This window comes from Rhinoderma darwinii, chromosome 4, assembly GCF_050947455.1.
Source record: "Rhinoderma darwinii isolate aRhiDar2 chromosome 4, aRhiDar2.hap1, whole genome shotgun sequence".
Lineage (NCBI taxonomy): Eukaryota > Metazoa > Chordata > Amphibia > Anura > Rhinodermatidae > Rhinoderma > Rhinoderma darwinii.
Genome location: NC_134690.1, coordinates 33,857,269 through 33,929,357, shown reverse-complemented (window position 1 = coordinate 33,929,357; position 72,089 = coordinate 33,857,269). Strand labels below are relative to the sequence as shown.

At 43.3% G+C, this 72,089-nt stretch overlaps 1 protein-coding gene across 6 annotated transcripts; it reads left to right on the top strand.

Annotated features, from left to right (window-relative positions):
- Nucleotides 1–27,462: 27,462 nt before the first annotated feature.
- LOC142759121 (embryonic protein UVS.2-like) lies at nt 27,463–52,805 on the top strand. Of its 6 annotated transcripts, XR_012883066.1 has the most exons (16): nt 27,463–27,570; nt 27,701–27,722; nt 28,479–28,544; nt 28,686–28,787; nt 28,926–29,043; nt 30,098–30,126; nt 30,252–30,333; nt 34,702–34,823; nt 41,627–41,736; nt 41,843–42,068; nt 43,887–44,005; nt 44,828–45,050; nt 51,563–51,607; nt 52,143–52,193; nt 52,299–52,352; nt 52,494–52,528. XR_012883066.1 is itself a non-coding variant. In XM_075860999.1 (15 exons), exons 1-15 carry the CDS (start codon nt 27,505–27,507, stop codon nt 52,568–52,570), a joined length of 1,461 nt encoding a protein of 486 aa, XP_075717114.1. In that variant the 5' UTR covers nt 27,463–27,504; the 3' UTR covers nt 52,571–52,805. The 6 variants fall into 6 exon arrangements, 2 of the variants coding, with proteins under 2 accessions (XP_075717114.1, XP_075717116.1); XR_012883068.1 differs by lacking the exons at nt 52,143–52,193; nt 52,494–52,528 and adding an exon at nt 46,881–46,937 and having other exon boundaries at nt 52,299–52,317; XR_012883067.1 differs by lacking the exons at nt 52,299–52,352; nt 52,494–52,528 and adding an exon at nt 46,881–46,937 and having other exon boundaries at nt 52,143–52,187.
- Nucleotides 52,806–72,089: the final 19,284 nt, after the last annotated feature.

The following is a 72,089-nucleotide window of genomic DNA, read 5'->3' as shown; positions in this document are numbered from 1 at the left end:
ATAGGAATGCCAAATTCTCAACAACGTACTCAACATGTGGCAACAAACTGGGGACCCAGCCGGGCCTACGCACAAGAAATTGTCTAGGTAATGGATGGCGCTACCAAAACCGGAAGACCACCCACTCCACAAAACTACTAAAGTCCTCAAAATATGAACAGGACAGGGAAAGACGCATGGGTAAACAAATGTGCCCAAAATACCCACCATCGAAAAAGAAGCCAAGAAAGTGATGACTGTCTGGGTGAATAGGAAGTAACCTGAACGCCGACTCGACATCCACTTTTGCCAATAGGGCAGCCCGGACCCGATTCCCGTACCAAATCCACTGCCCTATCAAATGAAGCATGCGACACAGAGCAAAGGTCCCTATCTATGCTGACATTAACAGATGAGCTTTTCGGAAAGGAAAGATGATATATCATCCTAAACTTTCCTGTCTCCTTTTTCGGAACTACTCCCAACGGAGAAACAGACGTTTTTAAATTTACTGGAACCCCGGAACCAATCCCACCTCCAGAGCCCGGAATGCGAAACCCAACCGAAAAAGCGTCCCTCAACAAAATTGCATGTGCCCTATTGCCATACCGCTTGACCCATTGTAGCATCGCGCCTAGTTCACTTGATTCCTCCCCTTTCCCAGAGTCGTCCCCAGGGCGCTTAACGGTTTGCTTAAAACAACAAGAGTAGGGGTGGAGACCAGCACATGCTGAGCACTCATGCCTAAATTTGCATGACAGCCCCATTGAAGGGCCAAAACACACTCCCTGTTTGTTAAGGGGCGGTTGGGCAGAACCTTGCCCCCCCCCATAAAAGGGGGCACGGCGCTGGGACATTATGAGCTGCATCCATAATGGCAGGTCCAACTGATCCCAATGCATAGAGGGGCATGCCGCCAAGCGTTGACGAAATTGTTAGTCGTATCTCCACCAAGCCAAACCCCCATAAGTCTTGCATGCAACCCAAATGCCGGCCACGTAACAAAAAATCGACTCGCATTTTTCCAGAACCTTCACCCCCCAGATGTTCGCATAAATGCAAAAGGCACGCAGCCAATTGCCAAAAGTCTTAGAAATCTTTCTGCACCTACGTTTGCGCACTTCCTCCTCACATTTCTTCTGTTTTTCACCGATGTCCACCTCCTTCGTCTCTGGAAAGTTATCCAACGGCAAAAGGGAAAATAACTCCACAAACTCCTGTTTTTCGATCCCCAGAGGACCCAAGAGGACCTGAAAAGACCAGATAAGATTCCCTATATGCCATATTTGACACCGGACCCACACCAGCCTGAGTTGAATCCCCTTCGCCAACCTGTGAACCCTCTAACACCGTACTTGATCCTTCATCCGGCCCCAACACACTCCCCGGAGGGGAAGACAAAACCGTACCCTGAACCTGTTTCCAAGCCCTCTCTATCCCGAAATCAATCGCCAAAGTCTGAGGTCCCCCTTTCGCAGCTAACAAAACCTGCCGGTCCACTGCTCTCTGGAAAAACCGGCCGACCAACGCTTGTTGGTCCAACGGTGCCCCTGCATAATAACGAGACATCAGTCGACCCCTCCATCCACGATCAATGTACGGCCCTCCCGACAGGTGATAACGCCTCCGGATTCCTCATGGATGGTGCCCTCCAGTCATCAGAACGACCACGCGATCCATCCTGATCGTAGTGGTGACCTGAGCTGCAATTCTCCCCCGGCCTGGACACTTGTCTTTCAATGAGCCATGCACCCGGTCCCAACTCACAGTCCTTGTCCTGAACCTCCTGAATTTGCCACCAGCCGGTAATCGACGCGACGACACCCTCTATCATGGGATCCTGCGTGAAGACAACACCACATCAGCCAGACATCCTTATTCAGAACCAGGTAACCTCACAATACGTTCCTCTACCACTAGCCCCACACTGGGGGCCCCAGCTTAGCTTCAGGTGGCCCAAAAATTCTCTTACAATGCACCTCTCCGACCGTGATCCAAAGGCACAGCGCCAACCGGGAGACTGCACTTCCCCTCCATCTCCCCTATCAGCCTGCGTTCCTCCCAAAAATCTGCAGGAGGCAGTGTGCCCGCCCCGGCGTAATCCCCACCAACTTGCCTGTTGCGGATCTCCGGAGACAGACCAGAGGGGTACAGGTACCGGATTCCTTCCCCCACATTGGCACCTCGTGTCACCATAATGACAGGGGATTGCAGATCCCATGCTGTAGGCCTAAATTGCTCGTGCCTTCACCTATACCTGGAAGACGGAGTAGATTCTGAGCCACGGTCTTCAACTTCCCTGCCTGCCTGTTAGTATTGCCACATGCCAGTGTCCCTGCGCTTATCTACAAAGAAGTATGTTGTCTGAAGTTAGACGTTTTTCGAAGATTGTTTTGGACTGTTAACTATATCAAGTGTGTGGAGTTAGGAGCAGACATTAGAAGAAGCAGAGTGACAGAAGTCAGTATTGGACTAGCACCAGAACTTTGAACAACTCATATCTGTCACCTGTGGCTGTTCGGTTGCGTCTTAGGCGTGCTGCGTAGCTTGGCCACCGACTGAGGGCGGGAGAGGGTTGCCATGAAAGGTAGTGGATAGCTCCACAAGTACCCGTGGCGGTGCCTGAAGGCCGGACGATCTATTGACCCCCACGACGCAACCCATGGCCGAGTGGATAGTGGATAGCTCCCACCTGTCATAGGCATGCAGATACCAAAGCTTGGTAACGTGGGGGTTAGGCACGACCTCTCTCAGGGGGACTCCAGCGGGCTTGACATCCCCAACCTCAGTGTTACTGTCTGTACCTACCAGAAGGAAAAGGTCCTGTTCAATTGATTGCAGTAAACGGTTAAACCAGAAGCTGTGTTGTATTTATTGTTCCATATCGAGAGTCAACCTGCTTACACAATTTGGCGTAGTCGGCAGGATCAACATCCGGATTAGAGGAGGATGGAACCATCAAGCAGCGGTGGCAGAGCCGCGCCTGCCGCGGGCGTGATACCGATGGAAGCCACGCTGATGGCCATCCCTAAATTCAATGGACAGAGTGCACCTATTACAGATTGGGCCGAGAGGGTACACGCGGCTGTCCGGTTGTTCCTGGTAGCGTTGGCACACCAAGCTGATTTAGCGCTTAATTCCCTAGAGGGGTATGCAAGGAGAGCTGAACTGGTCTTAGCAGCCGACCAGCGTGACATGCTAGAGACTATCATTAATAGGCTAGACTCATTGTTTGGGGACGTCACTTCACCCGCCGACTTGCAAAAGTAATTCTACACGCGGGTGCAAAAGAATGGGGAGTCCCTCAAACAATTTGCAGTGGGACTTCAAGGCATGTGGAGCAGGTTGGTGAAGAAAGACCCAGCGGGATGTGCGGCACTACCCGAGCCTGACCAGATTGTGAGGAACCAGTTCATCTCCGGTCTGGAGAGTCGCAACTTGAGGAGGACACTGAGAGGTTTCGTCAGAGCCACGGTGACCATGGGCGAAGTCCTAAGAGAAGAAGCCGGGGAAGCAAATGTGGAATGACAGTGTACAGGCCCTACCGAAGCGACGCCAGGCGGAGGGGAACAACCGGGAGTGGGTTCCAGGATTTCGCCTGGGACGTCCGTGAAGCAATCCGGGAGTTGAAAACGGAGGTTGTGCAGTTGAGAGTTATGGCCGATAGACGAACGCCGCCGCCTCGACTGTCCTGAGCCCCGTCAGGAGGTCCTCGTCGCTGTTGGCGCTGTGATCAACCAGGACACTTTGCCCGAGACTGCAGAACGGAGCAGTTCCCCAGACAAGAACAGCCGCCGTTAAACTAGAAGCTCCCGCCGCTGAGGCCCAAGCCGCGGACAATTCACTGTTAGGTCCACGAGGGAACGTGGAAATTTTGACGGGACGATGTCCAGTTGTGACGGCCATCATTGGGGGACTGGAGGGGTCTGATTGATACGGGATCCGAAGTTACGACCATGACGTACCAGTTATTCCACGACAAGTTCCAGAACCAAGAGAGGTTAGAGGCACCCATGATAGAACTACACCGCGTTCCAAATTATTATGCAAATGTTATTTTTCGCTGATTTTCCTAAATAGTCGATGCAAATGACAGTCAGTATAATCTTCAAGCCATCAACCTTTGGAGTATAATGCGAATTTTGTTGAACAAATCTCCTAATGATAACAGATTTTTTTTTAGAAGTAAAAAACTCAAAATGCACTGTTTCAAATTATTATGCACAACAGAGATCAAAACATTTTAAAGGTTGTAAAGAGAACTAAAATGGTAATTTGTTGAATTTGCAGCATCAGGAGGTCATATTTACAGAAATCAAAAGCTCTTTCAATAAAAAAAAAAATTAACAGGCCAAGTTACATGTTAACATAGGACCCCTTCTTTGATATCAACTTCACAATTCTTGCATCCATTGAATTTGTGAGTGTTTGGACAGTTTCTGCTTAAATATCTTTGCAGGATGTCAGAATAGCCTCCCAGAGCTTCTGTTTTGATGTGAACTGCCTGCCACCCTCATAGATATTTTGCTTGAGGATGCTCCAAAGGTTCTCAATTGGGTCCGCATCCTCCTGTGGACTAATCTACAAGACACGTAAATATAATACAGTATTAACTTTTAATTGCTGTTTTTGACTTTTAAATGTTGTATTTTACTCTGTCTTTCTCTTTCCATGTTTTCTATGGCTCATCCGCTCATAACGCCATATTATGTACCCCTGCTATTGTAGTGTCCATTTTGCTCATCTTGCATGTATTGGCAGAATAATGCATTGGTAAGGCTATGTGCACACGAGGGCCTTACGTCCGTAAATTGACGGACGTATTTCGGCCGCAAGTACCGGACCGAACACAGTGCAGGGAGCCGGGCTCCTAGCATCATACTTATGTACGACGCTAGGAGTCTCTGCCTCTCTGTGGAACTACTGTCCCGTACTGAAAACATGATTACAGTACGGGACAGTTGTCCTGCAGCGAGGCAGAGACTCCTAGCGTCGTACATAAGTATGATGCTAGGAGCCCGGCTCCCTGCACTGTGTTCGGTCCGGTACTTGCGGCCGAAATACGTCCGTCAATTACGGACGTAATGACCTCGTGTGTACATACCCTAAAGCATTACTAATCAGTTGGTATGTTTATTTTTGGTTTATTCACATACTTTGTATTAACATCTGTTTACTTGATGATGTCACTGACAGCTGCTCTTTCTATGAGCTCTGTTTTCGTGTTTTTTTTGGGGCTGTTCTTGATTTGTGTAACCTTGTTTGGATTTGTATATAAGATGTAATTTTTTACTGTTTGTTCTTCCTTGGCCTAACAAAGACACATGTCCTGTGTCGATACACGTTGCCTTATTGCCTTGTAATAAATAATTCAAGGAATTTACCATTGCTAATTAATTCTTACCAGCAGCGCTTTCCTGTATATCCATACATTTACTTCCTTTATATTTATTGCTATTCCTTTGATGGTCGGGACACACCACCAGCTAAAAGGCGCCCTCGTCATGGTGGAAACAGTATCCACTATAGATAATCCGGACGAGTGGGTGATAGGACGGACGTTGTGTCGAATTGCAAGGGGCATGGTCACGGTCCGTTTGATTAATCCAACACAGAACGCCATTGTCAGATCAGCCGACACGCTACTGGCGGGCATCGAGTTAGTCCGGACGGAGGACGTGACCATTCCAACCACTACCGAACTCACCGAGGGAAGGTCAAGACAAGAGGATCGGGCTCCTACTCTCGAACAAGGTTCAAGTTATCGGCTGTGGCAACAGTTGAGGCTGGATGGAGTGGCCCCGACGACAGAGGCCAAGGAGCAGTTGAAGCTTTTGGTGTAGCAGTTTGACTGGGTATTTGCACAACACGAGGAAGACTATGGGTGCAACACCACCATAGAGCACAAAATCCATACCGGAATCAACCCACCTATCAGGGAACGATATCGCAATATCCCACTGGCTTTACATCGAGAGGTAAAAGACCTATTGCACAAGATGTTGGAATGTCAAGTAATCTGGGAGAGGCAAAATCTGTGGGCGGCTCCAATTGTTCTGGTACGCAAGAAGGTTGGCTCCCTTAGATTTTGCATGGGTTAACGAAATCTAAACGCATGTACAAATATAGATGCTCATCCATTACCCGGGTGGAGGAGTCGTTAACTGCCATACAAAAAGCACAATATTATACGACTCTGGACCTAGCCAGTGGGTACTGGCAGGTACCCATGAAGGAAGTGGACAAGGAGAAAACTGCATTTATTATCCCCACCGGACTGTTTGAATTTAACCGAATGCCGTTTGGGCTCACCAACGCTCCGAGTACATTCCAGCGGTTAATGGAGCATTGCTTAGGAGACTTGGGCAAATATGGTCTCAAACTGAAACCTAGTAAGTGTAAATTGGCCCGTCAGCAGATCAAGTACCTCGGTCATCTCGTGGATGCAAATGGAATCGCCCCAGACTCTGCCAAGGTGAAGGCGGTGCAAGAGTGGCCCGTACTGGAAAACACGATGGAAGTAAGGGCCAATCTGGAATTAGTCGGATACTATCGCATATATATTCAAGACTTTGCCAAGGTCGCGGGCCCTTTGAATCAGCTCCTTTTCGGACAACCCACGCATAAAAAAGGAAGTCACAGTCGGACTGTCGCTAAACAGTGGCAGAAACATCAACAACTGGCGTTCGAGGAGTTAAAGCCCAAGCTAGTGACAGCCCCTATCCTAGCTTTTGCTGACTTCAATTGAACATTTAGGTTATATACCGATGGTAGCTTAAAAGGGCTGGGAACAGTACTTGCACAACAGCAAGGAGAAGTAGAACGGGTCATCGCGCATGGCAGCCGCAGCCTATGGCCCACGGAGCGTAACCCCACAAACTACAGCTGGACATCTACCCTGATAATCCCCTGACCTACCTCAATACCGCAAAGTTGGGAGCAATGGAACAGAGGTGGGTAGCCCGGTTGACTCGGTTCGACTACGTTATCCACTACAAACCTGGCAAGGATCACACAAATGTGGATGCTCTATCCCATCAACCATGTGAAATCCCTAGTGGAGAGGTGGATGAAGAACAGGATGAAATTGAGATTCCTCCACTGCGGGTGGCCCCTGTAGAGTCAAAGGCCAAGAGGGTCACTAGAGTGGCTAAAGCAACTACCACGATGGCTGAAATTTATGACTAAACTGAATGGGCGACACGCCAACAACTAGAAGAAGACATCAAGGTACTTAGAGGAAAAAGACCAACACCGGTCGAGAGGAGCCGACTGACATCGCGAGCACGAATCCTGGGCCGCCAATTAGAGCGGTTGGAGCTGCAAAATAGAGTCTTGTACCGCAGAGTGTGGGTTCCGCGAGAGTATCATGAACTATGGCAGCTGGTGTTGCCAAAGACAGATGTGAAGTCGGTATGCAGATGGATGCATGACAAGGGAGGCCACTTTGCAGCGGACAAAACGGTCCAATTGATCCATAATCACTTCTTTTCCCCAGGATTAGGGGAAGTAACCAGACACATATGCGAAGAATGAGCGAACTGTGTTGTGCACAAAGCTACAGAACAGTGCGAAGAACCGATGGTCATCAAGACGGGAGAACCTTTGGAACTGCTGTCAGTCGACTTCCTGACCATACAGGAAGTCACGTCGGATCACAAATATGCCTTAGTGTGTGTCGACCACTTCTCCAAATTTGCTGTAGTAATTCCCACCCAGGATCAGACGGCATCAACAACAGCCACTGCATTATGGAAACACGTCCTCCGCCCTTATGGGTGTCCAAGACGATTGTTATCCGACCAAGGGCCAAATTTCTAATCCAAACTCATCTGGGAGCTATGTATTCTACATATCAAGAAACCGAGGACGACGCCTTACCACCCACAAGGTAACGGGGCCTGTGAGGGATTTAACCGCACGTTACTTGGTCTGCTGAGAACTCTTGGGGAGGAGAAACACGAACGATGACCAAAGTACGTAGACGACCTGGTGTGGGCTTACAATCACACAGTACACCGCACGACATGATACGCCCCATATCAGCTGATGTTCGGCCGTCCTAGTCGGTTACTACTAGCGCTCCTGTGGGAGACCCCAGAATATCACATGGATAGGTCCCCCGCTGAGTGGTGTACAAGACCACCAGAGGCGTTTGAACATCGCAAAAGTCAGGGTGGAGAGAGTTGGATTAGGAGAGAAGTCTCCGAACCGAGCTAGACAACACGCAATCTTTCATCCGGGAGATCGAGTACTGGTCTCCGGAACCACCAAGCGACACGTGGGGGTAAGCTGGAACCCCCGATGGAAAAGGAAACCATATGTGGTGATAAAATGCATCGATCCTGAACTCCCGGTGTATGAGGTACAACTAGAAGGAGATCGGGGTCAGAATAGAACCCTACACCGGAACCTGTTGCGACCCTGCACCTTTCCAATGTCAGACGTGATCTCATCGCCAGTACCAGAAGATCAGAGGGACTCATTACGGACTAATGCAGAGGGGAACTGGTGTCTGGTGATCACCTCAAACAACCCCAATTCATCTTGGGAACCGCTGCCAACAGAAGCATTGGAGTTGACCGGGTCCTTGGAGTCATCAACACCCAAAGAGAACTGCGGATTACGTTTTCCTCAGGGATGTAGCCGCAACAGACAACAAGCTTATTTGCAGGACTATGAGGTTTAAGTGCAGAGGGCTGCACTTCAGAACGAAGGGGGAAGTGTAAGGCTGGGTTCACACGAGCACATTAACGTCCGTAATGGACGGACATATTTCGGCCGGAAGTCCCGGACCGAACTCAGTGCAGGGAGCCGGGCTCCTAGCATCATAGTTATGTACGATGCTAGGAGTCCCTGCCTCTCTGCAGGACAACTGTCCCGTACTGTAATCATGTTTTCAGTACGGGACAGTAGTTCCACGGAGAGGCAGGGACTCCTAGCGTCGTACATAACTACGATGCTAGGAGCCCGGCTCCCTGCACTGAGTTCGGTCCGGGACTTCCGGCCGAAATACGTCCGTCCATTACGGACGTTAATGTGCTCGTGTGAACCCAGCCTAAGGGTGGTGAAGGGAGAAGCGAGTGGCTGTGGTGGAGATGGTTGAGAGAGAGGAAGCGAGGTCGGACAGTTGGCGGCAGAGTGGTGGGGACCAGCGAGATACAAGTGTGGAGAGACCAGAGGCAGCAACCAGCCACATATTGGAGCAGCGCCATACTCAGCAAGCTGGACCAGATGAGGAGACAGACCAGAGGGGTACAGGTACTGGATTCCTTCCCCCCCATTGGCACCTCCTGTCACCATAAGGACAGGGGATTGCAGATACCATGCTGTAGGCCTAAATTGCCCGTGCCTTCACCTATACACAGAAGACGGAGTAGATTCTGAGCTACGGTCTCCAACTTTCCAGCCTGCCCGTTAGTATTGCACATGCCAGTGTCCCTGCGCTTATCTATGAGGAAGTATGTTGTCTGAAGTTAGAAGTTTTCCAAAGATTGTTTTGGACTGTTAACTATATCAAGTGTATGGAGTTTGGAGCAGACAGTAAATAAGCAGAGTGACATAAGTCAGTATCGGACTAGCACCAGGACTTTGAACAACTCATATCTGTCACCTGTGGCTGTTCGGTTGTGTCCTAGGCGTGCTGCTTAGCTTGGCCGCCGACTGAGGGCGGAAGAGGGTTGCCATGAAAGGTTGCGGATAGCTCCGCAAGGACCCGTGACAGTGCCCGAAGGCCGGTCGAGCTACTGACCCCCACGATGCAACCCATGGCCGAGAGTGTAACTCTTACCTGAGGGTATGCTGACAATAGTCGATAGCTCCCAACGTGACTGTCAGAGGCATGCAGAAACCAAAGCTTGGTAATGTGGGGGTTAGGCGCGACATCTCTCAGGGGGATTCCAGCGGGCTCGACGTCCCCCAACCTTGGTGGTACTGTCTGCGCCGACCAGAATGAAAAGGACCTGTTCAATTGATTGCAGTAAATGGTTAAACCAGAAGCTGTGTCGTATCTGTTGTTCCACACCGAGAGTTAAGCCACCTACACACAATCTACAGGGGTTTGTGTGTGGCACAATCTACAGGGGTCTGTGTGGCACTATATACAAGGGAGGGGGGCTGTTAGGCACTATATACAAGGGAGGGTTCTATGTGGCACTATATACTAGGGAGGGGGGCTGTGTGGCACTATATACAAGGGAGGGGGGCTGTGTGACACTATATACAGGGGGAGCTGTATGGCGCTCTCTACAGGGGGGCTGTATGGCACTATTTACAAGGGGGAGGTTGGAGGCGCTATCTACAAGTGGGGTGTGACATTGTCTACAGAGGGGCCATATAGTACTGTCTACAGGGGGGCTGTATGGCACAATCTACAGGGGGGCTGTATGGCACAATCTACAGGGGGGCTGTATAGCACTGTCTACATGGGGCACTATGTATAAGGGGGCTGCCTATAAGGGGGGCTGTGACACCTAGGGGAGGGGGAGCCCTGTCAAAAGTTTGCTATGGGGCCCAGTCTTTCCTAGTTACGTCCCTGACACAAAGTTTTTGGGTCCGTTTTTTGAGCCAAAGCAAGAAGTGGATCCAAAAGGAAGGAAATGTGTAAAGAAAAGTCTGATGCATCTCCTTTCTTTTGTGTCCACTTCCGTGTTCGGTTCAAAACTCTGAGTCAAAAACTGCCACAAAACCTGCATCAAAACTGTGTATGACCCTGGCCTGATACGTGGTAAAACACACACGGTTTTACCTGGTGGCTTTTATTTGTGCGGCACACTACTGATGAAAGTCAACACATTAGAATACACCTTAAATGTTGCACTCGCTTCCGGAGTAAATTGAGAAATATTTTTGGCATGGACTTCAACCACTGGTGAGGTCCAGGCATCATCATGTTCTGGCTAGTGAGGACCTAGAAGAAAAAAGTTGAGAAGCCCTGCCCTAGAACTTATACAAACTGGGATTTCTAGAAGGTTATACCACCCTACGTGTCCAATACATAAATGCAAAAAAGCATTTACAAACCCCTTTAATCCCCATACAAACCCCTTTAATCTGGCCAGAGGCGTAGCTAGGGGTTTAGCACGGGGGTGGGGGGGCAAAACAGATCTGAGTGCGCCCCCCCAATGCATGTAACACGCAGGATCGAGCTGTTACCATCACTTCTAAGGCTTCGTTCACATCTGCGTCGGGGTTCCGATCATGGGTTCCATCAGACATTTCCATCAGGGGTACCCATGAACGGAAACTGAACGGAAGCGAGATGGTAGCCACAGCTTTCCGTTTTCATTACCATTGATTTCAATGGTAACTCTTCAGTTGCTAATGGTTTCCGTTTGTCTCCTACGGAAGCGTTACCATTGAAATCAATAGTAATGGAAACGGAAAGCTATGGTTTCGTTCAGCGTCTGTGTGTGTGTGTGTGTGTGTGTGTGTGTGTGTGTGTGTGTGTGTGTGTGTGTGTGTGTGTATCAGTGTGTTTGGTGCAAATTTCTAATTCGATTTTGCTAAAAATTATTTTTACTTTTGTAAAAAAATAAATAGTGTACATAGACTTCAATCCTTTCTCTGACATCTGACAGCGGAGTTTGAATTATAAAGAGTTGCAGACCTCTCTGTATATACCAACCATCATCCCTGTTACTGTATATACCAGCCATTATCCCTGTATATAACCACCATCATCCCTGTATATGCCCCTATCATCCCTATATATACCAACCATTATCCCTGTATATACCAACCATCATCCCTGTTAATGTATATACCAGCCATCATCCCTGTATATAACCCCTCCATCATCCCTATATACAGGGATGATGGTTGGTATATACAGGGATGATGGAGATTATATATAGGGATAATGGAGGTTATATACAGGGATGATCGCTGGTATACACAGGGATGGTGGAGGTTATATACAGGGATGATGGTTGGTATATACAGGGATGATTAATGGAGGTTATATACAGGGATGATGGCTGGTATATACAGGAATGATGGGGGTTATACACAGGGATGATGGAGGTTATATACAGGGATGATGGGGGTTATATACAGGAATAATGGCTGGTATATACAGGGATGATGGGGTTATATACGGGGATGATGCCTGGTCCAGCCATCATCACTATATAACTCCCATCATCCTTGTATATAACCCCAATCATCCCTGTATATAACCCCCATCATCTCTGTATATACCAGCCTGGCTGGTATATACAGTGATGATGGGGGTTATATACAGGAATGATAGTTGTTATACACAGGGATGATAGGGGTAATATACAGGGATGATGGGTAGTCCCATGATCGCTATATATACCACCTATTATCCCTGTGTAACCCTAACTAAATAACTGTATCGATCAGGGAGGGGTGCTTACTCACCCTCTCCTCACGCAGGCTTCTTCTGCTCCTAACGGGCAGAGTCAGACGTGTGCCCTAGCAGACGTGCCTAGCATGCGACACGTCTGCTAATACTGTAGCGTGAAGAGAGAGAGAGAGCAAAAAACACACGGCGCCACCTTGTGCAGGTCAATATGTTAGGTGGGTGAAGCAAGGGGGCAATTACCATGCTCACCTAGGTAGGATGTTTAAAGCGTAAGGGTAGATCCACATATGCTGCTGCCAGATCCGGATCGGTTCCCAGAAGGGACCGCTTGATTAACGGAGAAAGGAGGAGAAAAAAATGGATCGTCTGGAGGCGCTGCTGCGTGGCGAAATTTGTAGAAATGACGGTAAAGTCCAGATATAATAAAATAGTTTATTTCAATATGTGGCTACGCGTTTCAACGCTGAACGAGCGTCTTCCTCAGGCCTTGTACACATTGTGCTTCTGACACTTTATATAACATAGTGAGTTCAAATTAAAAGGAGTGAAAAACCGCCAAATCTGCCGAGGTCAGAGTGTGACCGTGACGTCACACCCGTTTTTTTCAACAAAAGGGCAGTTAAAACAGAAATGAACCATTATAAAAATAAATACTTTCTTTTGTTTACAAAACATAGACACTTGATGATAGGGATACAGTGGGATAGTGCCTGAATTGTATAAATTACAGAAATAACCTAAAAGTAGTGGTCTTTAAAAGCCGGGAGTGTGTTCTCATCTGCAATGCATTAAAACAGGTGTATTAAAACCAGTAAAACAAGCTCTGAATTGACAATTTTATATTTTTATATAAAAGATTAGTTAAACTCTCAATATTGTTGATAAGTTTAGCGTGAAGTAACTTTGTAATGAAAGTAGTTGTGTTGCTAGGTTACACTGAGAACGCTGAGACGCGTCTCCGTGGCCGGGACAACCAAGGAAAGTCAAGACATAATTTAATTTGGACAAAAAGTTTGAGTCAGAGACCGTCTCAATGTGATGCTTGGTTGAGCCGGTATCACATCCTTCAGATAGGGGTCATTTATTGTAATATGTTTGTGCAGGATGACCCTGACTGCTTTGTTCCCTTGATTGAAAGTAGTGATAAAATTCGTATTGTATTTATTGGATTCTAATTTTTTATGTGTTGGATTTATACAGAAGTTTTGGGACAACTCTGAGGCTTTACGACGTGCACTTTTGATGAGGTTCAAAGGGAAATTCTTCTCCTTGAACCTTTAAGAATTTAAGAATTTCCCTTTGAACCTCATCAAAGGTGCACGTCGTAAAGCCTCAGAAACCGAAAATGCCGCAAACAAACTTTTTGGTGTCTATGTTGTAACAGCATCACTCACAAGAAATATACATACACATCCACCGTCACAAAATAATTATTTACTATTAAGTCATTCCTCAATTGCAGTAGTTCCTACGTAATTTACCTAATGGAATGTACCTGCCATTTACAATATATAGGGAGAACCACACAATGTCTGCCATCCAGATTGAACAAACATCGATTTAATGTGAACACGGGCTTTCTAAAACACAGCGCGTCCCGTCATTTCTCTCAGGTACACAATTGCCAGTTCAACCAAATCAACATTACACCAATTGAGGACATCCATCTAGATGTCCCCAATAGGTTCAACAAACTCAAACAGAGGGAAAATTATTGGATATTCAGACTACAAACACTACACCCAGGGGGTCTTAATGACATCTCTGAGTCCACATTAGATTAATATATCTTAATTTCAGGCAACGTGATCAACAAAAGCCATTGCTAACATGTTCATAACAGTGAAATTAAAATAAAACGAAAATAAGAATATAATTATCCCTAATGGGTACTCCTTCTGGCATACCTACTATCTTATATCAATATCGATGTAAACCATTTGATGTGATAACTAAAAAGTTTGTCACTATGCCATTACCATTCATTATCTTATATATGCCAAATAAATACACATAGAAGTATTCTTACTTCTTCATCAACTTACCTATGTTCCGTTTGGCCCATCATGTCTTGTTCCCCCTGATGTCTTGACTTTCCTTGGTTGTCCCGGCCACGGAGACGCGTCTCAGCGTTCTCAGTGTAACCTAGCAACACAACTACTTTCATTACAAAGTTACTTCACGCTAAACTTATCAACAATATTGAAAGTTTCACTAATCATTTATATAAAAATATAAAATTGTCAATTCAGAGCTTGTTTTACTGGTTTTAATACACCTGCTTTAATGCATTGCAGATGAGAACACACTCCCGGCTTTTAACCCCTTAACGACCACCCACCGTCTTTTGGCGTCGCTGTAGTAGAGGGGGTTTAACGGCACCCTGGTGACATCTGCACTAAAAACCGGCTGTAAGTAACAGGTCCGGTTCTTAGTGCAGCCATCAGGACCTGCCGATTTCGTCGTAACAGCACGTGACCGCTGTGACAGCCAATCACAGCGGTCACATGCTGTTACTGCGTACAGAGCCGCCGGGAGTGTCTAAATGACAGCTCCTGCTCTAAGAACGAGCTGTTGCTAGCAGCTCTGTTCTTAGAGCAGTGATCAGGAGCCAATAGTATTGGTTCCTGATCTTTTGTGATCACTATGAGATCCAATCATAGTGATCACTACTGTAAAATAAAAGTAAAAACATGTATCTGTTTCTCCTCACTGTTCTAGCTGTGGAGAGAAACAGATACAAGTGTGTCAGTGTCCCCACACAAAATCACTTGTCCCTTAAACAGTTTATTAAAAAAAAACAATTTTTTTCAGTATTTTATAGTATAAAGTATATACATATATATATAAATATAAATATATTTACTGTATATACTAAGAATCGTACTATAAACTACTTTCTTTTTAGGGTACGCTGTTAGACGGCGTGTACGCTGTTATGCCTCATGCACACGACCGTAGCCGTGTGCACGGCCGTGATTTTCGGGTCGGCCGGCTGCGGACTGTCAGCCGCAGGCTGCCCGCAAATCGCGGGACATGCACATGGCCGCCACCATTGTTTTCAATGAGCCCGGACCGCAGAACAGGGTCGTAATAAGACATGCCCGTTCTTTCTGCGGTCCGGGCTCCCGGGCCGTGCAAGGACCGCAAAAACTACGGTTGTGTGCATGGCCCCATAGAAAAGAATGGGGCCGCAATTCTCCCGTGGACTTTCGGTGGAATTGCAGCTGCAAAAACACGTTCGTGTGCATGGGGCCTTAGACGGCATAGGGTGCTGTTCTGGGCTTGGGTTTACGGTTTGTGTTAGGCATAGGGTTTAGGTTTAGGTTTGAAAAAAAAAAAAATTTTTAAAAAACAATAAAAAAAAAAAAAGTTTCATTCTTTTAGTGTTCTTAGTTGATTAGGCTTCATGCACACGACCGTGCTCGTAATTACGACTCGTAATTACGAGCACGGCCGGGCACGGCCGGCAGCGGGCAGCCGGCCGCTTTTGCGAGCCGTGCTGTCATTATAAAGTATAGCAGCACGGCCCGTAAAATAGAAAAATAGAACATGTTCTATTTTTTTAACGGCACGGGCACCTTCCTGTGAGAAAACGGGAAGGTACCCGTGGGTAATAGAAGTCTATGAACCCGTTATTGCGGTTATAACGGGTGTTTTTACGGTCGTGTGCATGAGGCCTTAGTTGATAAAAAAAAAAATTGAAACCGCTAGTTCCATTTATTATTTGCGGTTTAGACTGTATTATCATTATGGCTGCCAGAAGATACAGCGTTGAGGAAGCCTATCAGATGCTATGCTCAGATACGGATTCTGCATCTGAAGTTGAGCTTTTAGGGTATGTGCACACGTAGTGACCAAAAACGTCTGAAAATACGGAGCTGTTTTCAAGGGAAAACAGACCCTGATTTTCAGACGTTTTTTGAGCAACTCACGGTTTTCGCTGCGTTTTCGCTGCGTTTTTTACGTCCGTTTTTGGAGCTGTTTTCATTGGAGTCTATGAGAAAACGGCTCCAAAAACGTCCAAAGAAGTGTCCTGCATATAATGTATATAAGTGTCCTGCACTTCTTTTGCCGAGGCTGTATTTTTACGCGTCGTCGTTTGACAGCTGTCAAACGACGACGCGTAAATGACAGGTTGTCTGCACAGTACGTCGGCAAACCCATTCAAATGAATGGGCAGATGTTTGCCGACGTATTGTAGCCCTATTTTCAGACGTAAGACGAGGCATAATACGCCTCGTTTACGTCTGAAAATAGGTCGTGTGAACCCAGCCTTACTTGAAAGCGACAGCGAAAGTTTAGCTTCAAGGGATTCTATGGATATGAGACCCAGCACCAGTGATATGGGAGACGGCGCAGTTGCCACTACGTCCGTTCAAAGTGCAGCCCCTGAAATTGCACAACCCCACCAAACCGATTTAGTGTGGGAACCCACGAGTCTATTTTCTCCCACCATAAATGACTTTATTGCTACTCCTGGCATAAGTCCCAATGTCAGTAATTTTTCACCACTAAATTATTTTAATATTTTTATTACGGACCAAGTTTTGGAAAATTTTGTGCAGGAAACAAATTTGTATGCCAGGCAGTACATTGCCAATAAGCCTTCGTCACCTAATGCCAGGTTGTGGAATCCCACAAATTTCAAAGGGCGTCTCTCATTCCGTCAATTCATACCCTCAAAAAGTGCAAAATACGGGGTAAAGATCTACAAGTTATGTGAAAGCACTACTGGCTACACATGTGCATTTAAGATCTACGAGGGTAAAGACAGTGAATTTAATCCACCAGGGTGCCCTCCAAATATTGGTACCACTGGTAAGATTGTGTGGGATTTAATTGCCCCTTTCCTACACAAGGGGTATCATGTATACACGGACAGTTTTTATACCAGTGTGCCATTGTTTAGCGCCCTTCATTGTGCCAACACCGGAGCCTGTGGCACAATACGCAGGAATCGCAAAGGTTTCCCACGTCAACTTGTGGATAAAAAACTACGAAAGGGGGAGTCATGCACTTTTCAAATTGAGAAGATGCTGGCTTTAAAATTTCGTGACCGCAAGGACGTCTACATGATCAGCACTGTCCATTCAAGTGCAACAGCAACTATTAGAGAACGTGGGGCCTCTGCAGATAGACAAAAGCCTGTGTGTGTCATCGGCTATAACAAATTCAGGTTGCGATGCAGAACGCATTTGTCCTGTACAAAAAATCAGCGGGCAGGGCGACATTCTTTGAATTTCAGGAGAAAGTGATTGAAGATCTCCTATTTCAATCTGCAGACCAGAGAGTAGTCCATGAGTCAGAGGATGTACACCGACTTGTTGAAAAACATTTTTTACACCCCATCCCTTCAACATCTAACCAAAAATACCCCAAAAACGGTGTCGGGTCTGCAGCAAACGTGGACAGCGAAGTGAGTCACGATATTATTGTTCCGCTTGTCCTTCCAACCCTGGTCTATGCATAAGTCCCTGTTTTGTCCTTATTTTTGGTGGACCTCTTACACCCGACAAAACTTCTAGAAATAGCGACATTAATTTGGGGAGTAGTGGTCCTTTACTGTATCTATACATATGGTGTGGGACACTGCCCCTTTATATATTCTACAGGCGATTGGTTGTTTTGTGCACATGGCGGTTCCTACCTTGCCGGGCAGGGGCTTGTTATGGTGTACCGCGTCACTTGGCACATTCGTCCCTTATATAGGGATTGAAGGAGCTAAAGAGACGTTGTATGACCAGTCACTTTGAATAATAAAGTCATTACAGCCCTACAAATTTTCTTTCATCCTGTGAACATGCTCTAGTTTTCCACATAGCTGGATACATTCTTCCTCCTTTTTTTGGATATATTGCCTTTTTCCGCCAACAGTTTAATTCATTTTCCCACTCTAACTTACTATATATCAGAGCGGGTTGATATGCATAATGTCTATGGACTGACATGATTTCAGGACAGCTGCTTTCTTAGCACGACATAGTCATAGGGTGTAGAAACTGTTAGGGACATCTATTTCTCAATCTAGAAAAGTAGAATCCTCCCATTTTCAAAGCAAAATGTCTGTCCTGAAAGCCTCCGGGTGCTCCCTTCCTTTTGGGTCCTGCCGTGTGTCCAGGAAACACATTAGGGCCACAATGGGGATATTTTTGAACACAGGAGAAACAGGGTGATACATTTTCTGGTTCATTTCCTTATTCTCATGTCCTCTGTACAAGAAATCTGACCTTAAAATGACACATTTGTGAAAAAAAGTTAAATAAAATTTGCTTTCCACCTGCTTTGCATTACTTCCTGCGAAAACTGTGGGGTCAAAAACCTTAGTACACACCTAGATGGATACCTTAAGGGGTCTAGTTTTCAAAATGGGGTCATTTATGGGGAGTTTCTATCTTTTTGGCAGCTCAGTGCCTCTATAAATGTGTATTGGGACCTAAAACATTTTCAAGCAAAACGTGTGTCCTGAAAGCCTCCGGGTGCTCCCTCCCTTTCGGGCCCTGCCGTGTGTCCAGGCAACGCATTAGGGTCACAATGGGGGCATTTTTGAAAACAGGAGAAACAGGGTGATAGATTTTGGGGTGTGTTTCTTCATTCTCATGGTTGCTTTACAAAGAAATCGGTCTTCAAAGTGATACTTTTATATAAAAAGTGTTTTGTTTTTTTTATTTCACCTGCTATGCATTAAATTTAGCAAAAAAACTGTGGGGTCAAAATACTCACTACAACCCTAGATAAATACCTTAAGGGGTCTAGTTTTCTAAATGGGTTCGTTTATGGGGAGTTTCTTTCGTTCTGGTAGTTCAAAACCTCTCCAAATGCACAGTGGGGCCTAAAACATTTTCAAGCAAAATATGAGACCTGAATGCCTCCGGGTGCCCCCTTCCTTTCAGTCCCTGCTGTGTGTCCAGGCAACGCATTAGGGCCACAATGGGGGCATTTTTGAAAACAGGAGAAACAGGGTGATAGATTTTGGGGTGTGTTTCTTCATTCTCATGGTCGCTTTACAAAGAAATCGGTCTTCAAAGTGATACTTTTATGAAAAAAGTGAAATTATATTTTTTTACGCCTGCTTTGCATGAATTCTTACAAAAAAACTGTGGGGTCAAAATACTTACAACACCCCTTATTAAATACCTTAAGGGGTGTAGTTTTCCAAATGGGGTCACTAGTGGGGGTTTCCACCATTCTGACACCTATGAGCCTATGAAAACCTGGCTTGGTGCAAGAAAACAAAATGTACTTCAAAATGTATAAAATTATTACCAAACATGTAAGTCTTCTAAATTGCTAAAAAAAAAATTTTTTTTTTTCAAAAGTGCTGCCAAAATAGAGTAAAGCGATGGAAATATATATTTAATAAAAAAAATTGTACAGTATGTATGTACATATGTGACATATTGCAGTTAAAAATAGGGAAAAATGATAATTTTTACAGTATTTCTTACATTTTTCTATTTTTTAATTAAGTTCCGCAAATCGTATCAGTCTACTTTTACCACTAAAATAAAGTACAACATGTGACGAAAAAACAATGTCAGAATTACTTGTATATTCAAAACTTTCGCAGAGTTATTCTCTGATAAAGTCAGACATACCAGATTTAACAAATCTGGCTTGGTCATTAAGGTCTTTTCAGGCCCGGTCATTAAGGGGTTAAAGACCACTACTTTTAGGTTATTTCTGTAATTTATACAATTCAGGCACTATCCCACTGTATCCCAATCATCAAGTGTCTATGTTTTGTAAACAAAAGAAAGTATTAATTTTTATAATGGTTAATTTCTGTTTTAACTGCCCTTTTGTTGAAAAAACCGGGTGTGACATCACGGTCGCACTCTGACCTCGGCAGATTTGGCGGTTTTTCACTCCTGTTAATTTGAACTCACTATGTTATATAAAGTGTCAGAAGCACAATGTGTACAAGGCCTGAGGAAGACGCTCGTTCAGCGTTGAAACGCGTAGCCACATATTGAAATAAACGATTTTATTATATCTGGACTTTACCGTCATTTCTACAAATTTTGCCACGCAGCAGCGCCTCCAGACGATCCATTTTTTTCCCCTCCTTTCTCCGTTAATACTGTAGCGTGGCCTTGCCGGTCATGGTGCCCCCACCGCTAGCTACGCCACTGAATCTGGCTAAAGGTGAGGACAGGACAAGGCAAAGTCCAGATCTCAACCTTATTGGTCTTAAGAAAGCTTTGCATAAACTAAGGGTCCTTTTACATGGCCCGACGTAGGCCATGTAAACGAGCACCGATGAACGAGACAGCTCCTTGATTGGCGCTCGTTTGCTCCTTTCACAAGGAGATATTATGGGGACGAATGCTTGTTACACAGGGCAAAGATCGGGAACCAGCGTTCTATGACCGCTCTTTTTCCCGATAATTGGCCAGTGTAAAAGGGCCTGAATACCCTCAAACAGCAATGAACTGAAGCAATGTTGTAAAGTAGAGTGGGAAAAAAATCTCTTAAATGGTTGAACTTGATGGACATGTGTCTTTTTTCAGCCGTACATACTATGTAACTATGTAACTATGTAACTATGTGCGAGACTAAAAAATGTATACAGAAGACATTTCCTTCAAGTTATTGTTACTAAAAGTGGTTCTACACGTTACTGAATTATAGGGTTTGGAAAAAATAACGACATTGTATATGTGTGTATGTGTATGTGTGCAGGCGCACAGGATGTGTTTCTTTCTTGCACTAGAAATATGCCCTGCAGGTCACATTACACCTGTAGGTGGAGAAGGTCAGAAGCCGTTAGAATCGTTACAGTAGCCCTTCAAATATAATTGTTCTTTGTGTGTCATTGATACAAAACAATTTAACATCCCATTCACAGCAAGATCTCAAACTATCCCCAGGACAAACATGAACACAACTGACCAGTACTTGTCACCTCTTCCACCACCCAAAACGGTAATTTGACAAAAATAATGAGACCATTTACTGTACTGTTACTTTCTTCATGAAACCGGCTATTCACTATAATCTTCAATTCCGTTTTACTCTAAAGTCTTGTTTACTCAAAGATCTTCACAATAATCACATAGCACTAAACACAAAGCAAAATAAACCTGAATTTTCGGCTGTAACTATTCTGTCAGACCTCCTTAATATCCCTAATGCATTGACCATGATAAACAGTAGCCTGCAGGTGACACATACTGCTCCCCACTAAAGGGTCCTAAGATTAAGACTAGGGTTACAGGTAGACATGTGGGACCAAAATTCAACGTATGTAGTGAGTAAAACAACAGTAACAAAACTTAAAGGGGTTATGTGGGGACCAAAAATTATTAGCAGTGTACTCTCTGCAGTATGTGAGTACACTCACTAATATACATCATGGTCCCCCTTTACGCTGATTCTGAGATTTACATATATTTTTAAAGTGCTGCCTGGGGACCGGAAGCTTAGTTGCACAATCTTCTTTGATGACAATACGAATTTGTCATGTGACCGGCCCCGCTGTACTCCATGTAATCGATGTACTACTGCTACTGCTTATACATAGGCAAATCTCCTATGTGTCCTGCGTCCTGACAACATAATCACCTCTTCTCGTTTCTGCTGTCCTCTTATCTACCAGATGCCACTGCACCAGATGACATTCAGATGAAATTCAGATAAATTTTATCCGAACCCGCCAATGTCTGCAGGATTGGCTGACTATCCAATGTGTATAGGGGTCTCCAATATCTGCCGTCGTGGAAAGAAGTATTGGGCATGTTGGATTTCAACATGTCCAGTTTTTTGCTCCCGTGGGAAATAAGCCACTGCAAGAGAGATTTTGGTAGTGGATTATTCCCCTCTATCCATTGAAGAGTCTTATTTGATGACGATAGGACTCTTCGGCTCGCTGTACTCTATGTACTTGATGTACTACTGCTACTGCTTATACATAGAGTACAGTGGGGCCGGTCACATGACAAAGATGACATTCAGATGACATTCAGATGAATTTTATCTGAACCCGCCAAAGTCTGCAGATTTGGCTGACTACCCGATGTGTATGGGGGTCTCCAACATCTGCTGTCGTGGAACAAAGGATTGGGCATGATGGAGATCAACATGTCCAATTTTTTGTTCCAGTGGGAAATAAGCCGCTGCAAGAGGGATTTTGGCAGCGGATTATTCCCCTCTCACCATTGAAGATAGGGAAAGCCAAGCTGAACAAGTAAGCTTATGGTTGAGTCGGGAAACCAGTGATTTAAAGTATGTATGCCCAACTTTACGGTTTCAGTGACTAATACTGCTCTACTATGAGAATTACAGCAATCACAAAATGACTTGCTTCTGAAACACAAGAACTAAAAACGATAAAGAAAAACGTTAAAAAAACACACAAAACAAAGTGGGCAAAACTCCATATATTGTAGTATCAAAGCCAGGTCCAAAATAAGACACGTGACCAGAGACCAGCACTAATGTAAGACATAGATAAACACTAGTCCAACCCAGCAAGAAAATCAATTATGGTAAAGAATACAATGCAACAAATGCTACATAAATATACATATATAAAGTGCCATGTGCAATATACAATACCAACTGTGGCTACTTATGATCTCAAGATGGGAAAGCCTGGACAAGGTAAACCAGCTGAATGGGCACTAAGTGTAAAGCTGGCCTCAATCCCTTCCCCACGCGTATAGCCGGAGGGACCCGGCTTCCTCAGGGGTCAGTTAAAAACAGTGGCTGAATCAAGAATTTTTATATAGATAGCTGCGTGTGTAGTCAATATATACGCTGCAATAATTGATAGCTATGTACCATTATGGCGCCATGGGTAAGTCAACATGTGTCCCAAGTACCAGCGTCTGCAGTCCTATATTGCGTCTGTCTATGCACACGTGTGCCACAAGTGCATCGGCATCCACTGATTGGGTCTAGAATAGATGCGACCAGTGGATTGCTCATGCGGGGCTGGACATGTGTTATATCTAAATTCCTGGACTCCCGTGATCTGCATTAAAATCGAGCTTGAGGAACGCTATTGAGCCAAAACATTACGCGACCGGATTCAAGATTTTGCATCAAGGCGTCAGTAATGTCTATTACTTTGTTGGTGGATATATCTGTTTTTTGTCTAAAAAATATATGTACGTATACTTTGGAGACAAGATGTTTCAAACTAATTAAGGAAATGTTGGGTATATTTCCATGTATTTTTTTTGTGTTCAAGAAGGCAACCATTATACTATCATACATAATTGCTGTCTTATTGTCACTTTGCCTTCCAAAAATTTGAATAAAAAGTGATTAAAAATTTGCATGTATCGAAAAACTATATCAATAAAAACAATAGCTCGTCTCGCAAAAAACAAGCACTCATACAGATCCCTCGACGAAAAAATTAGAAAGTTAGGTTTCTCCAAACATGGTGACAGAAAAAACACATAATTTTTAAAAAAAGTAATTTTATTGTGCAAAAAGTTATAAAAAAGCGCTATGAATTTGGTATCGCCGGAATCATACTCACCCGCAGAATAAAGTTAACATGTCATTTATAACGCACGGTGAATGCTGCATAAAAGGAAACCTAGAAAACGATGACAGAATTGCTGTTTCTTGGTCTCCTTGCCTCCCAAATAATAGGACAAAATGTGATCAAAAAGTCGCATGTACCCCAAAATGGTAATAATAAAAACTACAGCTCATCCTACAAAAAAACAGCCCTCATACCATTACGTCTATATAAAAAAAAAAATGTTATGGCTCCAATAAGTCAGGAAAGAAGAAATATGCAGGTGTGCAGGCCCGGGGGGAACATTTCTTCTGTTTCAAGAGGCGATTATTAAGACCCTAATATTATGGAACCAGGAAAGGGAGGGCCCAAACATATCTGCTTGAAGCGAGGGTGCCTGTATTATACCAGGACAACACTTTCCCAGCAAAATTCCCCAAACTGCAAATGTGCGGAGTGTAAACCAGGACATTTATCAGTGCGACACCGGCCTGTGCAGAACGGATTGTTCCACAGCGTAACACACATCTATGGATTATTTTATTGTTTTTTTTACCCCATTATTCTACCACCTGACTATGCCCCTGATGTACTCTGCCCAGCTTACATGTACCCCCCACATTATAAACTGAAATGTCAGTCAAACTCCAAATAAAACTACTACCAAGCAAAATCCACGCTCCAAAAGCAAAATGGTGCTCCCTCTATTCTGAGCCCTACAGTGTGCCCAAACAGCAGTTTACATCCACATATATGGCACCATCAAATCCGGAGAACCGTTTTAAAAATTTTTGTAGTGAGTCTCTCCAGTGGCACAACAAGTTTGCCACTGAAATATCACATCTGGGGAAAAATTGCAATTTTTACTTTGCACCATCCTCAGGGCAATAATTTATGGAAAAGACCTGTGGGGTGAAAATGCTCACTACACCCCTTAATAAATGCTTTTAGGGGTGTAGTTTCCAAAATTGAGTCACTTTTCAGGGGTTTATTTTCTTATTTCACATCAGTCCTGCAGATGTGAACCAATACTTTGTAAATCGCCAAATTAGGCCTCAATTTCGCATGGTACTCTTTCACTCCTGAACCCTGTTGATCGTCCAGGTAAAAGATTAGAGGCAGATGTAGGGTGTTTCTAAAACCAGGAAACTCGGCATATTAATTAGAGAGCTGCGTTTTCATGGTGACACATGCTGGACACAACATATTGGACACTGAAATGGCAAATCCATGGTAAAATTGCCATTTTCACTCTGCAACATCGAGTGCACACTAATTTCTGGAAAACACCTGTGGGGTTAGCATGCTCAGTCCACTACCAGGTAAATACCTTGAGGGGTGTAGTTTCCAAAATGAGGTAACTATTGGGGGGTTTCCACTGTTTTGGTCCCACAGGGGCTTTGCAAATGCGACACAGCACCCAAAAACGATTCTAGCAAATGGTGCTCCTTCCCTTCTGAGCCCTGCCGTGTGCTGAAACCGCAGTTTATGACCAAATATAGGGTATTTACGAATTCTGGAGAAGTTTCTTTACAAATGTCGGGGTTGTTTTTCTCCTTTATTTGTGTAGAAAATAAAACATTTTGAGCTAAAGCTACATCTTATTGATAAAAAATTCATTTTTATTTTCACTGCCCAATTCTAATAAAATCTATGAAACACCTGTGGGGCCAAAATGCTCACTACACCCCTAGATGAATTCCTCAAGGGGTGTAGTTTCCCAAGTGGAGTCACTTTTGGGGAGTTTCCACTGTACTGGTATCTTATGGGCTTTGCAAAAGCGACATGGTACCGAGAAACCAATCCTGCACTCCTATCTTTCTGAGCCCTGCGATGTGCCCAAACAGCAATTTATTACCAAATATGGGGTATTTCCATACTCTGGAGAAGTTGCTTTACAAATGTTGGAGGGCTTTTTCTCCTTTATTCCTTATGGAAATATTTTTTTATAGCTACTGTACAACAACATCTTATTGGAAAAAAATAAAACTTTTCATTTTCACGTCCAAATTCTAATAAAATCTATGAAACACCTGTGTGGTCAAAATGCTCACTACACCCCTAGATGAATTCCTTGTGGCATCTAGTTGCCAAAATAGGGTATTTTTGGGGGTGTTTCCTTTGTTTTGGCTCCACAAGACCCATTCTAACCTGACATAGTGCCTAAAATTTAATCCAAGGATATATTCACACGCTTACAAAAAAACGTCTCAAAATACAGAGCTGTTTTCAAGGGAAAAAGCAGTATTTTTAGCACCTCGCGTTTTTTGCTGCATTTTTTAGGCCGTTTTTGGAGCTTTTTGTCTATAGAGTCAATGACCGTTTCCCATTGAAATCAATGGGCAGATGTTTGAAGGCATTCTTCTTCCGATTTCCCAGCCATTTTTCGGGATGTTTACGGCCCAAAAAAATGGTTAAATGGTTAAAATAGCCCGTTTGAACATACCCCAATAAAAAGAATGCCCCAAAATCCACTAGGTACTCCTTTGCTTCTAAGGCCTGTGTTTCGGTCCATTAGGACACTAGGACATGTGAGTTATTTATAAAAACTGCAGAATCTGGACAATTAATATTAATTCGTGTTTCTCTGATAAAACCTTCTGTGTTACAGAAAAAATTGATTAAAATGGAATTTCTGCAAATAAATGAAATTTGTAAATTTGACCTCCACTTTGCTTTAATTCGTAAAAAGTCTAAAGGGTTAAGAAACTTTCTAAATGCTGTTTTGAATAATTTGAGGGGAGCAGTTTTAAAATGGGGTGATTTATGGGGGCTTTCTAATATATAGTCCCCTCAAAGCCACTTCAGAACTGAACTAGTCCCTAGAAAAATAGGCTTTTGACATTTTCTAAAAAATGTGGGAAATTTCTGTTAAACTTATAAGCCTTGTAACGTCCTAGGAAAATAAAAGGATGTTAAAAAAACGATGCAAACATAAAGTAGATGTATTAAAAATGTTAAGTAGTAACTATTATGTGTGGTATTACTGCATGTCTTACAAGCAGATACATTGAAATTTCGAAAAGTGCTAATATTTGCAAATTTTCTCTTAATATTGGTGTTTTTCCACAAGTTCCAAAGTTATTACCACATAAAGTGAAACATGTCAGATTTGAAAAATGAGGCTCTGTCAGGAAGGTCAAAAGTGGCTGCAGCGGGAAGGGGTTAATAATAAATTTTGTGTTACATCTCACAAAACAGAAAATTTTTCAATTGTAATTTTTTTTAAAAACGTTCCCATGTGCAGATATTTTTGTTACATACATGGTTTGGTGCCCCCTGGTGTTCTTTTGATTTCTTCTCTCCACCTAATGTGTGGACTCAGTAGCACTGCCTGGATCTTCTTGTACACAGGTCACGGATTAATTCCTGCAGGCCAGTTCATTAGAATCGGCGTGCTGGATTTATTTTTATGGCAAGATTGGAGCAAAATTTTTTGGTTGAGAATTAATTTAATCCTAACAAGATATCTGTGAATATACGGTACCAATTATCCGGATAATGATATTATTCTTCATTGTGTGTATGTAAATCCAGCCTATATGTGGGTGGACCCTATCACATTACAATCCTTCCTTGGGGTGGGGGGGGGTCACTCCCTCTTTATGATCACATGCCCGTGTGATGATTGGCTGTTTCATCCCCAATTTTGGGTTTAAATAGAGTCTATGATGCACATGTACTAGCAGAAGAGAGAAACTTGACACACAAGATAATGGCGCTTAGTATCATGTTGCTGTGGTTAGTTGGCTGTTTACTCATTCAGGCGACACCAATAAAGGTAAGTAAGGATGCTTCAGTCTCTGAACTGTAACTGTATCCCATGCTTCTCTTACAAGGAGAGGTAGATAGTCCTGTATTTAGTACTTTTCTCATTCTCCCAATATAAACATGTCTCTATTTTCTCATAGAAAACAAAAGATGCTGGAAAAAGTAAGTTAAGATTTTTCTATCTATCTATCTAACCTTATTTCCATTTTTCTTCTCCCAATTAACTCTGCTAATTTTCCTTCTTTCCCTCATGCTTTTTGTTATGGTTTTCACGGTCAATAAAACAGTTACTAGTAATTCAGTTCACCTATCCAATTGCCACTTTAAAGTTGCTCCATCCTCACTTGTACTAACTCTGCCAATACAAATGTATAAAAATGACAAAAATCTTAAGCTTTCTCTGCTTCTTCCTGACTCTAAAAACACATAGAAGAGTACTCACTGTATTATCAAATGGAAAACATACTTTATTTTGTCAGTATTCAACATGTTCAATAGAGGCTAGTCTGCTTTTGGGACAGATTTTTTTGTTTCTACAGATGGTTATTATGTATCACGAAAATTGTTGCCTATGTGAATTATAATGATCTTGCATGGTAAATGTTATCCGTACAGTGAGAGAACAATTGCATCTTGAGTATTGTTTTTGCTGAAATTGTGAGGCTAGGATGGGAAATATCATTATTGTGCTGGTGGTTCTTATTTCTAATCCAACATTGATGCCCCTATTTGCATTGTTCAAATTATGTTCTTGCAGAGGCGTTACTTGAATCTCCTGAAATTTAAGTAAACAAAATTCTCCCCAAAAATCATCATAAGTGAACTCTAGTGAACGCAGTGTTTTGCTAAGGGTAAAAATGTTCTAACATTTGTGCTGCTACTTTGGTATTACATTTTAATTTCTTTTTTTTTTTTTAGCAATTGCCCCTTATCCTTACGCTGACAGCAGAGCAATGTTTGAAATAATTAAGGAAGCAAACAAAGGTGAGATGTGTGTAATATTTGCTAATGAAATTACTGCATTGTATTGATAAACAAAACTTTTTGGGGCAATTTTTGGGTGTTTTTTCATCATTGTGAAAATCTGTCAATATAGACCTAACTATTTGTCCTTTCTCATCGCAGACATCGCTGTCTTCCTTGTGGGTGGTGACATTAACGTTAAACACTCACGTAGTGCCAAAGTATGTCCTGGGTGCCAATGGAAAAAAATCAGCAAATGGAATGGTAATAGTTCCGTTTGTCGTGTCCCCTGATTATTGTAAGTTATCCCTATTATAGATCTGACCTGAGATACTTGTGTCTAGAGATGAAGTTTGTCAATATTTGAAACCTAAAAACATAACTCTGTTCTTCTGTTTCCAGCTAGTTTCGAAATATCAATGTTCGATACGCTCATGAAGGAATTTGAGATTATGACCTGTGTACAGTTTGTCAATAGAAGCAATGAACACGACTATATCAGTATAGAGACTGGAGGAGGGTATGGAAATCTATCATTTAAGCTTAACTATAACAGTGTCCACAAAAATGAATCCATGAAGAATGAAAATCAGAGGGGTTGTCTCATCACAAACAACCTCTTTAATATTATAGCCATGAGTCCAGCTACCGAGGCACCCAACAGCGCTCTTGGCTTTTTTTGTAACTCCCAGTGTGCAGCCAACTCTCCATTCACTTCTATGGGGAGTGTGGTCGTCCTGAACTGGGGTCATGGATTCACAGATCTCTCGATGGGTGAGGGCCCCAGGGTTGGGACCCTTACCTCTCAAGTATTTATGATGGGAATACCCCTTAAATTATAGTATAAGTACTCTATTAGTTTTGCAAATGTATAAAAAATTTAGATTTTCCATTCTTCACTATTTTCAAGCTTTTTGCAGTCAGTAAATAGCAAAATTCTTCTTTCTCGCAGCTGGGAATTTGCTACAGTGGTATGTAATCTAAGCTATCCTCTGTAAGCCTAACAGTCAAGGCTACCTACACTGATACATTGGAGCGAGCTAGACCAGAGAGTATTGTCTACACTGGATATAAGTGTAGTAAACTCCCAGTGTGAGAAGGTTCTGGTCTTTACAGGTTTTTAACCTCTAAATGTATGTTTTCATTCACTGACAGCAAAATAAGGGCTTGGAAATGGTGAGGAAATAAAATGCCATGTATGTTCAAAAAAATGGAAGAACTTTTTATTGTAAATTAATTTTATGGGAATATACTTTGATAGCCTATCCTTAATATAGGCAACCATTGTGTGATCAGTGGGGATTTGACCCAGGGACCCCCCCACCCCCACTGATCATGTGCATGGATGTGCTGCTGTGCCTGTAGAGATGCAGCATCTTCTTCTGCTGATTATTGGGGTTTCCGGGGTATGGACCTCCACTCATCACACATTGATATCCTGACCTAAGGATAGGCTATCAACGTACATTTCCAGAAGTCTCTTTAAGCTTTATGTACAAAAAAAACAGAAACCCCCTTTAATGTGTTTACTGTTCATGTACTAATATGGTACTTGATGCTGTTATGTTTTTCAGGTGTTGGTCGTATGTTGGGAAGGTTGAAGGTAGACAGATATTGAGCCTTGATATGCCTTCCTGTATAAAATACACTCTGGTACCACATGAATTCATGCACAATGTTGACTTGAAGGATCACGAGACTGATATCTCATTATTTTTTCTTAAATAGGGGATTACAGCAATTTTATCTTGGATGGAGGAGATACTTTTCAGCTACCATATGGCTACAACTCAATCTTGCAATTTAACTCGTAAGTATATGAAAAAGTTGAAAGTACACGTACATTACTGTAGAGTACCCCATTTTGGATGTATCATGTAAGCTATATTCACACAAAATAACAAGATTATCATGATCTGTTAACCCCTTCGCACTTTGCCACTTTTGACCTTCCTGACAGAGCGTCATTTTTCAAATCTGTCATGTTTCACTTTATGTGGTAATAACTGCGGAATGCTTTTACCTATCCAAGCAATTCTGAGATTGTTTTCTTGTGACACATTGGACTTTACATCAATGGAAAAATTTGCTCTTGAAATAGGCCGTGAAAATTAAAATCAAAATTTTTTCAAAGAAAATATAGGTTTAGCTAATTTTTTATCATTTCCACAAGGACTAAATGAGAAAAAGCACTGCAACATTTGTAAAGCAATTTGTCCTGAGTAAAACAATACCCCACATGTGGTCATAAATGGCTGTTTGGACACACGGCAGGACTTAGAAGGGAAAGAGCGCCATTTGGCTCTTGGAGCTCAAATTTAGCAGGAATTTTTTTGGGAGGCCAAGTCGCATTTGCACAGCCCCTGAGGGGACAAAACAGTGAAAACCCCCCACAAGTGACCCCATTTTGGAAACTACGCCCCTTAAGGAAATTATCTAGGGGTATAGTGAGCATTTTTAACCAACAGGTTTTTTGGCGAAATTATTGGAAGTAGGCCATGAAAATTTAAATGTTTTTTCAAAGAAAATGTAGGTTTAGCTATTTTTTTCTCATTTTCACAAGGATTAAAGGAGAAAAAGCACTGCAACATATGTAAAGCAATTTCTCCTGAGTAAAACTGTACCCCACATGTGGTCATAAACCACACAGCACGGCTTAGAACGGAAGGAGCGCCATTTGACTTTTGGAGCTCAAATTTAGCAGGAATGGTTTGCGGAGGCCATGTTGCATTTGCAAAGCCCCTGAGGGACCAAAACCATGTTGCAAAGCCCCTGAGGGACCAAAATCATGAAAATGCCCAAAAAGTTACTCCATTTAGGAAACTACACCCCTTGAGGATTCATCTAGGGGTGTAGTGAGCATTTGACCCCATAGTTGTTTCATAGGTTTTATTAGAATTTGGACGTGAAAAAGAAAAGTTTTATTTTTTCCAATAAGATGTTGTCGTACTGTAGCTATAAAAAAATTATTTCCATAAGGAATAAAGGAGAAAAATCCCTCCAACATTTGTAAAGCAACTTCTCCAGAGTACGGGCAGTGAAAATAAAAAAAAAATCCTTTTTCTTCAATAAGATGTAGCTTTAGCTCAAAATGTTTCATTTTCTCCACAAATAAAGGAACAAAAGAACCCCAACATTTGTAAATCAACTTCTCCCTCGTACGGCAATACAACATTTGTGGTCATAAACTGCTGTTTGGACACACGACAGGGATCAGAAGGGAAGGAGCGCCATTTGGCTTTTGGAGTGCAGATTTTGCTGGATCGGTTTATGGTCGCTATGTCACATTTGCAAAGCCCCTGTGGGAACAAAGCAGTGGAAACACCCCAGAATTGACCCCATTTTGGAAACTACACCCTCAAGGTATTCATCTAGGGGTGTACTGAGCATGTTAACCAGGCAGGTGTTTTGCAGAAATTAGTGTGCACTCGATGTTGCAGAGTGAAAATGGGATTTTTTGCATAGATGTACCAATATGTGTTGCCCAGTTTGTGCCACCATAACAAGACAGCTCCCTAATTATTATGCTGTGTTTCCCGGTTTTAGAACCACCCTACATGGGGCAATAATCTTTTGCATGGATATTCGACCAGGCTCAGGAGTGAAAGAGTACCATGCGAAGTTGAGGCCTCGTTTGGCGACATACACAGTATTGGTTCACAATTGCAGAGGCTCTTATGTGAAATAATAAAAGAAACCCCTGAGAAGTGACCCCATTTTGGAAACTAAACCCTTCAAGGCATTTATTAAGGGGTGCAGTGAGCATTTTCACCCTAGAGGTCTTTTCCATAAATGATTGTGATGTGGATGGTGCAAAGTAAAAATTTAAATTTTTCCCTAGATATGCCATTTCAGTGGCAAATATGCCATGCATAACTTGTGCCACTGGAGACACACACCCCAAAAATTGTTAAAAGTGTGCTCCCGGGTATGGTGATGCCATATATGTGGAAGTAAACAGGTGTTTGGGCACACTGTAGGATTCAGAAGAGAGGGAGCGCCATTTTTTGCTTTTGGAGCGTTGATTTTGATTTGTAGTAGTTTTGTTTGGAGTTTTACTGGTATTTTAGTTTATAATGTGGGGGCATATGTAAGCTGGGCAGAGTACATCAGGGGCATAGTCAGGTGGTATAATAATGTTTTAAAAAACAAAATAATCCATAAATATTTGTTACGCTGTGAAGCAATCCTCTCTGCACAGGCCGGTGTCGCGCTGATAAATGTCCTTTCTTATCCTCTTTTCGTCCACACTCCGCACCTTTACAGTTTGGGGAATTTTGGTGGGAACTGTCGTCCTGCTATAATACGGGCACCCTCGCTTCCAGCAGATATGTTTGGGCCCTCCCCTTCCTGGTTCCCTAATTTTGGGGCCTTGATAAATTGCCTTTTGAAAGAGAAGAAACGTTCCCCTCGGGCCGGCACAACTGCATATTTTGCTTTCCTGACATATTAGAGCCTTAACAAATTATTTTTTTCATAGACGTAGTGATATTAGGGCTGTTTTTTTTTCAGGACGAGCTGTAATTATTATTGGTACCATTTTGGGGTACATGCAACTTTTTATCCTATTTTTTGGGAGGCAAGGTGACCAAAAAACAGCAATTCTGGCATTTTTCTTTTTTTTATACAACGTTCACCACGTGTCATAAATTACATGTTAACTTAATCTGCGGGTCAGTACGATTACGGCGATATCAAATTTATAGCAATTTTTAAGTTTTATAACTTTTTGCACAATAAAATTACTTTTGTAAAAATAAGGTATTTTTTCTGTCGCCATGTTCTGAGAACAATAACTTTTACATTTTTTAGTCGACGGAGCTGTATGAGGGCTTGTTTTTTTTTGCAGGACAAGCTGTAGCTAGTATTCGTACTATTTTTGGATACATGCGACTTTTTGATCCCTTTTTATTCCAATTTTTGTAAGGCAAAGTGACCAAAAAACCGAAATTCTGGCATTGTTTTTTAAGGTTTTTTTTACGCCATTCACCGCGTAGAATGAATAACATAATATTTTTATAGTTCAGGACATTATGGACGCGGCAATACCAAATATGTATGGTTTGTTTATTTTTTTCAATAATAAAGGACTTGATAAGAGAAAAAGGGCGATAGTGTTTTGTTTTATTTTATCACTTGAAACTTTTATTTTATTTTTAACAACTTTTATTTTTACACTTTTTTAAACTTTTCTTTAGTCCAACTATGGGACTTGAAGGTCCAACTGTCAGATTATTTTTCTAATACATTGCACTATCTACGTAGTGCAATGTATTAGATCTGTCAGTCATTCACTAACAACAAGCCGATTAGGCTTCGCCCCCGGGCAGGGCCTAATTGGCTTCCATAATGGCAAAGCAGGATGCCATTGTTAGGCCTCCTATTGCCATAGTTGCAGTCGGCAGTCCTGCGATTGCAGTGCAGAGCTGCCGATCTGCTGCCAACCACTAAGATGCAGCGATCGCTTTCGATACCGGGAGGCCAGTGTTAGGCCTCCGGTTGTCTTTGCAGACACCGGCATCCCGGCAATTTCATTGCTGGGGTGCAGATGAGCTGCAAACACCTTGAATTCAGCGATCGCTTTTGACTGCTGCATTTAAGGGGTTAATAGCGGGGATCGGAGCAAACTTCGGACCTCACCATTTCCCCAGGGTGTCAGCTATAACATGCAGCCGACACCCAGGTATGGGGGCACCAACTCAGCTTCTGGGCCGGTGTTCACCATTTGTCGTATGGATACGGCAAAAGGCGGGAAGCAGTAGCTTTCCATGAAGTATCTATACAACAAATGTCGAGAAGGGATTAAGGTAACTAACCAGGAACATAAGAATCCGATCCATTTTTTAATTTTTTTTTTTTACAAAATGATCAGTTGTGATCAGCGAGAGAACCCAGAAGCAAGTGTTCAGTTCCCCTGCAGCGCCACCACAGAGGAAATTAAGCATTACGCAGTGTCCCTTTAAATCGATAGGCTATCTGTGTAATGCATGATCATGCTGGGTGCTCCAGAGCAAGAGATGCTTTTTGTAACCACGTTTTGTAAGGCACTAGAAGGGGAACTCCCCCCACTCCATCATTGTACATGAAAAAATGAAAACCCATGAAGTCTAATCTAATTTTAAATATAACCGACATGCGCTTCTTTAGGCATATGATTAACAATAGGCACCTCCCATAGGAATTACTACAGCACAGGAAAGCCATCAATGGACGTTAAATCTGACCCTACCATAACTCTTGGACAGTATGTAGGACTGGATGATTCGGATGTGAAGAAGGTCAACGCGCTCTATAATTGCAGTAAGTACTTATATTTCACCCTGATGTTATAATAGTGATGACGATACGACTCTGCATCATGTGACCGGCCCTGCTGTACTCTACGTACTCACTGTACTACTTGTACATAGAGTACAACGGGGAAGGTCATATAATGAAGAGTCGTATCATCATCAAAAAAGACTGTGCACCTAGACTTCCGGTCCGCCGGCAGCGGTATAAAAATCTATGAAAATCTCAGAATGAGCACGACGGGGGACCGGAATGTATATTAGCGAGTATACCTACATATTGAAATGAGTACACTGTAAATAATTTTTGGTCCACACATAACCCCTTTAACCTCTTAAGGACAAGGACAATTTTGGCCTTGAGGAAAGAACAATTTTTTTTATATTTCCCTCTTTGCATCCCGACGCACATAACTTTTTTTATTTTTTTACGACGTAGTTGTATGAGACTTTGTCTGTTGCGGGACGAGTTGTACTTTATGTAGGTACCATTTTTTGGTACAAATATATTATCGTTTAATTTATATACATTTTCATTTTGGTGAAAATGCTGAAAAAAAGCAGTTCCGCTGCAGTTTTATTATTTTATTTTTTTTACACCCAACACCGATCATCATAAATAATGTTATACATTTGTTGTACAGGTTGTTATGGTCGTGGCAATACCAAATATGTCTATATTATTTCATGTTTTGGGACTTACTGTATATTTCAAAAAGTTTATTTATTCTAAAAAATTTGCATTTCTGTGTATTTTTTTGACAATTTTTCTTTATTTAACATTATTTAACCCGGGGCAAAGATTCAGATTGGCGCCCCCCCCCCCCAATTTATTTCCCGACATCTCCTTCCCCCTCGCCATGTTTTCTTTCTTTACCAATCAATGAGGTGTAATTTTTTTTTCACAATTTTTTTAATGTAACTCTAGTATAAAAGCATTTCTACATTTTACAAGCGATGTAGTTCTATAATGTAATTAACATAAAAATAAATGAAAATAAAATAAATTAAAGAGGCCACACACAGCCCCCTGTAGATAGCGCCACACAGCCCCCTGTAGATAGTGCCACACACAGCCCGCTGCCCCTTTGTAAATAGCGCCACACTCCCCCCCTTGTAAATAGTGCCACATTCCCTCCTTTTAAATAGCGCCACACTCCCTCCTTGTAAATAGCGCCACACTCCCCCCCCCTTGTACTTAGCGCCACACTGGAACAGACCGGTCAGCGGTAGCCTACCGCTACCACTCTCCGCTCTGCCTGGTGTGACTTACCGGAGAAGCCGACGAGGTCATTCGGTGCAGGCAGCGGCGGAGTTCCTTCTGACTAGGGTTGGTGACAGCCAGGGCCGACCTTAGCTTGGATGGCGCCCTGTGCGGGACTCTCTATTGCCGCCCCCTACACAAACCAAAAATTAACCACATATATGGACACGCTGGAACATATATACTGTACATACATAAAGACAGATATTTAGACATACAGGCAAATATACATACACACATCTGGAACATACACATACACATACAGGTAAATATATAGACGTACAGACACATATACGCACACACACCGGCAGATAAATACACAGACCGGAACATATACAAATACATAAAAGGCACAAATATACAAGCACAAAGACACATTCACAAACAGACCCATATATACCCACACAGGCACACATGTACACAACACAGATAATGTAGTAGATGTTACCTGCTGTCCTATGTAACAACACAGATAACACACAGTGATAACTCTCTGAGTACAGATAATGTAGCAGATGTTACCTGCAGTCCTATGTAACACCACAGATAACACAGTGATAACTCTGAGTACAGATAATGTAGTAGATGTAAGAGACAAACACATGCAGAGACACAGACAGACAGAGACACACACACACACACACACACACACACACTGTAACATATACACATACAAACACAGAGACACACACAATGTATTCACACTACACAGACATATACACACAGACACTCACCATGTCTCCTTGCTGACAGGTCAGGACGGGCTGTGGGCGGAGCTTCCTCTCTGCTTCGGCGTGTGTGTAGAGCACAGAGGCAGATGCTGGAAGGCTGCAGCACGGGAGTGGACCTGTGCCCTGACCTGAGTCTCATCTGACCTCATGTCACTGATGTGAGGTCAGGTGACAAGTCAGGTGACTGGACTGGTCCACTCCCTGGCCGTCACAGACCCGAGTCAGAACGCCGTAATTTCCTGGCTCTTCCTAAAGCTGCTGCAGGTGTCCGACATACGGGGCGCCTGTCAGCAGCGATCAGCTGCTCTTCGGTGCCCCCCCTTTCCCTACCACCGGGTTGCGCCCAGGGCACATGCCCCGCCTGCCCCCCCTAGCTACGCCCCTGATCTCAGTATGCCCCAACAACAGACAATATGGTCAGACAGCCCTGGGGTCCCTCAATGGATCCTAGGCTGTCTGGCCATACAAGTTTTGGGCTTAGATCGAGTCACAGGGATTTTCTGTGATGCGATCAAAGGGCAGTCCACCCTCCTCTTATTTACTTTGAATGCTGCAATCAGCTTTGATTGTGCAAGGAGTTAACCTCTTCTCTCCGCCGTTGGAGTGGGTCTGCGGCTGTCTATTATAGCCGTTGCCCCGCTCTTGATCACTCACGGACATGACTGTAACACAGGACGAGAATGCTCGTCCTACTGCGCAAAGTACCCGCCGCTCAGGACGAGTATTCTCATCCTGAGTCGGCATGTAGTTAATCTCTATATGTTATGTCTATGGCTGGGCTAGATCAAGGTGTGTGGAGGTCCCTGAGTAATATGGGTCCCTAGCAGGGACGTAACTAGGAAACACTGGGCCCTATAGCAAACTCTTAAATGGGGCCCCCTCAGGTGCCACACACAGCCCCCCTTATAGATAGTGCCACCCATAGATTGTGCCATACAGCCCCCCTGTAGACAGTGCTATACAGCCCCGCCTGTAAACAGTCACATCCCACTTGTAGATAGCGCCCCCTACCACCTCCCTTGTAGATAGTGCCATACAGCCCTTTGTGGATATCGGCATGAAACCCCCCTGTATATAACGCCATACAGTTCTCCCTGTATATAGTGCCACACAGCTCCCCTCCCATGTATGTATTGCCACACAGCCCCCCTTAGTAGATAGCGCCACACAGTTACCCCTTAGTAGATAGTGCCACACACAGAACCCTGTAGATTGTGCCACACACAGCCCCCTGTAGATAGAGCCACAGCCCTCTTTCTTGTAAATAGTGCCATACAGCCCCCCTAGTAGATAGTGCCACAAAGCCCCCCTTAGTAGTGCCACACAGTCCCTTGTATATAGCACCACACAGCTCCCCCATGTGTATAGTGCCACAAAGCTCCCCCTTGTGTATAGTGCCACACAGCCCCCCTTGTATATAGTGCCACACAGCCCCCGAAATAGTACAAGGCAATGGCACATCCGAGAAAGTTGTATCAGCCAGGGGGAATGTCAATCAAACATGGAAAGGTGAGTTTGGAGGCAGGACTATGTGACTCTTCAGGATAGCGGCACCACCCCATGACCCTTTAATGAGTAATTAGCATATGGTGTGCGCCGTCTAAAAGTGGATTTTATAGATTTTTGCTGCGTCTGAAAAAACAGCATACATTCGGAAATATTGTCAGGTCATGTATTACCGCATGGTGGCGGTTCAAGGGGTTAAAACTACCAGACAGGTTTCCATTAAATATACAACAAATAAAAAACAATTGTATGTGCCCTGCAATTTTGTTATTATAAATATATCCTATATAATTAGAGCACCAGAACCAAGCTCAGTACATAAATACAGCACTAGAACCAAGCTCATACATATATACGGCACGAGAACCAAGCTCATACCTATATACGGCACTCGAGCCAAGCTCATACCTATATACGGCACAAGAGCCAAGCTCATACATATATACAGCACCAGAACCAACCTCAGTACTTAAATACATAACTAGAACCAAGCTCTGACATATATACAGCAACAGAATAAACATCAGTACATACATACAGCACTAGAACCAAGCTCAGTACACATATACAATAACAGAACCAAAGTCAGTACATATATACAATACCAGAACAAAGCTCAGTACATATATACAGCACCAGAACCAAGCTCAGTACATAAATACAGCACCAGAATCAAGCTCAATACATAAATACAGCACCAGAACAAAGCTCATACATATATACAGCAACAGAACAAAGCTCAATACATAAATACAGCCCCAGAACCAAGCTCAATACATAAATACAGCACTAGAACCAAGCTCATACATATATACAGCACGAGAGCCAAACTCATACATATATACAGCACCAGGACAAAGCTCAGTACTTAAATACAGCATCAGAACCAAGATCAGTACATATATACAGCACCAGAGCAAAGCTCAGTACATATATATAGCCCCAGAACCAAGCTCAGTACATATATACAGCACCAGAACAAATACAGCTATATTTAGTGCAACCCCTGCCGTATAGGTTTGTATGGCGTAAAACTGCAGCTCCCAGCATGGCCCAAACAATGGTAAGGATATGCTGGGAGATGTTGTTTAAAAAAAAAAAATCAAACCACCCATCATCTCGCTGCAGATCATACAATGACTACAGTGCTGATTAGAGGCAGAATAAACATTTTTATTAAGTGACTCACCGGTGCCGTCTCAGATTCTAGTTCTTTTTCTCTTTTCTTCTCCCACCAATCCAGACCTCTATGATGGATTTCTCCCGGCCACAACCCATTTCTGCAGTTTTCAGCTCAGAAGTCTTCAGCTTCTCACTTTCAAAACATTTCTGCACCTATAAACGAAGATAAATTCTCAACACCTCTAAATATAAAAGTGCCATACACTGCACCTCTAACTATAAGAGCGCCATACACTGTGTCCCTGATTATTATAGTATCATACACTGTGTACCACATACACATCATGCCCCCTGTAGTTAGTGCCCCCATAGCCCCCCTGTAGATAGTAACTCCCATAGAGCCTCTGTAGATAGTGCCCTACATAAAAGCCCCTGTAGATAGTGCCCCACATACAGCCCTCTGTATATAGTGCCCAAATATGGACTCTAGAGATGCAATGCAATAGTGCTAACCACTGAGCCAACCTGCTGACCTATATATAGATAGTGCCACACAGCTAACCCACCCCTGTATATAGTGTCCCACATATAGCCCACTCCTATAGATAGTGCCCTACAAATAGCTCCCACGATAGTTCTCCACATATAGCGCACCGCTGTATAGTGTCCCACATATAGCCCACCCCTTTAGATAGTGCCCTACATATAACTCCCCCATATATAGTGATCCACATCCCCACACATAGACCCCCCCTGTAGATAGAGCCCCACTGTAGATAATGCTACTCAGTTTTAGTAGAAAAAAAAAATGTTACATACTCACATGATCCCGTTCCGTCCGGTGGCAATGCAGATCTGCTATCTTCTGAGCTGGTCTGCTGGAGCTGAACGACGCAGGCGGCACTTCGTTGAAAGGCGCTGATTGAAAGGGCAGAATGACTTGCCCCGTCAATCAGTGCCCTTCAACCACGGAAGCGGCGTGATTACGTCATTGAAAGGCGCTGATTGGCGGGGAAAGTCATTAGACGCAGGTACAATTATCGCTATACACGCAGGTACAATTACTGCAAAAGGGGGTGGCTGTCGCTAGCATCGGGGCCCCCTCCGGTGCTAGCGGCACCACCGGGCATGAGAGGTCCCGTGCCGCCCAGACCATAAATGTTAGAGGCTCGGCGGCGCGGGCCCTGCAGTAGCGTCGCTACCGCCGTAGCAGCCATAACGGTTGCTAGCGGCGCCACCGGGCATATGGGGAGGGGGCGTGTTGGCGGGCAGCACAGGCCCCCTCATGCCAAGGGCCCCGTAGAAGCCACTATGGCTGCTACAGCGGTAGTTACACCACTGGTTCCTGGGCTATCCTTTTTATTTGCGGAAGGAATGAATACTATCTTAGAAAAAAATAAAAAGCTACAGTACAGATGAAAAATGAAAATAATATAGCTACACTATATTTAAAGATTACAAATGGTATCACAATCTATCACAACAACCATGCAGCATTAAAATAATACCACCATAAAGTGCTCGGACAATGGCATAACAATGCCCAAACAACAGCATTATATTGTGCCAAAATAATATTGCCATATAATGCCCAAATAATACCTCTATATACGACCTATATAATAAATATCACCGAACCTGCTGATTTGGGCAGTCTGGTGACTTTCAGAAGATAAGTGCTGCCAGAGAGTTCTGCTATTGGCCAATATCTTCCTCCCTATTGAAATAGATATGCACACTTGTTTGATCTGAGCATGCATGCTTATGGGGAAACGGAAGAAATAGATATATCACCTGAACGCGTGTTGTGCCGACTATCTTGTGTGTATAGTTATGGTATCAGAGACTTGTAGCACCCTGCTATGATTTGTCATGGGGAGAGTGGTGAAGGCCCCTGGATGGTGAAGGGCATTTGCCCATTTTGCCTCCCCTATAATCCAGCTGTGGTTTGAGGGTATGTATGTGTTTTAACGTCCTTCTGTTTTCCGTGTCCTTTTCTTTGCTGGGTCTTCAGGATTCTCATGGCTTCTGTGATTGCATCCACCCATCCATTTGTTGTCCTCTTCTTTTCCCTGCTTTTCTTCTGGGCATAATTATGTTTTCCAATGAATTGTTAGTTTTCATATTTTTTATGCATTTATGCTGCAAGTTTAAGTATGATTTCATGGCAAATTTTGTATTTTTTTTAAGATGTGTGTTCAAGAAAGTTTGTGAAATTATCAGGAACTTTCATCTATAGCTCAACTCTATCAAGCCAAGGAGGACCCAGCTGCTTTTATCTTATACAATCTGTCTACAAGGTACATATTAAATATCAAACAAACATCTGTTGTATTAAATACTTTTCCTGAACAAAAGCTTATTGGCTTTGAGCTTACACTGTTACTTCCTTCTCTTCCATCCCAGGTTTCCCTGCAGCTCAATGACATCAATATCTTATCATCTCCTGACTGTGATGATGCCTACATTAAAGTCTATGATGGAGTCAGTAAATCATCGCGTCTTCTGCTGGACAAGACATGTGGAAGCAACGTAGTTCCACCTCTAATTTCATCCGGATTTTACATGCTGATAGAGATTGTGAACAACCAGCCATCAGTTGAGAGCACATTTAGTGCTTCCTATCAATCAGGTAAGTGTCCTCCACTTTTCAAATCCACCTAAACAAAAACATGCTGGAAAAATAACTACCAAGGTAGGAGGCATGGGAGCTGCTATGTGGCCCAGCAGCTAAGGGGTCCATACAGGGGCTTAGATATAGGGGATGCAGTGGTAGCAGTTGCACCCGGGCCCTGGAGACTGAGGAGGCCCAAAATCCCCTCAGCCACATAAGAGGACACCAGTATTATAAATTATATATGGTAGGTGGGGGAGCTGTGAAAGATTTTGTATTGGGGCCCAGGAGTTTCAAGTTACGCCTCTAGGTCCACCTCCACTTATTGGTGAGGTGCAGTAAGTGATCGCTGTGGAAGAGTAGGGGCAGTGCCGGCTCAAGGTTTATGTGGGCCCTTGGGTGACAGACTTAGTATGTCCTTTTGTGGGGGAACTCATGGTGGCAGTAAAATGTCAAACGTCACTTTGTGCCCCCATATAGACGTTAGGCCCTGTTTATGCCCCAATATAGAAGTTAGGCCCCCCGTTTGTACCCCCATAAATTTAGCGCACTCTGTAGATACTGCCACACAGCCCCCCTATCAGGTAGTGCCACACAGCCCCCTCTCCCTGGTAGTGCCACACAGCCCCCCTCCCTGGTAGTGTCACACAGCCCCCTCCCTGGTAGTGTCAATCAGCCCCCTCAGGTAGTGCCAATCAGCCCCCCTCCCAGGTAGTGCCACACAGCCCCCCTCCCAGGTAGTGTCACACAGTCCCCTCCTCCGAGGCAGTGCCACACAGCCCCCCTTCCTGGTAGTGCCACACAGCCCCCCTCCCAGGTAGTGCCACACAGCCCCCTCTCCCAGGTAGGGACACACTGTCCCCCACCCTGGTAGTGCTGCACAGCTCCCCTTCCTGATAGTGCCACACAGCCACCCTCCCTGGTAGTGCCACACAGTCCCCCTCCCTGTAGGTAGCGCCTTTGAGGTTCCCTGTAGGAGTGCAATACCCAGCCAGAGAATTGCCGACCCTTTGACTGGGGATTCCTCTCCAGGGGCAACCCCAGAGCTATAGTCCCGGGCAGAGCGCTACTAGTACTCTGCCTGGGAACCATGCTCTGCTCTTGACATCACTGTCCATATATGGATAGTGATGTCCGGAACAGAGCTTAAGTCCTGGGCAGAGCGCTAATAAAGGCTCTGCTCCGGTACTCCAGCTCTGGGGAAGCCCCTGATATCACTGTACATATACGGATACTGATGTCAGGGGCAACCCCAGAGCCAAAGATACCGGGAAAAGCGATACTAGCACTCTGCCTGGGACACTGCTTTGCTCCTGACAACACTGTCCATACATGGACAGTGATGTCAGGAGCTTTCCAGAGACAGAGTCCCGCAGCAGAGCTGCTAGCACTCTGCCTGGGACTCCTTCTCTCCTCCTGAGATCACTGTCCATATATGTACAGTGATGCCATGACGACGGGGCCCCACAAGGGTAGTGGGCCCTGCAACTTGCCCGGGTTTGCCAGGTGCTGACGCCGGCCATGAGTACAGGGAACGGCAGTGGAAAATTAAATGCAGAACATTCATCCACCAAAGAAAGGACGAGAAACACCGGAGACCACTGAGGACTTCATGTCGTGAACTCACTTCCTGCTGAAAGTAGTCATGGTAGAGTGGGACCCCATTTAAAGTTTTGATATGAAACCCCATAACTCTGTTTTACACCCCTACTTGTTCTTCTGGGTTATTATAGACAAGAAAAAGTGACTACTATGACTTTTTTTAAACTTACACACTAAAAAGTTATGATTTAAACAAACCGAGAATGAACACTAAGTCAAATTCTTTTCACATAGTGAAATACGGAGAGACCTTCGTGGCGCAAACCGGGATTGTGAAATCTCCAGGATTTCCTAATATATATCCAACCCATCTGGACGTTGTATATAGCATCATAGCCCCTGAAGGATATACGGTAAAAAGTTACATCTCAAAGGCTGATAATCTCTCATGATTTTCATTAGGTTTGAAGTGTGACTGGACATTTACATCACATTCCAAAAAGTACAATCCCACATTTCTGATTGACTCAAGATATTTGTTGTTATCGATGCAGTCTGTTTATCATAATATTAGATATGAAAATAATGTCAATGTTGATTTTACGCAACAAAAATCATTGTTTAAAGCATTGCTTCTCAAACTGTAAGTTGGGCCTATACCCAGTTGGACACAACCGAGTGCCACTCGGACCATATTTCATGGCATCCGAGTGGCACCCGATAATTTTCACTAACCTATTCACTTAGTGGGTGAATTGGGTACGTGAACACGGACCCGACGTTCCGATCCATGGAAAGAGAGAACATGTCCTATCTTTCCACGGACGGGACTCGGGCGGCACGACGGTCTTTTGCAAGGGCCCTAACTGGTGAGGTGCCATACAGTTCCTTACAGGGCACTGCATGCCTGCCGAACACCCCAGATTCCACAGGACAGGAGGGAACTTCTACATTTCTTCTTGTGGCAAGAAAAGGCCGGAGGCGACTGGATACAGTGACTGATAATGGGCACTGTGGCTTACATGTGGCCGCTGTGTGGCCTTTTATCCAGCACACTTTCCACACGACATCCATATGCCCATATTTTGGTAAGGATGTCGACCACTAGTGACGCCCACTTTTTGAGAAGCAGTGGTGGCTTAGTCAAAATATTAAATTGACAATCTGTACTGTATTGTAATTCCACCAATCCCAGACTCACGCATACATCCTTTACATGTTTGTTTTTTTTACAGGTGGTTCTAAACTTCCTATTTTTTTGGATTCAAAATTCACCAAAATGCATCCCAGAGTATTTGATAATTAGAGATGGTCCGTTAACCACATCCCCAATCCTGGGCACATATTGTGGACGTCTTGACAACATACAGGTGGCGTCTACTGGCAATGTAGTACTTCTACAGTTCCACAGTGGGAATCTTATTGAATATAATGGGTTTTATGCAAAGTATAAGTTTGGTAAGTGAGATCAGATATTTGTTGAACCACGTTGAGCAGTTTTCAAATTATTTTACCAGCCACTGTCATATTTAGGTCCTTACTGACCACACAAGTATAGCTGTATGGGTATTGTCCTATCCTTGTACACAAAGGTTGAGGCCATAAAATGTCAATGACGTAAATGGGTTGCCTAATAAAGACAAGTCCTGGTCATATACCCTATTTTTTGTGTCACCATATTCTGAGAGCCGTAACGTTTTTTATTTTTCTGTCAAAAAAGCTGTGGGAGGTCTTGTTTTTTGCAAGATGGGATGTAGTTTTTATTGGTACTATTTTGGGGTACATGCGACTTTTTGATCACTTTTTATTCTATATTTTGAGAGGGGTGGTGACCAAAACATACTGATTCTAACATTGTTTTTCATTTATTTTTTTCGGTGTTCATTGTGCGAGAAAAATAACATTATAGTTTGGGTCGTTACGAACGCGGTGATACCAAATATGTGTACTGTGTTTTAACGGTTTCATTATTTTCCTATAATAAAAGACTTATTATAGGAAAAAAAATGTATTTTTTTTACACTTTTGTAAAACATTTTTATTAACTTTTTTTTTACTTTTTACACTTTCTTTTTTGACCTGCAGCTCTGATCGCTGCTAGAATACATTACACTATGTAGGTAGTGTAATGTATTCCAACTGTCAGTGTGACGTCACAGTCTCTCGGACAGTAAGTCTACGAGGACCAGCCAGTGGTTCCCGATGCACATTGTCATAGACACTGTCACCGACAGTGTGCATCGGGAACGACACAGTGACCTCCTGTCACTCTGATTGGTCCTGATAGGCTTCCGTACATGGCAGACACAGAGGCCATTGTTTGGCTTCCGGTCGCCATGCTAGCCATCGGCAAACCTCGCGATTTCATTGTGAGGTCTGCCAATGTGCTAGAAACCCCTAAAATGCGGCGATTGCAATAGATCGCCGCATTTAAGGGGTTAATTGCCGAAATCAGCGGAAATGAACCGCTGATCGGCAACAGTAGAGTGTCAGCTGTCGGGGACAATTGGCCTCCCAGTTCCCGATGCACTTGTCAGAACTCAGGAGCGGGGCAGTGGCTGTATCAGACAGCTGCAGCCCCGCTCTCATACATTCATGTGTTACAATACTGAGCTGTGCGGCCGCACAGCTTAGTATCGAAATACATGAAATAACGGTAGCGAACCGTTTTGGGGTCCACGGTATCGAAACAGTATCGAAGTTTCGATACATCATGCATCCCTATCCAGGACATGTATACTCTTTGTGTATATAGCTCTAAGGCCACTTTCACACCCAGTATTTTGCATTATAAGCCAAAATCAGGAGTTGGTCCAAAACACAGAAGACGTGCAAATATTTCCATTATACTTTTGCTATTCATGTTCCGCTTCTGGGTTTGGCTTATAAATAGTAATGCAAAATACTGACCAAAATCATGCAGTGTGAAAGTGACCTGTCAATCAATCTGCTGAACTCATTCCCTTTATTTCTAGAACATAATATCAACAGTTTCAGAAACATCAGATTAAACAGTGAGTATATAAGACCCTCCACGGACAGGGATATTCTCTAGTCCAGGACATGTATTCTGTATGTGGTATCAATCTGTTTAACTCATTCCTTCCCTTTTTCCAAGACATTAACATCAAACATTTTCATTAGATAACATCAAAACATCATTAGTGAGTATACGAGACCCTCCCCAGACAGGGGCATCCTCCAGTCCAGGACATGTATTCTGTCTTGTATTATGTATATAGCTATGTCAATGAATCTGTTTAACTCATTCCTTCCCTTTTTTTCTAGACATTATCATCATCAATTTTCATCAGACATTCGCAGCATAACATCAGGACATCATTAGTGAGTATTCGAGACCCTCCCTAGACAGGGGCATCCTCAGGTCCAGGACATGTATTTGTATGTATTTTACATGTCTTTGCTATATATTTATCTATAAGTACCGTAAATCAATCTGTTTAAAGCGGTTGTCTGGGCATGGGGCGGTTTTCCATACTGATGACCCATCCACAGGATAGATCATCAGTATATGATCGGTGGAGACCCGACACCCGGACCCCGCACCAATCAGCTGTTCCGTCTGCCTCTGGGCACCAGATTTTATGCAGTAAATGGTGTCGGAAGCAGAATGCTCCGGTCACAGTATAGCGGCCGTGCTGCAGTACTGCAACCCTGTTCCTATTCACTTGATTAGGAGCAGAGCTGCTGTCTTGAAGAATGGCCGCTATACTGTGACCGGAGCCATCTGCTTCCGGCACGGACATCCGGTGCCCAGAGTCAGCCGAAGCAGCTAATTGGTGCGGGGGTACGGGTGTCGAACCTCAATTAATTATATACAGATGACCTATCCTCCATACATAATCAGTATAAAAAACCGCCATGTGCCCGGACAACCGCTTTAACTTATCTCTTCCCTTTTTTTTTTATAGACACTAACATCAATAATTTTTATGAGACATTGGCAGCATAACATCTTAACATCATTAGTGAGTATAAAAGACCCACCCCAGACAGGGGAATTCTCCAGTCCAGGACATGTATTCTGTCCTTGCATATACTGTATATCTATAAGTCAACCAATCTGTATAACTAATTTCTAAAAATTTTTACTATATATTAACATCAATAATTTTCATTAGACTTGGCCAGCATAACATCAGAACATCAGAAGTGAGTATACGAGACCCCCCGCCCCAGACAGGGACTTTCTGCAGTGCAGGACATGTATTCCGTCTTTGTATTATGTATATAGCTATAACTAAATTAATCAGTTTAAAGGGGTTGTACAGGCACAGGGCGTTTTTTTTTTAATATACTGATAACATATCCACAGGATAGATCATCAGTATATGATTGGTGGGGGTGCAAAACCAAGACCCTGCACCGATCAACTATTCCAGATTCCTCTGGGCTCTAGATGTTATGCAGTGGCAGGTGTCGGAAGCAGATGGCTCCGTAAATTGTATAGCGGCCATGCTGCAGTACTGCTCCTATTCATTTGAATAGGAGAAGATCTGCAGTACTGCAGCATGGCTGCTATTGTTGACTGGAGCCATCAGTACACAGATAAGCAGCAACAAGTTGTAGCATAAAGCAGAGACGTGGTCAGGGATGAATTAAATTTCGGTACACAAATAAGCTGCTACAGTTTGTAGAGAAAGGAACTAGACTACAGGCAGGAACATCAATGGTCTGACACTCAGGAAGGGCAAGGGACAGGTTTATATAGTAAGCCAAAAGAGTGAGACCTAAAAGGCATTAACCCCTATCCGCACCAGGACGTAACTGTCCGTCCTCGCGGGAGGTTACTTCCCGCACGAGGACGTACAGTTACTGAGTTGGTCCCGGTGCACACCGTCGGCGACAGTGTGCACCGGGAACCGGGAGGTTAGCTGTCGCCGACAGCTGACACTCCCCTCTTGCCGGCCAGCGGTCCTTTGCCGCTGATTTAGGCGAATTAACCCCTTAAATTCGGCGATCGGGTGCAATCGCCGAATTTTAGAGGTTTCTAGCATATCGGCAGACCCCCGTCCGAAATCGCGGGGTCTGCCGATAGTTAGTATGGCAAACGGAAGCCAAACAATGGCTTCCGGGTCTGCCATGGACGGAAGCCCATCAGGACCAACCTTCGGCTGGTCCTGATAGGCTTCCTTTCAGAGTGACAGGAAGTCACTGTGTCGTTCCCGATGCACACTGTCGGCGACAGTGTGCATCGGGAACTTGGAAATCAGCTGTCCCCGACAGCTGACACTCTCCAGTGTTGCCGATCAGCGGCTCATCACCGCTGATTTTGGCAATTAACCCGTTACATGCGGGGCTCGATTGCGATCTCCGCATGTAGCGGGTTTGCAGCGCATCAGCAGCCCCCATGCAATCGTGGGGGCTTCTGATGCTTGTGATGGTACCCGGGGGCCAGACAACGGCCCCCAAGTCTGCCATGTATGTCGGCCTATGAGGATCATCCTCTGCTGATCCTCGTAGACCAACTGTCAGAGTGACTGTGACGTCACACTGACAGTTGGAATACATTACACTACCTAGGTAGTGTAATGTATTCTAGCAGCGATCAGTGCTGCAGTGTAAAAAGTAAAAAAAAAAGTTAATTAACAAAAATATAAAGTGTAAAAAAAAGTAAATAAAAATGTTTTATAAAAGTGTAAAAATAAAAGGTTTTGTTTTCCTATAATAAGTCATTTATTATAGGGAAAAAATGAAAACGTTAAAAAAAAGTACACATATTTGGTATCGCCGCGTTCGTAACGACCCAAACTATGAAACTATAATGTTAATTTTTCCGCACTGTGAACGCCGCAAACAAAACGGAAAACTGTCAGCATCGCTATTTTTTGGTCACCACCCCTCCCAAGATATAGAATAAAAAGTGATCAAAAAGTCGCATTTACCCCAAAATGGTACCAATATAAACTACAACCCGTCCCACAAAAAACAAGACCTCCCACAGCTTTTTTGCCGAAAAAATTAAAAAGTTACGGCTCAGAATAGCGTGTCTCAGAAAATAAATTATTTTATAGAAACATAATTTTATTGTGCAAACGCGGCAAAACTTAAAAAAAACTATACACATATGGTATCGGCGTAATCGTACCGACCGGCAGAATAAATGAAAACGTAATTTATTGCGCACGGTGAACGCTGTAATAAATAAAGAATTTAAAGCGCCAAAATCGTTGTTTTTTGGTCACCTTAGCTCTAAAAAAGATGCTGAGGGGCCAAAATGCTCACTATACCCCTAGAAAAATTCCTTGAGGGGTGTAGATTCCAAAATGGGGTCAATTTTGGGGGGTTTCCACTGTTTTGGTCCCTCCGGGGCGTTGCAAACCCGACATTGCACTGAAAACTAATCCAGCAAAATCTGCGCTCCAAAATCCAAAAGGCGCTCCCTCCATTCTGAGCCCTGCTGTGGGTCCAAACATCAGTTTACGACCACATATGGGGTATTGCCGTAATCGGGAGAAATTGCTTTACAAATGTTGGGCGGCTTTTTCTCCTTTATTCCTTGTAAAAATGAAAAAATTCTATGTTTCCACAGAAAAATAGGTGATTTTCATCTTCACAGACTAATTCCACTAAATTCTGCAAAAAAACTGTGGGGTCAATATGCTAACTATACTCCTAGAAAAATGCCTTGAGGGGTGTAGTTTCCAAAATGTGGTCACTTCGGGGGTGGGGGGTTTCGACTGTTTAGGTACCACAAGACCTCCTCAAACCTGACATGGTGCCTAAAATATATTCCTAAAAAAAGGAGGCCCCAAAATCCACTTGGCGCTCCTTTGCTTCTGAGGCCTGTGTTTCAGTCCATTAGGACACTAGGGCCACATGTTGGATATTTCTAAAATCTGCAGAATCTGGGCAATAAATATTGAGTTGCGTTTATCTGGTAAAACCTTCTGTGTTACAGATTTTTTTTTATTACAAATGAATTTTGGCAAAAAAAATGAAATTTGTAAATTTCACCTCTACTTTGCCTTAATTCCTGTGAAACGCCTAAAGGGTTAAAATACTTTCTGAATGTGGTTTTGAATACCTTGAGGGGTGCAGTTTTCAAAATGGGGTGATTTATGGGGACTTTCTAATATATAAGGCCCTCAAAACCACTTCAGAACTGAACTGGTCCCTGAAAAAATAGCCTTTTGAAATTTTATTGAAAGAATGAGAAATTGCTGCTAAAGTTCTAAGCCTCGTAACGTCCTCAAAAAATACAAGGACGTGAAAAAAAATGATGCAAACATAAAGTAGACATATGGGGGATGTTAACTAGTAACTATTTTGTGTGGTATTACGATCTGTTTCACAAGCAAATACATTTAAATATAGAAAAATGCAAATTTTTTACAATTTTTGCTAAAATTTGAAGTTTTTCACAAATAAATATTGAATTTATCGACCACATTTTTTCACTAACATAAAGTACAATATGTCACGAGAAAACATTCTCAGAATCGCTTGGATAGGTAAAAGCATTCCGGAGTTATTACCACATAAAGTGACACATGTCAGATTTGAAAAAATCATCTGTGTCCACAAGGCCAAAACAGGCTGTGTCCTAAAGGGGTTAAAGGAAAGGAATCCAGAGAGGCAAAAGTCAATAAAACCGACACAACAGATTCAGCAGTGGAGCTGTCCAACATCCCCTATAGCTCAATGAGAAGAGCTACTGCCTCGGACACAGGAGTTTTTGGGTTTGAATCCTGATATAGTCTATAGCTATAAGGCCACTTTTACACAGTATCTTTCTTATTATTTTGTATTAGTATTTATAATCCTAAACCAGGAGTAGGTTCAAAACTTGGAAGAGGTGCAAATCTTTCCATTTTACTTTTTCTATTTATTCTGTTTCTAGTTTTAGCTTTAAAAAAACTGAAGCAAAATACTGACCGAAATACTGCTGTGTGAAACTGACAAATGACCTGTCAATTAATCTGCTTAACTCTGTCCCTTCTTTCTAGACAATAACATCAAGTGTCATGGGAAGAAAAACATCGGAATAAAGGGTGAGTATAGGAGACCCCCACCAGACCAGGCCATTCTTGTCCAGGACTTATATTCTGTATGTGTATTATGTGTATATTGTGCATATACCACATGTGTATATACCATAGCTACAGTCAAACAATTTGCTTAACCCATTCCTTTCCTTCTAGACAATAACATCAACAATTTCTATCAGCTATGTGCAGCAAAATATTAGAAAAACATCAGAACATCAGTAGTCAGTATACGAGACTCTCCCCAGTCAGGGACATTTCCCAGTCCAGGACATGTATTCTGTTTGTATATTATGTCCTATAAGGATATAAGGCCACATTCACACAGCAGTTTTTATATATTATTTTGTATCAGTATTTATAAGCAAAAAACAGGAGTTGGTCCAAAACATGAAGTTACAAATCTTTCCATTATACTTTTTATATTTATGTTTTGCTTCTGGTATTGGCTTATAAATACTGGTGGAAAATAATGACCAAAATACTGCCACGTGAAAGTGACCTGTCAATCAATCTGCTTAATTTATTGCCCTTTTTCTAGATAATAACATCTACAGTTTCAGATATGGGCAGTAAAGAATCAGAATGAACAGTAAGTATCTGAGACCCTCCCCAGTCCGGGACAGTTATTCTGGATGTGTATTATGTATATAACTACAGTCAATGTGTTTAACTCATTCCTTCCTCTTTTTTCTAGACATTGCCATCGATAATTTTCATCAGATATGGACACCAGAACATCAATACATCAGTGAGTATGTGTCAACCGTGTGACTGGCATCCTTTCAGAAGTCTTATCTGTGTGCAATAATAATACTAAGCAGCCACCCCCTCGTAAATAGTAGGTGTGTGTGGATGTTCTTCTGGTTATAACGTATGTGTTCTTCTACAGGTCACCATGAAGAACCATCATCACTTTTTAATAGGCGCAATTTGACATCTTATAAAAAAGAAAAACGCAGAAAATAACTTTTTTATCAACAAACATTGAAAAGTCAACGAAGACTTACTGGATCCTCGAAAGGGAAAGAAAGGATTTTATTTGAGGCGGCATATAGGACATCAAACACAAAGCTACGAGACAACATGTAGAGCCCGAACATCAATCATCATCAGCGGCAATACCTTTCCTAAATTTGGCACCTGGATTTAGTTAATTCATTATTATTATTGCGGAAATTTTAAAAAAATATTTTAAAAACTCTGTTCTTCTGTTTTCTCTTTCATCTTTCACTTCATGTGTTTTCTGCTTGATGGGTAAATAAACAGAGTTATGAGGCTGAGGAGAGGGGAGAGTCCGGGAAAGTCCTGGAGGAGTTCTGATGATGACCATAATGGTTGTCACTCGGCTTTATAGCCATTCTCTATGGAGGAAATTAATTCCAATCAATGTAAATATCTTTTTTAATATATTCCCCTTTCCTAAGTATCGGTTCACTTGTCGGAATTGTCACGTTGGGTGCGTGGACCCACTAGGCCGTACCGCCTTAACGGTATGGCAGCTGGCCAACAGGACACAGGTCAAAGTCTATAGTTCGTATAGGTGTACCTATGGTAGCTTCAGACAGTAGGAAGATAGGCTCGGATAGGACTTAGGCAGCAGGCAGACACCAGGCGTGGTGTAGCAGGACAGGCATAGTACTCAGCGCAGCATGACTCCAACTCAATACGGCGCTTGAAGCAGGATAACTCGGGATACAGGTAGCAGGAACGGGAACACTTGAAACTGGAAGATACTTAGGAGACCATTTGCAGAGACCATCTAGGGTAACGACAAAAACGCTCAGGCAATGCAGGAAGGGGCAGAGCCCTTCTTATAGTTTAGTGTGCTTATGAGCTAATTTGGTCTTTAATTCAGGCACCCTACGGGACACAGCAGAGCGAAGCGGAAGTGAGCGCTGGCATCTCCTGAGGAGGAGACGGGGACCAGCACTCACTGATCCATGGCTGCTGCCGTCAGGAGGTAAGCAAACCTGGCGTCCTGCGGGGTCATGACAGGAATCAAGGCAAAATTATCTTGTGTATTTATCGCTGGAGATTTTCTAATCTGGAGATCTGTGTTGGACTTTCCCTTGCGGTTACCTGATGATCATGTCTGGTCAGCACAGAGGTGCAACAGGAACGCTGGGGAGCACACTAGACGCGAGGGCTGGAGTGGAATCTCTAAGTATATTACACAGCCTGGTATTTTTTCTAGTTTGAGCCCAAATGCAGAATTTTTTAAATTATGCAAAACCCTTTAAGGAGTCATTCTATCTTACATTCACCCCACATCACATTCTTCCCAGGGATTGTGTTCATTTATATGTATTATAGTCGGATTATATTTTATTAAATCATGAATTGTAAATTTGTATAACATTTCTACTCAAAAGTTTATTTTATTTTATTTTATTTTGTACTTTATAGATTGTGATTGTGTATTTTTTGTATAGGCAATTGTAGGTGTCAGAGGTGTACGTAGGAAGCCCACTAGTGCTTTCATAAATACTCCCAGCCACAGTCATTGCCTCAATACCATTGCCAGCTATATTAATACCTACAAAATTCCAGGCAGGAGGAAAAGCTAGCTACTTCCTGCCACATTAATGTCACCATTGAACTGCGCTTCATATTATTAGATGTTTTTCAACTTATTTAAAAGCCTTGTAAAACATCAACGCCATAACAGGGAGTGAAGGCTCGGGATCATCTGACTCATTCTTGGTGGAGAAAATATTTTGCAGGTAACAGAGATTTACCTGTAAAAACCATTTGGACAACACAGAATATGGGACATGTTTACCTAATACCCCACTGACAGGTTTACTGGGATATGTGGGAGAGATCCCTGCTGATGTTATGTGGTAGCTAGCCATTGCTAAAATACTCTATCACACCTGTAAAGTTATTGCTAGGCATTGGCTGCAACTCGTTTCGCCATTGATGGAGAAATTGGTGGATGCTCTGGGCTCTGTGTTGTGACTGTTGGGACCCTGTCCTATCTGAGGATGGGTACACTATCCATGTCCGAAAAACACCGGGGGTGGGGGGGTTGGTGCAATATTAAATTTTCCAGGTTTAGCATTTGTGGTCCTGCCAGCTCTTGGCTACTTCTCCTTTAAGCTTAGATAATACTTGTATTTTTTGTGTGCGCTGATTCCCCTATGACACTGAACTGTGTGGTGTCCTTTTTGGACTGTATTAAAAAAATCTATATTCTTTGTCAGCTGGATCAGAACATTAGACAATGATAAAAAGGAATGTTCGAGTTTCATCAAATATCCGTAGAATAAAAAACATACTTTCTGTATCAACTTCATATTTTTTTACATTTCTGCTTGCCGTCATTCAATAGAAACGTTCATTGCTTACCGCTACTGCAATTAAAATCAAACCTTGAAGGTTCATATTCAATGACGGCAAGAAGAGGTCTTGAAAACTGTGAGGAATTGATACAGAAATTGGGAAATCATTGCTCAACCTACTAAAAACCGCAACACGCAGCTTGTCCTAAGGCTATGTTCACACGGGGTCTTTTGCCGAGTTTTTTGACGCGGAAACCGCGTCGCAAAACTCGGCAGAAACGGCCCGAGAACGCCTCCCATTGATTTCAATGGGAGGCGTCGGCGTCTTTTTCCCGCGAGCAGTAAAACTGCCTCGCGGGAAAAAGAAGCGACATGCCCTATCTTCGGGCGCTTCCGCCTCCGACCTCCCATTGACTTCAATGGGAGGCAGGAGAAAGCGTGTTTTCTGCCCGCGGCGCTCAATGGCCGCGGGCGAAAAACGGCGCGATCATTGCTATTCACACGGAGTATTTTGGGGGAGGAATATCTGCCTCAAAATTCCGTTTGGAGCTTTGAGGCAGATATTCCTCCCCCAAAATACTCCGTGTGAACATAGCCTAACAGCCTCAATATCTGGAGAGAGAGCTTAGAAGGAGAAGTTAAAGAACATGCCCCCTATTGGTGGCTCTCTATTCGCCGTGGACGGCCGTATCTGGTTACAAATCATCATCCATGAGTCCATGACTTCACTATTCTGGTCTAAATAAGATCACTATGAAAAACGACTGCCGGCTTCCGCTTATCTCCAAGGTATTTGCCCGTATCAAGGGGCCTCTATCTTTACTAAGATGGATTAATGAGCTTATAACTTGATCTAAATCAAGGAATGAGATGAGTAGTACGCGGTATTTACCACTCGGGACGGGCATTATGAGGATGTTGTCATGTCTTTGGGCGATGCACTGCCCTCGCCAGATTTCAGCAGTCTGAAAACAACCTCTTCCGGGATGATTTTTAGCAATTTGTTCTGGTCTAACTGGATGACATGCTCATCTATTCTCATATATACTACGGGGATCAGCATATATACTATGAAGAGCAGTATATATACTATGAAGAGCAGCATATATACTATGGGAGCAGCATATATACTATGAAGAGCAGCATATAATACTATGGAAAGCAGCATATATACTATGGAGAGCAGCATATAATACTACGGGAGCAGCATATATACTATGGGGGGCAGCATATATACTATGAAGAGCAGCATATATACAGTACTATGTGAGCAGCATATAAACTATGGAAAGCAGTATATATACTATGAAGAGCAGTATATATACTATGGGAGCAGCATATATACTATGGGAGCAGCATATATACTATGAAGAGCAGCATATAATACTATGGAGAGCAGCATATAATACTACGGGAGCAGCATATATACTATGAAGAGCAGCATATATACTATGAAACCTAAAGAGAAAGAGGTCAAGTACATTCAAAATAATGTGTAATAGAAAAACTTTCTTTATTAACAGATAGAAAGACAAACAGTTAAAAATGAGTCATACAGTGTAAAAGGGCGTCAGCCCACACGGAATACATGAAAAGATACTGATGATGGTATTAAATAACAAAGACCCAGGGTTAAATGTTAACAGTGAACAGCTCGATACATGTAGCATAAGTATAAGGGAATAGATCAAGTGATCAAGTAATTCTGATGTCTATAACACCATACACTGGTATTGGTAGTTGTAATCAGTAAATATAGGTTACTATCATGTAGCAGTATAGCTGAGACTGATTGAGAAGCAGTACAACCTGGATCTAAGTGGCCATGTGCATTAGGTAACAAAATGTCACGTACCCGGATTCATGTAGCCGCATGGGGGAGACGCCAAGCCCGACGCGCGTTTCGGCGGATGCCTTCGTCCGGGGGTGGCGTCTTCCCTGCGGGACCCTCCCTTATATCTGAACATGATTAGAGAAAATTAGTATCCGTGTGGGTAATATGGGAGGTTATTTCGGCGACAGGCCGGGGGTAGCAAGATGGCTACTGCCCCACTTCCGGTGAACCGCGTCATCGAGGCGGACGTGCGCGGACGCTGTCTGACAGCGCCGCCCACGTCCAGCCAGGATTGAAGACCCGGCCGAAAGTGAGTGAGCCACTCCCCCACCCCTAGCTAGCGCACACCTCTCTCACCCCGTACCACTGGATAAGAAGCAGGCTTATGAAACAGTTAGAGATAACTGAGATAGATGTATGTAGATATAGATAAGGGGATCGGGAGACGATAAATGTTAGTTTAATACCAAGAATATGACACATATGAATGTAACCTGTGAAGAAGAGAAAAAGCAGAAAAGAAGAGAAGGGAGAAACGGAAGAAACAAAGAAGGGAAACAGAGACAGAAAAAACGCAAGTGTGTGTGAATGTTGACAAGAGGACGGTCCATGTAAACACTTGGATGATACACTGATATGTAAATAAGGGACCGAAAAAAACTAAAAAACTGAATAAATAAATAATTAATGGATTACTAAGTGAAGGAAGTGACAAAATATGTGTAAATAAAGAAATAACAAACCCATACCATTTCATTGTATGTATGTATGTGATGAATATGCAAATGTATGAAGTACTGTATGTGAAAATTCTATATATATATAAATAAATAAATAGTCAAACATGTTCATAATTATGAATACATCAAAAATAAATAAAGATTATATATATGTATAAATGTATCCATATACTGTTGTGTAAAAGAGAAAACATAATGTGTATAAATAAATGTAGCAAAAAAAGAGCATAATTAATATATGTATTGGGTTTGCCAAGATTAAATAGTGTAAGACCATATATTAAAGAGAAACAAGAAAAAAGATATATATATAGACTATTTATATTTATGCACATACATGATCAGTAGTGTTCACATTCAGTACATCAATGGTTTCAGTCCATACACAAAAGAAACATACACAAATGTACAACAATGTATTGCAAGACATAAACCAACAAGCAGGGGTATCTATAAACACTATTAGGGGAGATTCACACGAACGTTGCGTTTTTGCGCGCGCAAACAACGCAGCGTTTTGCGAGCGCAAAAACCATTTGACAGCTGCGTGTGTCATGCGTGTCTGATGCGCGGCTGCGTGATTTTCGCGCAGCCGGCATCATAGAGATGAGGCTTGTCAACGCCCGTCACTGTCCAAGGTGCTGAAAGAGCTAAATCTTTCAGCACCCTCGACAGTGAATGCCGAACACAACAGCGAAAAACCTGTAAAAAAAAAAGATAAAGTTCCTACTTACCGAGAACTTCCCGGCCGTTGCCTTGGTGACGCGTCCTTGGTGACGCGTCCTTGGTGACGCGCCTCTCTTGACATCGGGCCCCACCTCCCTGGATGACGCAGCAGTCCAAGTGACCGCTGCAGCCTGTGATTGGCTGCAGCCTGTGCTTGGCCTGTGATTGGCTGCAGCCTGTGCTTGGCCTGTGATTGGCTGGAGCTGTCACTTGAACTGAAGTGTCATCCCGGGAGGTCGGACTGCAGGAAGGAGACAGGAGTAATCGGTAAGTTAGAACCTCGTTGTTTTTTTACAGGTTAATGTATTTTGGGATCGCAAGTCACTGTCCATGGTGCTGAAACAGTTTAACTCTTTCAGCACCATGGACAGTGACTATCTCCTGACGTCGCGTACCGATAATTTTTTTGCCGGGATCGGCCAAAACGAGTTTGGCCGAACCCGGTGAAGTTCGGTACGCTTGTCCCGCTTCGCTCATCGCAAAGACACTCCGTTTGGATGTTCGGAAACAGAAAAGCACGTGGTGCTTTTCGGTTTTCATTCATCCTTTTCACTGCTGTTGCGCGAATCACGCTCGTCCCACGGAAGTGCTTCCGTGTGGTGCGCGTGATTTTCACGCACCCATTGACTTCAATGGGTGCGTGATGCGCGAAATACGCAGAGTTTTTGAACCTGTCGCGCTTTTTGCGCAGCAGACAAACGCTGCGCAAAAAGCACGGACTGTCTGTACTGCCCCATAGACTTGTATTGTCCATGCGTGCCGCGTGAAAACCACGCGGCCCGCACGGACCGAATACACGCTCGTGTGAATCCCCCCTTAGGCATGAGTGCACAATAAATAAATGAATAAAATCCATGGTAAAGAAATACATCAATAAAAAATATATGTGTATATATATATATAAGAAACAACATGCACAGGTATATGTATATAAAAGACATGCAAAAATAAGTCAAATACGTATCTACATGTCTATTGTGTTAAAAAATCAATCAATATGTGTATAATGGCAATGCATAGATATCTACATATCTATATGTTAAAAAATTCGTAGATGTGTATAAAGGCAATAGTGAAATATATAGAATGATAAGATACATAATTAATACCAGTTACCAATACATTATAAAACATGACAATATATATAATACGTAGATTATACCCGCATGTGTATGTCTAAAGTGCATAGTGTGATCGATAAAGAACCCCACATGGATCTGATGACAGCATCCCCATAGTAGAAAGAGAGCGATAAAGCATATATACAATATAGAAACGATGAGTAGAATGACACCATGCCAGTGGCCAAGGAGCATACATATATAATATCTTCAACGCCTCCAGAGTCCATAGCCTCCAATATCTTCAGCATATATATCTCCAAATATACCAGCATTTCTATATACCTTCAAAAGATAGGTATATATGTGGGTCTAGGTTTTTTAATTATTTTTAATCAATAAATATATATTGTTTTATTATTTTATTATGTATTTATATATACAGTCCTTACCTTGTTAACTACCCTCTTCTATGAACTCTTTATCTTTTGAAGGTATATAGAAATGCTGGTATATTTGGAGATATATATGCTGAAGATATTGGAGGCTATGGACTCTGGAGGCGTTGAAGATATTATATATGTATGCTCCTTGGCCACTGGCATGGTGTCATTCTACTCATCGTTTCTATATTGTATATATGCTTTATCGCTCTCTTTCTACTATGGGGATGCTGTCATCAGATCCATGTGGGGTTCTTTATCGATCATACTATGCACTTTAGACATACACATGCGGGTATAATCTACGTATTATATATATTGTCATGTTTTATAATGTATTGGTAACTGGTATTAATTATGTATCTTATCATTCTATATATTTCACTATTGCCTTTATACACATCTACGAATTTTTTAACATATAGATATGTAGATATCTATGCATTGCCATTATACACATATTGATTGATTTTTTAACACAATAGACATGTAGATACGTATTTGACTTATTTTTGCATGTCTTTTATATACATATACCTGTGCATGTTGTTTTTTTTATATATATATATATATATATATATATATATATATACACATATATTTTTTATTGATGTATTTCTTTACCATGGATTTTATTCATTTATTTATTGTGCACCCATGCCTAATAGTGTTTATAGATACCCCTGCTTGTTGGTTTATGTCTTGCAATACATTGTTGTACATTTGTGTATGTTTCTTTTGTGTATGGACTGAAACCATTGATGTACTGAATGTGAACACTACTGATCATGTATTTGCATAAATATAAATAGTCTATATATATATCTTTTTTCTTGTTTCTCTTTAATATATGGTCTTACACTATTTAATCTTGGCAAACCCAATACATATATCAATTATGCTCTCTTTTTTTGCTTCTTTATTTATTTATATACATTATGTTTTCTCTTTTACACAACAGTATATGGATACATTCATACATATATATAATCTTTATTTATTTTTGATGTATTCATAATAATGAACATGTTTGACTATTTATTTATTTATTTATATATATATAGAATTTTCACATACAGTACTTCATACATTTGCATATTCATCACATACATACATACAATGAAATGGTATGGGTTTGTTATTTCTTTATTTACACATATTTTGTCACTTCCTTCACTTAGTAATCCATTAATTATTTATTTATTCAGTTTTTTAGTTTTTTTCGGTCCCTTATTTACATATCAGTGTATCATCCAAGTGTTTACATGGACTGTCCTCTTGTCAACATTCACACACACTTGCGTTTTTTCTGTCTCTGTTTCCCTTCTTTGTTTCTTCCGTTTCTCCCTTCTCTTCTTTTCTGCTTTTTCTCTTCCTCACAGGTTACATTCATATGTGTCATATTCTTGGTATTAAACTAACATTTATCGTCTCCCGATCCCCTTATCTATATCTACATACATTTATTTCAGTTATCTCTAACTGTTTCATAAGCCTGCTTCTGAACCAGTGGTACGGGGTGAGAGAGGTGTGCGCTAGCTGGGGGTGGGGGAGTGGCTCACTCACTTTCGGCCGGGTCTTCAATCCTGGCTGGACGTGGGCGGCGCTGTCAGACAGCGTCCGCGCACGTCCGCCTCGATGACGCGGTTCACCGGAAGTGGGGCAGTAGCCATCTTGCTACCCCCGGCCTGTCGCCGAAATAACCTCCCATATTACCCACACGGATACCAATCTTCTCTAATCATGTTCAGATATAAGGGAGGGTCCCGCAGGGAAGACGCCACCCCCGGACGAAAGCATCCGCCGAAACGCGCGTCGGGCTTGGCGTCTCCCCCATGCGGCTACATGAATCCGGGTACGTGACATTTTGTTACCTAATGCACATGGCCACTTAGATCCAGGTTGTACTGCTCCTCAATCAGTCTCAGCTATACTGCTACATGATATTAACCTATATTTACTGATTACAACTACCAATACCAGTGTATGGTGTTATAGACATCAGAATTACTTGATCACTTGATCTATTCCCTTATATTTATGCTACATGTATCGAGCTGTTCACTGTTAACATTTAACCCTGGGTCTTTGTTATTTAATACCATCATCAGTATCTTTTCATGTATTCCGTGTGGGCTGACGCCCTTTTACACTGTATGACTCATTTTTAACTGTTTGTCTTTCTATCTGTTAATAAAGAAAGTTTTTCTATTACACATTATTTTGAATGTACTTGACCTCTTTCTCTTTAGGTTTCTCAGTATATATTCATGGTCAGAGTACCAGGTCATGTTGGGTTTACATGTATGTTCCTCCTACTTCATAATCTTGGTTATTTATGTCACTTTGACTGTTACCGGTACTTACGTAGATATATATCTGTAGTATCTTTTCTGATGTGGAGTGCATACGTTTGCTGCATGTGTACAATTTGGTTTAGCATATATACTATGAAGAGCAGCATATATACAGTACTATGTGAGCAGCATATAAACTATGGAAAGCAGTATATATACTATGAAGAGCAGTATATATACTATGAAGAGCAGCATATATACTATGGGAGCAGCATATATACTATGAAGAGCAGCATATAAACTACGGAAAGCAGTATATATACTATGAAGAGCAGTATATACAGTATACTATGAAGAGCAGCATATATACTATGGGGGGCAGCATATATACTATGAAGAGCTGCATATAATACTATAGAAAGCAGCATATATACCGTGGGAGCAGCATATAAACTACAGGAAGCAGTATATACACTATGAAGAGCAACATATATACTATAGAAAGCATCATATATACTATGAAGCTCAGAATATATAATATGGGAAGCAGAATATACACTATGGGGAGCAGTATATAGGCTATGCTGCGCAGCATATATACTATAGGAAGCAGCATATAGACTATGGAAAGCAGCATATAGACTATGTGCAGCCACATATATACTATGGGAAGCCGCATACATACTATGGAAAGCCGCATATATACTATGGGAAGCCACATATATACTATGGGAAGCCGCATACATACTATGGGAAGCCGCATACATACTATGGGAAGCAACATATAATACTATGGAGAGCAGCATGTATACTATGGAGAGCAGCATGTATACTATGAAGAGCAGCATATAATACTATGGAGAGCAGCATATATACTATGAAGAGCAGCATATATACTAAAGGAAGCAGCATATAGACTATGAAGAGCACCATATATATATACTATAGGAAGCAGCATATAGACTATGGGAAGCAGCATATATACTATGGGAAGCAGCATCTATACTATGGGAAGCAGCATAAAATACTATGGAGAGCAGCATATATACTATGAAGAGCAGCATATAATTATAACGGTTCTCACCGGTTTGTTTGTGGATCCTCTGTGTCGTCTGGGAGAGGGTCCTTGGAACCAAGGGCAACGCTTGGCACAGCGGGTTTAGAGGCGGTCAGATGGTGAGGCCAGAAGTCAGGACAGACAGCAGACGTCGTAACGGGTATGGATAGCAATGGGTCAAGGCAGGCAGCAGGCAAGGATAGTCAAGTTCAGGCAGAGGTCACAATGGGAAATCTAGACAAAGGCAGAAGGGATGGAAACAGAGTACCAGGTTACAGGGAAGCTCACGGCAAACTTGGTTTAACAAGAATGGATTAGAGGAAGGAGGATCCTTAAACAGGAAGTCTTTGAATTAAGGCGCGCGCTGGCCCTTTAAGAAAGGACGAGTCAGTGCGCGCGTCCTCTAGTGGCTGCAGCCGCACATCGAGGATGACGGCCGCGGAGGGAGGTAAGGGATGCACTTATCCGACGCTGCCCAGGGCAAGCAGAGCGTCCGGATCTGGTAAGTGGAGCTCGGGATGAGTAACACTTGGCGCACATGCACACGATGAGTTTGAATATTGGGAGAAAAGATTAAAATGTAATCTAGGTATACCACCACACAGCTGTACAACAGATCCCGAAAAATGTAATTAACAAAAGCCTGGAAATCCGCAGGGGCATTACAAAGTCCAAAAGGCATGACGAGGTATTCAAAATGCCCATCACGAGTGTTGAATGCGGTTTTCCATTTGTCTCCCTCGCGGATACGGATGAGTTTATAGGCTCCACGAAGGTCTAGTTTGGTGAAAATTCTCGCCCCCTGTAGGCGGTAAAAGAGTTTAGAGATCAATGGTAACAGGTACTTGTTCTTTAGCGTGATATTATTCAACCCACAGTAATCAATACAAGGACGCAGGGAGCCGTCTTTTTTCCCCACAAAGAAAAACCCCGCGCCAGCAGGAGAGGAGGACTTACGGATGAATCCTCTCTCCAGATTCTCTAAGATATACCGAGACATGGCCTCCGGCTGAGGCAAAGACAGAGGGTAGACTCTACCTCTGGGAGGCATAGCGTTGGGAACCAGGTCAATGGCACGGTCGTATGGCCTGTGAGGAGGCAGCGATTCAGCTTGTTGTTTACAGAAAACATACGAGAAGCTTGTATGGAGTAGGAAGTCCTGCTGAGTTAGGTTCTGTAGGCTGAGGCATAGGTGGGTGAATTACTTGTAGACAATGTTGGTGACAGAAGTCACTCCAGCGGGTAATTTGACCCCCAGTCCAGTCAATAACAGGAGAGTGCTTCTGCAACCACCGTAGACCCAGTAGCAGAGGGTTCAGAGAGTTCTTTAAAAGATAGAAGGAGATCCGTTCCTGGTGCAGCGCCCTTGTTAACAAGAGAATGGGCTCGGTGACAAGATAGATAGTCTCCTGTAGAAGCCCCCATCCACAGAAGCAATGGACAAAGGTTTGGTTAATTTTTGCACTGGGATTTGGTAGCGATTTACCAAGGACTGGCACAGAAAATTCCCAGCGGATCCGGAATCAAGAAAGGCTTGGACGCAGAAAGTGGTTCCTGCAAAGGACAGTTTTGCTGGTATGGTCATCTTTCGAGAGGAAGGTATTCCACCTAGGGTAGCCTCTCCTACTTGCCCTAGGCGTTGGAGTTTTCCGGCCTCACTGGACAGTCTCTGAGGAAGTGCGTTTTTCCACCACAATATAAACATAAGTTCTCCTTGCGTCTATTCAGGCGTGAGTCTTGTTCTCTTCACTTGCATGGGTTCATCCGACCGAGAGGAAGATGAGGCAAGAAGAGGCCTTTGGAAAGTTGGTGCCAAATGTGATGTCCGATTGCCTCGAGCAGATTCTTGTTGTCTCTCACGGAAACGCATGTCAATCCGATTAGCAAGAGTAATCAAGTCAACCAAGGATGATGGAAGGTCTCGCCAGCAAAATCATCCTTCATTCGGCCTGCCAGACCCTCCAAGAAGGTAGATACCAAAGCCTCATTATTGCACTGGAGTTCAGTAGCCAGGGTGCGGAATTGAATGGCGTATTGGCCTACAGTTGAGGTTCCTTGCCGGAGCTTGAGAAGAGAGGAAGCTGGCTCGACCCGGTTCTTTAAACACCCTTTTAAAAGTTCTGAATATTATACATGATGGAGTCGTTTCTCTTCCACAAGGGCGATGTCCAAGAAAGTGTTTCGCCAGACAGCAGGGACAGGATGTAGGCCACCTTAGCCCGGTCTGAGGAAAAATGATGCGCCATGATTTCGAAATGGATGGTGCATTGATTAACAAATCCCCTGCAGGTCTTGGGGTCTCCCTCATAGCGAGCAGATGTAGGTAAATGTAGTCCTGGATTGTAGACAGGAGCTTGCGGTGGTGGCAGCTGTATCAGAGGCGCCGGAGGCGCTAGTTTATTCAAACGAGTGGACACATTTTGCAGCAGCTGAAAAAGCTGATCTTGGCGGACTCGTTGTCTAGAAAGCTCCTGAGCCATGTCAGACGTGTCAGGCAGGGCTGTGTCAAGGGGATCCATGGCTTGTTCAAGCTATAATGGTTCTCACCGGTTTGTTTGTGGATCCTCTGTGTTGTCTGGGAGATGGTGCTTGGAACCCAGGGCAATGCTTGGCACAGCGGGTTTAGAGGCGGTCAGATGGTGAGGCCAGAAGTCAGGATAGCCAGCAGACGTCGTAACGGGTATGGATAGCAATAGGTCAAGGCAGGAAGCAGGCAAGGATAGTCAAGTTCAGGCAGAGGTCACAACGGGAAATCCAGACAAAGGCAGAAGGGAGGGAAACAGAGAACCAGGGTACAGGGAAGCTCACTGGAAACTTGGTTAAACAAGCATGGATTAGAGGAAGGAGGATCTTTAAATAGGAAGTCTTTGAATTAAGACACACACTGGCCCTTTAAGAAAGGACGAGTCAGCGCGCGCCCTATAGTGGCTGCAGCCGTACATCGAGTATGACAGCCGTGGAGGAAGGTAAGGGATGCACTTACCTGACGCTGCCCAGGGCCAGCAGAGCGTCCGGATCTGGTAAGTGGAGCTCGGAATGAGCACGAGGGAATGGAGGGCGCAGGAATCGGAGCAGAGGCCGTGGGGAAGTTGGGGAACGGCGCGGCAGCCGTTACAATAATACTATGGAGAGCAGAATATAATAATATAGAGAGCAGCATATATACTATGAAGAGCAGCATATAATACTAAGGAAAGCAGAAAATACACCATAGGGCAGCAGCATATAAACTACGGAAAACAGCATTTATAGTAATACTATAGGTAGAAACATAGATACTATGTGAAGCAGCATATACACTACCAAATTATTATGCAAATGTTACTTTTCGCTGATTTTCCTAAATAGTCGATGCAAATGACAGTCAGTATAATCTTCAAGCCATCAACCTTTGGAGTATAATGCAAATTTTATTGAACAAATCTCCTAATGATAACAGATTTTTTTTTAGAAGTAAAAAACTCAAAATTTCAAATTATTATGCACAACAGAGATCAAAACATTTTAAAGGTTGTAAAGAGAACTAAAATGGTAATTTGTTGAATTTGCAGCATCAGGAGGTCATATTTACAAAAATCAAAAGCTCTTTCAATCAAAAACAACTTAACAGGCCAAGTTACATGTTAACATAGGACCCCTATTTTGATATCACCTTCACAATTCTTGCATCCATTAAATTTGTGAGTATTTGGACAGTTTCAGCTTGAATATCTTGCAGGATGTCAGAATAACCACCCAGAGCTTCTGTTTTGATGTGAATTGCCTCCCACCCTCATAGATATTTTGCTTGAGGATGCTCCAAAGGTTCTCAATAGGGTTGAGGTCAGGGAAACATGGGGACCACACCATGAGTTTCTCTCCTTTTATGCACATAGCAGCCAATGACACAGAGGTATTCTTTGCAGCATGAGATGGTGCATTGTCATGCATGAAGATAATTTAGCTACGGAAGGCACGGTTCTTCTTTTTGTACCACGGAAGAAAGTGGTCAGTCATAAACTCTACGTACTTTGCAGAGGTCATTTTCACACCGTCAGGGACCCTAAAGGGGCCTACCAGCACTCTCCCCATGATTCCAGCCCAAAACATGACTCCGCCACCTCCTTGCTGACGTCGCAGCCTTGTTGGAACATGGTGGGCATTCACCAACCATCCACTACTCTATCCATCTGGACCATCCAGGGTTGCACGGCACTCATCAGTAAAAAATACGGTTTGAAAATTAGTCTTCATGTATTTCTGAGCCCACTGCAACCGTTTCTGCTTGTGAGCATTGTTTAGCGGTGGCCGAATAATATCTTTATGCACAATTGCAAACCCCTGGAGGATCCTACACCTTGAGGGTCGCGGGACTCCAGAGGCACCAGCAGCTTCAAATACCTGTTTGCTGCTTTGCAATGGCATTTTAGAAGCTGCTCTCCTAATCCTATTAATTTGTCTGACAGAAACCTTCCTCATTATGCCTTTATCTGAACGAACCCGTCTGTGATCTGAATCAGCCACAAATCTTTTCACAGTACAATGATCACGCTTAAGTTTTCTTGAAATATCCAATGTTTTCATACCTTGTACAAGGTATTGCACTATTTCACGCTTTTCGGTAGCAGAGAGATCCTTTTTCTTTCCCATATTGCTGGAAACCAGTGGCCTGCTTAATAATGTGGAACGTCCTTCTTAAAGAGGCTCTGTCACCAGATTTTGCAACCCCTATCTGCTATTGCAGCAGATAGGCGCTGCAATGTAGATTACAGTAACGTTTTTATTTTTAAAAAACGAGCATTTTTGGCCAAGTTATGACCATTTTTGTATTTATGCAAATGAGGCTTGCAAAAGTACAACTGGGCGTGTTGAAAAGTAAAAGTACAACTGGGCGTGTATTATGTGCGTACATCGGGGCGTTTTTACTTCTTTTACTAGCTGGGCGTTCTGACGAGAAGTATCATCCACTTCTCTTCAGAACGCCCAGCTTCTGGCAGATCATGCTCCAGGTCCTGCATCGTGTCAGACGAGCGAGGACACATCGGCACCAGAGGCTACAGTTGATTCTGCAGCAGCATCGGCGTTTGCAGGTAAGTAGCTACATCGAATTACCTGCAAACGCCGATGCTGCTGCAGAATCATCTGTAGCCTCTGGTGCCCATGTGTCCTCGCTCGTCTGACACGATGCAGGACCTGTGAGTGACGTCACAGCGTGATCTGCCAGAAGCCGGGCGTTCTGAAGAGAAGTGGATGATACTTCTCGTCAGAACGCCCAGCTAGTAAAAGAAGTAAAAACGCCCCGATGTACGCACATAATACACGCCCAGTTGTACTTTTACTTTTCAACACGCCCAGTTGGACTTTTGCAAGCCTCATTTGCATAAATACAAAAATGGTCATAACTTGGCCAAAAATGCTTGTTTTTTAAAAATAAAAACGTTACTGTAATCTACATAGCAGCGCCTATCTGCTGCAATAGCAGATAGGGGTTGCAAAATCTGGTGACAGAGCCTCTTTAAGTAGTTTTCCTTTGGGCACACCTGGCAAACTAATTATCACAGATGTCTGAGATTGATTACAATGATCCAAAGAGCCCTAAGACACAATACCATCCATGAGTTTATTTGAAAAACGAATAATTAAATGTTTATGACACTTAAGTCCAATGTAAATAATAATTTGGAACACGGTGTATACTATAGGAATCAGCATATAGACTATTGGAAGCAGCATATAGACTATGGGCAGCCACATATATATACTATGGGAAGCCGCATATATACTATGGGAAGCCGCATATATATATATATACACTATGGGAAGCAGCATATAATACTATGGGGAGCAGCATATATACTATGAAGAGCAGCATATATACTATGGAGAGCAGCATATATACTATGGAGAGCAGCATATATACTATGAAGAGCAGCATATAATACTATGGAGAGCAGCATATAATACTATGGAGAGCAGCATATAATACTATGGAGAGCAGCATATAATACTATGGAGAGCAGTATATAATACTATGGAGAGCAGCATATAATACTACGGAGAGCAGCATGTATACTATGAAGAGCAGCATATAATACTATGGAGAGTGTCAAGGCGCGTGGTGTGGATCCACTGGGCCGTACCGCGTAGCGGGATAGCAGCTGGCCAAACAGGTACAATACAAAGTCTATAGTCCAGAAAGGGTACCTGAGGCAATGTAGACAGCAGCGGTGATACAGGCTGAAGATAAGGCTCCGCAGTAGACGGACACCCAGCGGGGTGTGACATGGTAGATGCAGCGGAAGACACAATTCGACTTCAACTCTAGACAGCACAGAGGCACGGTAGCATGGGATACATGGTACAGGCAGCAGGAACGGGTAACACTGGGAACTGGAAGACACTAAAAGACCATTTGCAAGACGAACTTTAGGTAGACAACAACGTTCAGGCAATGATCAAAACGGCAGAGGCCTTTTTATAGTCCAGCAGCATTCTGGGCTGATTGCAGATTTCCTGCAATTGTGCGCGCAAAGGCCCTTTAAGGCCGTGTACGCGCGGGTGCGCGTGCCCTGCAGGAGACAGTCTCTGATCCAGGAAGTGAGGTACTATGCACACCAATATGGAATTATTTATCCAAGTAAATAATTTATTTATTTGTAGCCAGTGACAGTGCGTGCGACGTTTCGGTCAAAACCTTGACCTTCCTCAGCCACTTTAGTCAATGCTGGTCCTGCGTGGCTGGCGCTGTAAGATTGGTGGGTAACTGCTGTGTGAGGCGCCTCACACAGCGGTTACCCACCAATCTTACAGCGCCAGCCACGCAGGACCAGCATTGACTAAAGTGCCTGAGGAAGGTCAAGGTTTTGACCGAAACGTCGCACGCACTGTCACTGGCTACGAATAAATAAATTATTTACTTGGATAAATAATTCCATATTGGTGTGCATAGTACTTCGTTTCTCTACTGGATCGGGTTGGGCCCCTACTCATGCACCCACACCATTACCTAGTGATATCCGAACCTTGTAACTGAACCAGGAAGTGAGTGCCGGCGTCTCTCAGGAGGGAGATGCCGCCGAGAACTCACACGTCCATGGCCGCTGCCGTCAGAGGGTAAGTCAGAACGATGGGCCGCGGCCATAGACGTTACAGTATCCCCCCTCTTACGCCCCCTCTTCTTGGGACCAGAGCGGGAGAGAAACTTCTTCACGAGGAAAGGGGCATCGATGTTCTGCTCTGGCACCCAACATCTCTCTTCTGGACCAAATCCCCTCCAATCCACCATATAAAACGTCCTTCTTCCCACTTTCTTGGTGGCCAGGATATCCCTTACTTGAAAGTCCCTGACGAGCCTCCAGGAGCCACTGCGAAACTAGGAGTCCTGTAGTAGCGGTTCCGGACCACGGGCTTCAGCAGGTAGACATGGAAGGAGTTAGGGACCTTGACGGTAGGAGGCAGCCGAAGCTTGTAAGACACAGGGTTAATTTGTAGCAGAATCTCGAAGGGTCTGAGGAACCTGGGAGCAAATTTGCAAGACGGCACCCTCAGCCGGATATTCCTGGAAGATCCACAGCCAGCAGAACAGAAGATCGGGTCTGTTGCCATATCTGCAGAAAGTCTCTGACGGTAGAGTCAGCTGCAGGCACCTGGGACATAGTAGAGACAGGAAGAGGTATTCGAGGATGTTGGCCGTAGAAGATGAAGAATGGACTGGAGGTGGTGGACTCACTAGAATGGTTAGTATAGGAGCAGCTGCACCCAGTCATCATGCCGCCTGGAGACAAAGTGCCGCAGATAGTTCTCCATAATCTGGTTAACCCTCTCGACTTGACCATTGGACTGGGGATGGTAGGCCGAGGAGAAGTCCAACTTTACACCGAGAAGACCGCAGAGTGCTCTCCAGAACTTCGAGGTGAACTGGACCCCTCGATCCAAGACAATATGCATAGGCAAGCCGTGCAGACGGAAGATGTGTTGAACGAAGAGATCGGCCAGTCGAGCAGCAGAAGGCAGGCCAGTCAGGGGAACAAAATTAGCCATTTTGGAAAATCGATCCACCACCACCCAGACCACACTGCATCCAGCAGAGAGAGGCAGATCTGTGACAAGGTCAATTGCAATATGTTGCCAGAGGGCATCGGGCACAGGCAGTGGTTGGAGCAGACCAGCTGGTCTGGAGTGGGCAACTTTATTTGCTGCGCATATCGTACAGGAGGAGACAAAGTCCATGACATCTTTGGGCAGCGTGGGCCACCAGAACTGATGGGCAATTAGGTCTCGGGTCTTACGGGCACCCGCGTGACCAGCCAGCTTGGAACTGTGACCCCAGCGAAGGATTCTTCCTCTGTCTGCCAGACGTACAAAAGTCCTACCCGTAGGAATATCTATAAATTGCAGAGGGTTAATAGAGAAGATGCAGCAAGGATCAATAATATTCTGTGGGGACTCCACAGTGTCCTCTGTCTCAAACGACCTAAACAAGGCATCGGCCCTCACATTCTTGTCGGCAGATCAGTAGTGGAGTTCCATCCGGAACCGAGCAAAGAACAGCGAACACTTGGCTTGACTAGGATTCAGCCGTTGAGCTGTCTGAAGATAGGTCAGGTTCTTGTGGTCCATGAAGACCAGGATAGGATGAGCTGCGCCTTCTAGTAGGTGTCACCACACCTGCAGGGCCAGCTTGATGGCCAGTAACTCCCGATCCCCAATCTAGTAGTTGCGCTCTGCGGGAGAAAACAGCTTAGAATAGAAGCCAAATACCACAGTCTTGCCTTTCGAACCTCTCTGGAACAAAAGTGCACCAGCACCAACAGAGGAAGCGTCCACCTCTAATGTAAACTGTAGGGATACATCAGGGTGATGAAGAATAGAGACTGGCGTGAAGGCCTGTTTTAAGGTTTTGAATGTGGTTTCTGCTTCCGGAGTCCAAACCTTGGCATTCATGCCCTTTTTGGTGAGGGTAGAGATGGGAGCTGTCAGTGAAGAGAAGTTGGGAATGAACAGCCGGTAGAAGTTGGCGAATTCCAGGAAGTGTTTTATGGCCCTAAAGCCTTGGGGGCGTAGC

Bases quoted from the DNA above. Each gene is read 5' to 3' on its own strand.
- LOC142759121 (XM_075860999.1), top strand. From the start codon at position 27,505: ATGGCGCTTAGTATCATGTTGCTGTGGTTAGTTGGCTGTTTACTCATT. The intron at 42,069-43,886 runs GTAAGTGTCCTC...CTTTTCACATAG, and splicing joins TAGTGCTTCCTATCAATCAG to TGAAATACGGAGAGACCTTC. The intron at 52,353-52,493 runs GTGAGTATGTGT...GTTCTTCTACAG, and splicing joins ACCAGAACATCAATACATCA to GTCACCATGAAGAACCATCA.